Raw genomic sequence first — 70629 nt, 5'->3', positions numbered from 1 at the left:
CACACAGAGTTTAGCGTAAACGAGTTCCAAGTCCAAGACAAACAACCTCACCAATTCTTTACTATTCGGTGACCTTGCATCCTCAAGCATGTGTGTGACACCGTGTTGTAGGGAATATGTTTCAGTGTCGCAAAATTTTCGATCAATAACACCACTATCCTTAATTTGATCGAGTTCCTCACGGCAAAGTTTAGAAAGGATACTATGACCTTCATTCAAATCTAATGCAAAGTCGTGCTGTCCATACGAGGAAGTAACGGTCAACCAGTCCTTGACTGATTTGTGGAAGAACTTGACCCTTTCATCCTCAACCAGCAGAAGAGTTGAAATGCAAGAAATTGCCCTTTTAACTTTCCGTTTACCAACTGATGTCCTGGTGTCCAACTGGAACAATTTTGCGACAAAAGCAACTGGTAATGGCTCTCTCGAAGCAGTAACTGCACTTAGGAAAGCAAAAAAATGCTCGTCCTTAATCTCCAGTTCCTTTACAAGTTCTTGCTCTAAACGTTTGAAATAGGACTCGTAAACGGATGAAATACCAGATGGCAAATCGTTCTCCAGCAGCTCTGTGGTAAGAACGGCCTCGATTTTGCCTACAAATTCAACTAAAAAGTAAGAAAATAACATTACTCCTTCTGACTTTTCCACAAGATAATTCAAAACATCCTCTTGGATTTCGAACTTCTCAAATTGGCTTAGACGCCTGTTAAGATAGTGACGGATGTCTTGTAAGTTCTCATTATCACTTGGTTCAAGCTGCAGAGGCTCCAAAACCCTAAGACTATCGGCGATGTTGATTTCAGGACGGGTTGTCACAAGAAATCGAAACCACGCTGGGAGTTTGCAAAAGTTATTAGCAATCACATCAACCAATTCGTTGCGGCCTTGGTATTCACTCTCGTCCAAGCCATCTATTACCATTAGGATGTTACTTCCTGGGTCTTTGACTTTAAAAAGAGGTTCCATGAGCAGCAATTCGAAGAGATCACTAACTTCCATGCTGTTTAGATCTCCCCCTATATTTCTTGACAGTACTTCCAGAATGGCACTCTTGTATTCTGGAATAATGTCAGACAGCTGACAAGCCAAAGACTGAAGCATCACTTTAGGATTCCTGCGGCGTGCCTTGCCATGTTGACAAAAATGGCTTCCAGATAGTCTGTTAGCTCTTAGCATTCTTTCGCAGACAACTGCAGAGATCACAGATTTTCCCATACCAGCCTGTCCGCTGATTACCAAAACACGATTCTCAGAGCTTCTGTCTTCCATCCAATCCTGCACCTTTGTCAAAATAGACAAACGAGTTCCTTCCTGATATCGTTCTGAATGATATTTGACATCTTTTCCTGTGTCAATCTTTGCGAGTGCTTTGAGAATTTCTTCCTCTTTGTCCCTTCTTCTACGATCCTCGACGGCTTGCCAAGTTTTGATAACTGTATTTTTCATTTCTTCCAGCTCCTTGGAGTCCTCAAGACGAGCCTGACGCAATTCGGCGATAGTTTGTGCTACCTCAGTCTGAGATTGTAAGATATCCTTCAGCTGCGACTTGGTATCCTCTTCACTTTTCGCCCATTCTCTTAATATTTCAATATAGTCTTCCTCTCCAGAGTGCTCTAGTTTTAATCTCTCTATGGCTACCTTATCCAAGCCAAGGGCAACAAGGACAGTACTTATATCCTGCCATAAAACAGAGAAAGTGGGCGTGTCAATAGCAGTAGTGGACACGTGACCATACAACTCATTGCGGAAGACCTTTACCCGAGCAAGGTTTGCCTCAAGGGAGTTGTCACTCGGAGATGGCATGGAATGCCACCCCGAGAGAGGAGGGGAAAGTCTGCAAATGTTGGTGAGAAGAAGAAACAAGAGAGTGATGTCAAACGTGTTTGAGTCTGGTGTTACTCCGCCAGATGGAAACAGTTTGTCCCACTGAGCTGCACGCAGGACCTTTTTCTTTAAGAGGGATTGAAGGGTTGAGTAGTTGGCATTGAGACTAGTAGAAAGATTAGCCGGTGGGTGATAGCCATCAAAAATGGTCCTCAGAACTGTTGTTCCACCATCAATGAGAAGTCTGCTGAGCTTAGCTCCATTTGTTTTCTCCATAGAGCTTGCTAGTGGCGAAACAGGAGCAGTTGCCATCTTGTCAGAAATTTGTTGAAGGTCAGTGATCTTCAAGAATATACTGTTGGGTAGAGAAAGAATAGAATCACTTGCTGTGTTAACGAAAATGTTAAGGATTCGGCAAACACAAAATTAACTACTTTGGCGGCTGATACTTTCCGACTTTTTTTTTTTAATCCCTTCTTTATCTTAAAAATTGTTCTGTAGATACCTTAAGTATTACATGCATAATGAGCGATTCTCCCAATGTTAAGGCTTTCATCTCACTTATGGATCTTGGTTCTATGTATGAGAAAGATGGACGGCCAACTCAAACAAAAATGAAAAATAACAAGCCTAATCCCACATCTGTGATGGCGCTAACATCCCAAACGTTTTGGTTTGCAAAATTTAAGACTTTTTCATAGTTTTCCCATAATTTTTTTTCTCAAAATGTTTCACTGATTTAAAAAGAGCTCAAAGTATGGTGAAAGTGTGCAATAATCTGTGACTGAGACTAAGGTTTAATTCATTTTAATTTCGCGAAATGTTTGTTTGAGATTTAGCACAAGTTTTCATTTTATCCAGCTCCTTAGGAACTTTACCAAGGATAGGAAAGGTTAAAGATAGTTGTATTTGATAGAGAATGCATACGACAACAACGAGAGTCTTAAGCTAAAGACCTCAGGATGCAAAAACTTTCATAAGCCTCTTTACAGAAAGCATTTGAATAATTGGATTTACAATTTCCCTTTTTTCCCCAATACACTTAATTGCAATAAAGCTGTCAAAGAAAAAGGCAAAAACAAAAGAGGAAAAAGAAAAATGGGAATTAATTAGCATATATTACTACCCCCTCAATTTTTTTTCCTAACAGCTGAACAATTGTCACACAGTTTTCAGTGAAAATCAAAGGGCTCTTGGAGCCAGCTCATTCATGTTATGGCTTAAGTTTGTATTGATTTCTTGGACCTGTGTAATACAGGTACAGTTGAATTCTGTTTATGTGAACTTTTAAGACTTCTGGAATAAATTTTGTTTCATTTTTGAGCAGTTGTGTGATGAGCAAAAATTGTGAATTTGTCGTAATGGGAATTGGAAAAAAGGTTGTGTGGGCTGGAGTTGGGATGGGCAGAGGTCATTAGGCAGACAGTGTCCTTTTTGTTGGTGTGTGCGCGTTTGTGGGGTGGAGGATGGGCTGGGTGGGCATAGTCAGGCATCAGATTTTGCTCTAGCAAAAAAATATCAGTAACCCTCATCCTTCACGATCATTTGCACTATTGTTAAATATTCCTTGCCCGTTCCTGATATCTTTTGTTTTTAACAAAACGTCCACAATCGTTCTTAATAGAATTTCAATCCTTCATATAGTCTGATTTTCACATATTAATATTTGCGTAGTCACCGAACAGATGAGAGATAAAACCACCGGTAAAGTAAACAAATGGCCACTCACGAAAGCAACGCATCGCTTTTCCTTATAAAAATTCGCCAGTTCCTCATGTAAGCCATCAACAACATGAGGCACATATGTGAAAATTAGTATGTATACACCCCTGAACGTTGAAAATTTATCAAGTCAAAGGAACATTTTTGGTCTCGGTCCGCATTTTTGTCCACAAAATTAACACATATCGGTTAAAAAGATGAAACGTAAGGACCACGTGCAAAGCTGTCAACTGTTTCTCGAAAAATTGCGTTTGTTAAATATTCAATAGTGACATCTCATGTAAGTCTTCATCTACATTTATTTAGTTGGTAAATTCTCCACAGACATCCCACCAACCAATTGGTATTGCTGTTTTTGTTCGAGCGAGCTTCAAGTCCAGACCGAAATATTGGAGCTCGAAAAAAAATTTAGTAAGACTATCTTGGCCGCTATGATTGATGCGTGGACTGTATGTTGAAGAGCTCCCGAGGACAAGCACAGTGATCGAGCAATGGTTACTTTATACCAAGTGAAGACGAACAGCTTACCAATATTGCTGCCCCTGATGCTACTTTGCATGGTCACAGCGTGTGTTGCAATGAACCCACAAGGGTCCCCTAGGTGTGGACATTTCAGCTTCTCGATTCAAGTTGCATTTTTAGAAGTTCGGAAGTGTGATTTGAGGTTATTATTTTTATTGAATCCTAAAGGCATTTTATTTCTTTCCATTGAGTTTCTGAGCTTCATCGAAATTAATTTTGACTTTCATTAGGTGGGGAGGGGCAGCGTGCAAGACTACTTCCGTGCACGATCCACAATGCAAGTTCCGTCCAAGGAATACAACTTCCGTCCACATCTGCTCCACCACAATACCTCATTCATTGCTTTCAGCATGAATGAGCTAAAAGCTAGCAAACTTTTTAAGAGTATCAGTTGTTGTTAAGAGATTTCAAGCGACTCGACTCCAAACAATTTCCAAAATCTTTGTGCTAATGAGTATGCCTTATGTTGTAAGTATGTACTGATTAATTCGAATTTTGATCTTTCGTTTATTATTTTTCCTATGACAACTGTAACTAGGTGTTTACATGTGTCTTCTGTAGCTGATCATTCTTGCTGGGCTAACAGCTTGCCAATAGCTTTATATCGTTCAGCAAAAGAGACTTATTGACGAAAAAAGGTATACCTGCAGCTCTGCATAATACAGGGTGAATGACACTGGCTTACCTAATTCGAATTCCATTTCTTGACTTAAATGTTCATCATTCAGCGTTTAGACAGTAGATTCACACAAAATCACTTCTGGAATCTTCTGGATTTCACACTTTGTGACCTGCATGACCAATGATATTTGCATTGAGCAATGGGAACATACTGATTGAAAATATATTCAAATTCCTGGCAGACATAAGAAGAATCCTTCCAAATTATAATTAAAAGTCACCGTATTTCCATTCCTAATTAAACCCTGAGGAGAAAGAGCACATAGCACATAGAAAATATAAACACTAATTTGACCCACTTCTGTAAAACATCTCAATATCTCCTCAACAAAAAATTTTAAAAACAACACACCAGTAACCTATCAAAATCTCTCCTCCCTTTTATTCGAGGATCAAAGGGGGTGCAAGAGATGTGTAATATTCTGGCTGAAGGTATGCATAGCTATACAATTCTCAGTTCCCCCCCCCTTATTATTCAGATATTCAGAGAGTGGATAAATTCATTCAATAGATGTATCACTACATCAGTAGACGTTTTGTCAACATCTAATCAAAATGCCCAAGTTGTTCCAAAGGACAGATCATGCTGGAGTCCATTTGCAAACACTTATAGGTTAGATGGTGATTTAACTAGTATATAGTATTGTCTACCCTTCAAGGACCTCGGGGGGGGGGGGGGGCACCTCAGACCTCTCAAACTCTTTAAGATAAAACCTGAAGGTAAAGCTTGTAAAAATATACACAATCCTTGTGAGTAAACATTCTTTGGTTTTAAAAACAACTAATTTTAATCCTTTAACTCCAAGATCTGATTTTTCATTCTACTCTCTAGCTGCTACACATATCCTTGTAAATTGGTTATGAGAATTTGGTGCTAGATCAAGACAACTTCTGCCTGATAAGTTTGAGTATTCTCATCAACTTTTTGCAGAATAGTGCATGGATATCATAGGGAAAATTTACATGTAAATCACTTCTGTGAGTTAAAGGGTTAGAGAGTTTCCACTTTCCTATCAAACAGCGATGGAGAAAAGCAAGGCTTAGAGCAGCAGGTTGCAATAGAGTTCAGTGTATCAAAAATTATTTTTTAGTTGCACATAAATAGCCACCATCAAGTTCCCTTCAAAACTTCACTCAAATGAGATACAGAATCTGCAGCTTTATCAACTACTGAAGAGGGCTCTGATCTGATTGGAGTATGTGAGTTGCCCCAACAAAAATTTGATTGAGGCATGTGGACAATGTGACAATATTACACACGGTTCTTATTTTAAAGCAGAAAAAACTATTTCATAACTACATTTTGAGCCTGATACAGACCCTAAGTTGAATAATTTACCACAATTGTGACTATTTGAGATATATCATGTACATGTAACAAAATACTTTAAGTCTCACCTCTTAACCCTTTAATTCCCACGATCTCTTTAGTAATTCTCCTTACTGTCTACCATACAGTTCTTGTGATGTTAGTTTGGAGAATTTGGTATTGGATCAACTAATAATCCCCTAATTGATATTCTTCTTTGTTCTCATCACTTGTCTGCTTTATATTGTATCGATTTTGTAAGGAGAAATTCTGTCTTGGTCACTCATGGGAGTTAAAAGGTTAATATATATAACTGGTCCACTGGGCTTAAAAAAAAATAACAATGGCAAAACAAGTAAAACAGAAAACTGGTTATTCTGCCACTTTTGATAAATTAAATGGTGAATTTACAAGTGCTGTTATTTCAAAATCAACCTCCAGACCAGCTTTCAGCAAGCTCTAAGAGAAATTGATAGATTAAAGCTCTAAATTTCTTTGAATTTGTGAGATATTACAATTTTTTTCATCAACTGTTATGTGTAAGACAAGTTATGCCATTTCATGCTGAAATTCTAGCCTGAGTAATAAATATGCATGTAATCAAAACCCCATCCTCGGGTTCAGTTTAAATCATCATGGTAAATAAATGAAATCAAACTCAAAAAGCTAACTGTTTGCCACCAGAAAGAGGCCATGCTCTGAAAGTCTGAAATCAGACAATATCTTTGATTCTGGATCATGTTCCCAGCCTCTAAAATTTGGTTTTACTTCATTCCAGTTCTTCTCCCTGGAGTCCCTGAACAGTGATGCACTGGCAATTGTATGAGTACTCACTTAATTTTAAGAGAAATTAGAGTTAAAGCAGCACATTTCCATGGGCACATTTCTCTAAAAAATATATATGTGTTGATTAGTCCAAATTGTATGAGATAAATCCTGCGATATTACTTGATAATAATATAAATGACTCTGTTTTCCTTCTTAAACATGCTTATTTTTTTGTCGTGGCTGACTGGCCCTGCTTACATTAACAAAGGGTAATTTGCTAAACAAAGACAACCCCATTTAACATGTCAGCACTCCATGTGATGCAGTAGGGCACTTTTTACTTTACTTAAATCTTTTGTCATGGCCCTATATATTGAGAAGCCAAAGATTGCTGCAGTTTGATATACTCATCTATGCTTCACTGGGATTTTTGGTCCTTGCATTTCACTCAAACTCTGGATTCGAATGTAGTTACTTATAATTCCTCATCTGTTTGCTATTTTTGCACTTTTTCATTAAATCTACCAGTTCCTTGATGATCAATGCCATCTAAACTTTCTGCCCTAAATCTTAACATTTTGCACCCAAGTTTTGTTTGATTCAAAATACATGTACAAGCTCTAATCTTGTCCCATACAAATATAAAAAATATAGCTGCATATAACATTTTCCCTATAACCCCACTGTTTTTTATTTCCAAATAACTGTATGCATATAATGAAGTATGGGGTTATGTGCTGATCAACATCCTCCCCCTCCCAGGCATTTGAGTGTAAGTGGATGGAGAATTTGAACCTTACTCAGGTGGGCTGGGGCATTCGAACTGGAAATGTAAGTTTTTCCAGTATAATACACATATTTTAATGGAGGGGTCTAAAGGATATGAGTCTCCTTTTGTAAGTGAATGGTTTAGAAAGACAATTTCCACATCATAGAATGATGCTTACAATTGAAAAACCCAACAGCAGCACCAAAATCTTAAACGTGACTTTGCTAAATTCTACAACATCTTTTGATCACACAAAGAATTGTTTTATATTGGGTGGGGCATTTGAATGCAATTTTGAAGGGAGTAGGAGAGGGAAATTTGAACGAACTAATCTTAAAAAGTTCAATGCCCATGGGCCTGTCCGGGTAGGGGAGGGGAAGCTGTAGTTTCAAATTGATCTACCCATTACATAGAAGTCTTGCCATATCATCTATGAATTTACTGATGCACCCATCCAGTTTGATTATTTAATTTAGCAGTATTATGCATCACGAGAACAATGACAAAAACAATAGATTGCCTTTGAACAGACTCTGGCTTTGTAATAGCATAGTTGTATGAGTTTTATTGGAAATCCAAAGACCTAAAATATGAACTCTTTTTAACAAAACTAGTAATCTTTCTCACTACTATCTATAAGCCTGCCTTTTGAAGATATTAATCTAGGACTATAAAGAAAATTCTTACAGGTTTGAAGATTCTCTCATATCACAGTGCTTTCCCTTGTTTTATGCATGACAGGTACAAGGAATTTTCAAACACATTAAGAGAAATCCTTTGTCTGTTGAATTTTCAAGAATTCCATGCAATTTAAGGCAGTAATAAGAGGTAATACAAGTGGTACCTGTTACCGCCTGAAAAAGAGAATACTGGTCATGATGAAATGTTATAAAAACAAGCTGTACAATAACAGAAGACCTTTTCAGGTGGTTTAGGGTAATTTTGGCAGCCATGAGGTTTCTTAGGTGATTCTTCAGAAAACTACTTTTTTCAAATGTTCCCTCGCAATGTCCGTTCAAGAAATACTCAATAAAAGTTAGGTCATTGTGTTTGTTTTAGAGATGATGGGCCAAACTTTCTCCATTTATGCCTGTACTAGCACTAATCATGCACATCATTGAATCAGTTCATGGTTGATCTTCCGGTAGCTGGAAGCAAGGGTTTTTAAAGTAACACTTGAAAAAAGACCCGTTAGAGAGAAAATAACAATCACTAATCACAATATTTAGGCCCAGATTATCCACAATATTGATTTATTTGCCCCAGAGGACAAATGACATCACATTAACTCGGCATTATGTAAAAGTTTCCGCCCTACCGAAAAGTAAAAACGTCTCCCGTTATTGATTTCAATCTGTGAGAACTCATTTGCGTTTGAAGCAGTTTACAAAACTGTAGCTAACACGAAAAAAAATTACACTGGAAAAAAAAAAGACAAGTCACAAAGAACTCCGCTATCGAGTTTTATCGATTTTCGATATTAATCGACTAGTGAGTATCGAAAATTATCGATTACAATCGACTTAATCGAGTATCAAAATTACTGATCTGTAACGTTTCGATTCAGAGGATATTCAGTTACACTTAGATCTAAGGCAAATAATTAAAGGAACATGCAAAAACCACCAGAACGTCGAGCAAAGCAAAGTTCTTTTCCGGCTAATGATTTTGAAGTTAAAGCTTATAATTTACAGCAGTTTAGCAATAGTCTTAATTTTTTCAGTTTTAAGTGGCCATTTCTCGAGAACGAAGACCATATCAATTTCGTTTTACTTACGGTCGAACGAAGCGTTGAAACATGTTTTCATCTTTCCCATTTAAAATAAATGGTTCGAAAGTCTTCGGTCTTCAATTTGGTTTAAGAGCGTAGCCATATGCATGCGAACACTTCATTAATTGGAATAACTTTCGTTCGCCTATTTCGGTGCCTGATCTCACATGATGTTCGCGGTACGGTTCGACCACGTGCCGCAGCCGAACCTAATTTTAGTAACGAAGTCTACAGATTGAATATTTATTGCATTACCATAGGTTTTTTAAAATCACCTTAAATGCATTTAAGCCGCAAGAAAGTTATTACTGCTCTAGACAAACCTGGCTGCTGCATGATGGCACTTTCCTTTCAAAACTTCAGCGAACAGTTGAAGAACAATAGTGCAATATATGGTTTAGAATACATGAAAGTCATATATTTGTAGTGCAATATGTTGTCCCAGAAGTCGCAGCGAAAAAAATTCTAGAATGGATTGGACCCGACACATTCTAAACAAACAACGCATCATTTTGTAGATATAAATAATCTATATTCGCAACCCAGTCAGAATATTTACAGATGGATATAGAACAAAAACAAAGCGTGCTTTTTACAAGAATGTATATTAACTCCGAAGAGCTTGCATAGCTAAAGCAAAATAAAAGTTCACTGGTAAAATTATTAATATAATTTTATGTTTATAATTTAATCAGCATTCAATTTGGAGCGCGGAATCCGAAGGTCTGAGGTTCAATTCCTCATGGGAACTCTGGACTTTTTCTTTGTCCCACGCTCGTGACAAGACGAAAACATCTTTCTCTATTTCTTTACCGAACGTAAAACTTACCATCTCTCTTATTTCTATCAACAAACATTACGCTATCGACATTGCTGATCCTAGCAGTATGCAGGACGCGTGTCATATCAACTTCGTAATAAACCTCGGTCACCGTGGAGTCTCTATGGCTCAGTGGTAGAGCATCGGAGGGCGGAATCCGGAGGTCTGAGGTTCGATTCTTCATGGGGAATCTGGATTTTATTTCTTTGTCCCACGCTCGTGACAAGACGAAAATCAACAGGAAAAGCTTAACTTGTAAAAATAATTTATCGGACTATTTCAAAGTCTGGTGACTTTTTTATCATTCTTCGTGTCACAAAGCCGGCAATGAACGCATATCATGCCCGAAACAACAATCAACGTAACTATAGATTTCTATCATCTAGCTTAAGTTTCTGTATTTGAGGTTACACAGGTTTCTTATCATTCTGTTAATCCTCTAACCCCTAAGAGTGACTAGCATCTAATTTCTTCTTACAATGTCACCCCTGAATCATGCAGTAAGGTCACGAGAATAAAGAAAATTATCAGCAGCTAAAGAAGCTGTTAATTGTTGCACAAATTCTCCTTGTCAGCACCTTAGTGAATGTATGGGAAACAGTATGGAGAATATCTTTATTGATGTTAAGGTATAAAAGGTTAACGCTTAGAAAACCTCCAAAAAAGCTTGAATCAATTGTTTTTTAAGATCTACCTCAGCATTATTCGGCTTGCACGGTCGGTACTGCATGTATAAGAGGGTCTCAATGGGGTAATAGCTCTTACGGCTAATGGGTAAAATTTTGGCCAATTTACGGCTATCGGTTAATATCTGTCCACTGTGGTCAACAGAAAAATTTTTACGGTTAATTTTTTTTTCCACGAAGGGTTAAAATTTGTCAATTTTTACGCTTAACGGCTTAAGTTTTTGGCCATTCTACGGTTCTTGGTTAATCCCTAAAGACCCTCACATATGTACTAGTTGCATTTTGTTTGAACGCCTAAATTTCGCTTGAGAAGCGGGAGTGAGTTTCGAATTTTCAAAATTGAAAAGGACCGGGAGGACCAGGGAGTTGAGGGAGCGGGGAGCTTGAGCTACAAGCGTGTTAAAGATTTCTACCATGCCGCACGTGCTGGCGTTAGAGGAGATTGAGATCGTTGTCACGCACGCTTCCATTCACAATGAAACTATGTTTTGCAGTTTTCAGGAAAACAGGAAGTGTATAAATCACCCAATCTTGCAAATATATCTCAAAAGGTGGTAATTTACAATAAACATCTACATCACGTGTGCAAATTTATGAAGTGTTAAATTGAATCTCATAATCCTTAGGTGGTTATTCGCAAAGTATAGAACCAAAACATTTTTTCTCACTCACGTACATTTAACAGGAACGCAAATGTTACACGCAGTTACATAGTAATATAAATCAGCGGTTGATGAAATCCAAACAAAGATGATTGTCATCCGTGATCGGTAAAGCTCCAAGCTGAACTGCGAACAGCACGTAACAACACATGGCCTGTATTTTGGTAATGGAGCCGGCGAACAGTCATTTAGCACGGGGTTTTTCAGAATCATGCTCCGACAGAAACCCGTGTTGAAAGGTTCTATTCACCAGATTTTTCCTGTTAAAATGTCTCCTTTTGTTGCGGTTTTCTTTCTTAAATAACGTCAGTCTTTCCCGATTAACTGCGCTGACACCCTTGTCATGTTGTATATCCCACAAGCGTCGCTCCAGTGAAAGGAGTCTGGTATCAAAGCGGTACAAAAAGTAACACATAAACGCTATCGTGCACAGCGCCACCAACAAGTTGAAGATAAATCCATAGCAGAGAGAAGTGTTACGGTTTTTCCTGTGCATCGCGCTTCCCTTTTTCAGTTCTTAAAGTCTAAAAATTCCTTCTTCACGTACATCCTACCCTAGTCGTGTCAAGGTCTGTTTGCCGTTAGTAGCCTTTGAGTAATTGATAATGCGTTATGCAGGATAAGATTTCAGCAAAAACATGCAGCATAAACACAAATATTATGTCTCTTGGAATGCATGTAATCTTCTTGTTGAAAGCTGTTTGGAGGCCAAATTTTGAAATCGATCTTCTAGAAGAGGACCACACCAAAACACAAGGAATTAAACAGCTGTAATTTTTATTAAGATGGCACTGAGCCCAAGCTGATATTTATCTACAGTGATTATCTAATTAATTTACTGCTTTCATTTCTGTTAATGTCCTTTAAGAAGTTAATTCCATTGTATTCGAAATGTTGACATTTCTGGACGTCGGCATTTCCACGGCTAATACGTAATACGTAATACGTAAGAAAAGATTTTTCTAAAGAACTTATGTTCAGTTCCAACGCCGCAAAGTTTAAAACTGTTTTGAAAATTCAGCCACCCCATGCTGAAAAGATAACTCATTGAACTGTAAACATGAAACGAGTGTTGTAAGCAGGATCTGACAGTTTTCATAGACAAAAACAACCTTTGAGACGCTTGTAATGTGCAGCATAAAAATAACAATCGAAATTGATATTTTGACCCACGTAAGATATGCAAACCGCGAAGAAATTATCTTTGTACCGAGGGGATTTGCAACTAAAGACATTGCAGTGACAATTTTTTTGCAATTCCTGAATTTCAGCTGGCATGCAAAGATCGTTCCTTTTCTTGTGGCTTGAAATGTTGCCGGTTGTATTTACCTACGCCTTTGGCGGATTGCCCTCGACTGCAAATAAAGTTCCGCAGAAAAATTTCCGTGTGATAAAACGCTGCAAAATTCTACCATTCTCATTGAGTGAAATAAAGCACTGTGCGCGCGAATCAATCAACTGTCAATTCGTGTTTTCCGTATTCGGACTGAATCACCCTGCCCGCTATCATACCCGTGGGTACTTTTTGAAACCACAGTTCGTACAACGTCAGGATCGCAAATTTCTACTCAACTTGAAGTATATAAAATTTACTAATCTTAGAATATGTTTTAGCTAATATGGGCAAAAGTGCGAAGGGAAAGAAAGGTACTTTAATTTCTTAATCAGAGTATGGACCCTACCTGCCCCCCCCCCCCCCACACCACCATCAAAAGTTCCTGGATCCCCTCCCCTCCTCGAAACTTTCGTCCAGGCATCATCTAACGTGACACTTCCTCCTTTAAAACTCGACACACTTAAGGAAATTTGCAAACACGAGGGTTTTTATATTTCTGTTGCTTAACGGAAAAATCGAAATTTTCCTGGCAGAAATCAAATCAAAGAACAGAAATTTTGTTCCCCCCAAAAAAGAAAGATCGTCAGTCAGCAGTATTCAAGGTTAAACAGGTAACAATCAGGCAATCCAACCTTCTGCATTGCCACCGTGAAACTTCCATAAAAAGAGTTTCTAGATTCAACAATTGTGATAACGCCGTCAGATAATCGAACATCTCATCGTCTTTTCACTGATTAAGAAACTCGACATCACAAGCGAAAGTAGCAGATAGCCACTAAGCTCTCTTTTCTTATTTTGGACGACCTGAGGAGAGAAGATATGGAAAGGGTGGGGTGGGAAGTGGAAGTCTTCTCCTATTTTGTGATACTCGAAACTGGACCTGTGCGCGAGAAATAATTCTAAATTTTGGATGGGAATCTAGCCAAATTCGGATGGGGTTTCGAATTTCGAATGTGAAGGTAGCCATTGTGACGGTGTGTTAGGACATTAAGTATATCAAAGGTTCCAAACCTCGATATTTTATTGCAATAAATAAGGGTTACGGTACGATACGATACGGATCGAAGATTCGAAATCCATTGGTTCTAGGTGTCCATAACACTGTCTAGCGATAGAAAATCTTAACAATTATATCTGTTACGTCACAAATTATAATGCGCAAAGAAATTAGAATTTTGCGCAATACAGCCATACCTCTAGATTGTTCAACATAGTTTCAACATGACAATCAACGAAATTAACACATATACATATGGCTTTTATCTCGCTTTATCTAGATCGTAACAGTAATCATAGTGATAAAATCCCCTAAGGGCTACATTAGCTAGCCTTTTAGACACCAAGTAAAATCCATTCTTTGGGTAAAACTTAAGCGCAGCCTCCTGAGCACTGGTTGTCAAAAGAACTATTTGTTTATATCCTATCTCCTTTGCAAAACTTAATAGTACATGTAACAATTTCTTAGCAACACCAAGTCGACGAAATTCGGGTGAAACAGCCATTCTCCGAAGTCGACCGACGGTGTCCCGAGGCTTTCCGAAACAAACTTCGTGCTCACTGCCGGGAACAAGGGCGACCATGCCGATGATTTTGCTGTTAAGTTCAGCCACCCACATATGGGACCTTTTCTGGCCTAAATAGACATTCTCTACGTTGTCTAGATCGTTGCGTAAGCAGCTTCGAATGTACCTTGAAAACCCAATGTGCAGTCCAGTGAACAAGGCAACCAATAAAAAAAATAAAACTAAAAGGTAAATTGATAAACACCAAGGAGACCATATGAAGTTTAAAAGTGCTACAGGGAACGATAAAAATAATCCATAAAAAGCCACTTGGTACATGACGTCACGAACAAGGGGTCCTCGCATTTCTCCCATGCTTTGCGTAAAGATCTTGCGAATCATGGGACTATCACGTGACTCAAATGACCTAATGATGACGTCAATGTTCGTATCTTGTTTAGCTTCCCTACCGCTCGTTGAGAAAGACTCCTTTGATTGTTTCATTCCTACACAGAAAAAAAAAATTATCAAGGGTTAGTGGAAGTTTTGGAGTCGTATCAGTTGAAGAGGGGTTCTGTTAAAAACTATTTTCATTTTAAAACTTCTTTTAAGTCAGTTAGATCTCCATAATGTCAACCTCATCCATGCAACTTTGACCAATAATTAGATATCATGAATGCATAATAATAATAATAATAATGACAATAATGATAATAGTAATAATAATAATAATAACAACAGTCTTTATACAGGAGGCTCACTTCACTAGAAAGTGGTATTCTGTGAGGCCCTCTAAAATAAAATAAAATAAAAGTTATCATAAATAGATAACAAGTAAAAACAAAAAAGCTATGAAATAAAAGTTGATTGTAGAGGCTAAAAATCTAAATTCATAGTTTTTCATTCTTTGCTTTAAAAATGAGGAGAGAGTTGATTTCTTTGAAAGAAGTATCTCCATTCTTTTGTGCATATGTATAAAAGTCTTTGTTCTCCCTAGTTTTTTCAACAAGAGGAAGGAAAAATCATTCTTTCTTCTTGTATTATGGTTGAGCAATGCATGGTTGAGCAATTAATGACAATTCAATAGCACCACTAGCATCTGTACTGGGGGGGTAGGTACTCCCTAGTAATAGGTTACTGGGAATGTGCTGCTGGATGGGATCACATTTTTTGATACAGTTACTAAAATAGGGTCTCACGTTTTTAGGATTTTTGGGGAAAGAAAATTTTAGGATGACCTCCTTTAAAGGTTTCATGAGGTGATGCATATTTTAACAATTTGTCTGCAAGTGGGCAACATTCACAATCTAACCTTTGAATTGCGATAACCCTTTTTGAAGTAAGGCAATTGACTGCACTTTCTGTCAGTTTATGGATGTAATTGCCCCTGTAGGATGATGGGAGAACATGAGTAAATTAACGTTTATAAGCCACGAGCCAGAGGTAAGAGATCTAGAAACTTTTTGTGTGTTTAACCAACATCCCAAGTGGGTTATTACACCAGTAAACATATAGTAGGAGTATTTTAAAAAATATATAAATCTATGTCAAAAGATGAGTGTATTATTTTTTTATTACATCTAGGAGAGATTTGCACAAGGGTGCTACTTAGAGTTAATAAACTCATTGTAATGTCTACAAACACTTCCTTAATGCCATCAATGTCCACCTCAGGCAAAAGAAATCCCATGATGATAATAAGTTGCATGAAAAGGATTAGTAGACAGATAATATAGAGCTCTTTATTTTGTGTTTGCAGCTAACATAGAGTTGCACAAGAACATTAACAATTAAAAATGTCTATTTTAGAGCTAATTACCAATGTCAACATATTTGCATTGGCTCCCAGCATATTCTTTGTGGTGGACAGCTGTCCAGTTGCTGCAAAAATGGGCTATTCTATTTTTCATCTAACTGCCACCCCTTTTTTCATGGAAGGCAACATTTGGCACAGGGCTCTAATGGAGTATTTTTCTAAGAAACCAACAAAATTTTGAGCCCTCCAACTGCAAGTAAACTAACACAAATATGAGCCCTCCAATTGCATTTAAACTAACATAATTTTGAGCCCCACAACTACAATTAAACCAACACAATTTTAAACCCTCCAACTGTAATTAAACAAACACAATTTTGAACATCCAAGTGCAATGTTTAAAGGTGCTGTCCACTAAAAATAAAGTCAAGTGTTAAAACTTGGCCTTCCCTAGGGAGGGTTGAGATGAATAGTGGAATGTCCCAATGAATAATTCTATCAGTCAGATGATCCATACATTGCCATCAGTTAATAATTACTTCCTGAAGTGGAGATCAGTAGAGATGGATATTTTCCAAGCCCCGAAGTGGTAAGGTAAATATTCACCAGTTTCACATTGAGGTGAACAATTGTCTTATTACATACCACATAGATACCAAAAAAAATTTTTTTTTTCAGATACTGGAAAATGCTCAGAAATTTAGCTCTTGACTTGCCATTTTATCTTATCAGCTGCTGGGAAGTTAAGCGCACTTGCAATTCACTTCTAAACTAGCCAATCAGCGTGTGCAAAAGGCACTTTTCATTTGTGTGGTATAACCTTTTACACCCTAACATCAGCAAAGGTATTCTTCATACTGTTCCCCGTTCATTCCCTAATGTGCTGACCAGGAGAATTTGTGTAACAATCAACAGCTTATTTTGCTGCTGATAATTTTCTTTATTCTCATGACCTTACCACAGAATTCAAGGGTGATATTGTAAGGAGAAATTAGATGCTAGTCATTCTTAGGGATTAAAGGTATAAACTAATAAATAAAATGGCAAGTGTTAAAAAAAAAAACATACCAGTCATATGGAAATTTTTTTAACTCTTAAAAAATCCCATGAGTGACTAAGAAAGAATATCTCATTACAATATCAAACATTATCAACCAGAAAAGTAATGAGAAAAAAGAAAATATCAATTTGGGGATTGTTAGTTGATCCAATACGAAATTCTCCCACCTAACATCTTCAGAATTGTATGACAGACAGTAAGGAGAACTATTAATAAGATCATGGGAGTGAAAGAGTCAGTGCATAGGGAATGTAATTACAAGCTTAACATTTTTACTCCCACAAGTGATCAACATTAAACTTCATCCTATAATATCTATACATTATTCAGTAAACAGGCAATTAGAATATTCAAACTTATAAACTTCAGAATACCCCGCAACTCATTTACATGTGTCGGGAGGCTTTGAAGATCGAGGCATAACACAATAGACGCTATTCTTATTCAATGACATGTAAATAAGTTGCGGGGTATTCTGAAGTTGCTCCGGAGTAGCTGCTAATTCTTTATCTAGAACCAAATTCTCTTAACTAATTTACAAGGAAACGAGTACCAGTTACTGAGAGGGGAGAATTAACAATCAGATCTTGGGAGTTAAAGGGTTAAAAACAATTGAGGCTTGCACAATTAAAAAAAAAAATCGTAGGATTGCTAGGATTGGAGATATTCCAGGTCTTTCACAGGGCTAGCTTTGGTGAGCTTTAAAAAATCCTAAAGTACCCATAAAATACCCATTATTTAATACTTCATGCTTACCTTAAACTCATTTGATGTTGAAGATGGGTCTAAAGGGCTGTAAAGGTTTTCCGATTTAGTTTTCCACACCACGGTTAGTTGGTAAATTGGACGGAAGTGCATACGATAGTACAACGAGAGCCCGTATACGATAAATATCGTTTGATTTTTGTCAGCGGTCTTGCTGTTAGAACATAGGCGATCATGTAGGGTAGATAGAATGTGCTCGTTCCACTGACCTTTTATTTCATTTTTTACTTTTTACTTTCTTTGTAATTAACCGTGTTCCTCTTCTTCTCTTACTACCTAGTTGTCTTTCACTTTTTTGTTGTTGTTTTTCTGTGTTTCTCTTTAGCTTCCTCTGCTATTTTCTCTCCTTGGCCAGGGCCATTTCGACTATATTGTAAAGAATTACCACTGAATTTCGATGAAACGTCGAAGACTTACTAACTTTAAAGTGGCAAGGTTATGAACGAAAGAATGTATCTTTTTTGAAGTAAACCTCTTGGTCGATTATTTTTAGTTAAGTCTGGTTTAAAGTAGTTTAGTTTAGTTTTGTTTACAATAGTCTAGATTAGTTAAATCTACTTTAGTTTAGTCTAGTTTAGTCTGGTATAGTTTATTTCAGTTATATAAATATTTTAGTTTAGTGTAGGCTAGTTTATGATAATAATAATAATAATAATAATAATAATAATAATATGATAATAATAATAATTTTTCTGGCTAATTCACGTGATTCTGGCGACCAGTCGAAAGTTTCAGCCTGCATGAGGAGAAGCAGTGGGGGGAATTTTGGGGGCATTTCGTGCTTTGGACGTTTTGTCGTTTCTAACCGAGTTTAGAAGAGGGACTATCAGTAGAAAATTGACTGCCAATGATGGAGATCATGAGAATACTAACGAGCCTTTATGGAGGATCAGGTTAATTTTAATGACACATTTTAATGTCTGTTCCGCAGGCTTCAGATTTGTGGAAGGTATATGTAGTTCTAAAAATGGTCAAATTAGATCCTGCTATGAAAGCCGTAAGTAATTTCGTTTCGCCAAACTTCGTTGGTTTCAATACAAATGTTATACATTGCAGGATTTGAGATCACTGCAAAACCGTAAGTTGTGATGTTATTTACCAAAACAACAACTCGGATGCTGCAGGGGCACGACCCTGATTTCTTGGGTACAGACACTATTAAGGGCCATACTATCAACAATTTTTTCGTTAGCCGACGATTTGCTGGAATGCACCGGCGATCACCACTTTAGACTAACGATCGCTACTTTGAACTGGTGACTGCCCCTTCGAACTTGGTATTGTCAATTTGAATTAGCGATTGCCACTCTGAACTGGGGAGTGCCACTTTGAACTAGAGATTGCCACTTTGAGCTTGAAGTGGCGAATTGCCAATTCATAGTAGCGCTCGCCAGTTCAAAGCTGCTAAACGCCATTTCACGAAAAGTATTCATAGCGTGGCCGTCGATGGGCACCGTACTTAGGGGATCATTTTAGAAATGTCCTCCTCCCGTCCCCCCCCCCCCCCCCCCACCCTTAATCTTTCCTGATGGATAGTTGACGTGGTTTTGAGGTAATTTCTCAGGCGGTTGAAGGGAACTACACAAAAGTAGCCGAGTTCTGTAACCAATTAACGCAAAGTGTGACAAAATTCGAGAAACACGTTGGTCGTCAGTACGCTTTTACAAAAAAAAAAAATCGCTAGTTAAGTCGGTGAACGTGCTACAACATGACGCTATTGTCCAATTACAAAAGCATGACTTGTCACCTGTCCTATCAAAAGTAAAACTGTCCAATTACAAGCATGACGCGAACACTGTCCTTTTAGGGCGGGTGATAACCAATCATTCGAGAGTTTTGCTGCGGTTTTGATCCATAGGGAACGTCCTCGATAGGGATAACCTCATGATGGCTCCATGTAAGTATATTGAACGTAATAAATATAATGATTTGATTTGACTCACTAAATAAGGTTACCGTCAAGACATATTTCAGGAATTTCTCAAACCAATAGAAATATTCTGGAAAGTAAGAAGACGATTGTAGATCGGTGATGTGGATTCGGCCATATACTTTAATCTCATTCAACTATTATTATTTGTACAGCGTAAATTATCCCTTTAATCTTAAGTAAGCTTCACTCTTGATGACGCGTGGTTCTCTGATCAGTGTCTCTAGAACTTTCCCGCCAAAAGCCAGTCCTGGAGGGAATCTGGGAACGCCCAGATTTTGTCGTGTCCTTACCGAAAAGCTCCTCAAATTTGTTGTTCCACTGTTGGACATATTTATCTTCTGCCTGCTGCTTTTGCTTTTGTTTTTTGAGTAAGTCCTTTAGTTTATTACTTGAGCTGTGACCTGCTCCTTGGCTAAACCCAAAACCACTCCGCTTACCTCTAATATTGTCTGAAGGAGCGGATCGGAAGGGAATGTCTGATACTACTGGAAAAAAGAAAAAGCCAAGGCTCATGCTAAGTCTCGTACCCAGACCTTTCAAGGCCAATTTCAGTCACAGTTACCGATAGGATCTGGGTACGAGATTCGGTTATGCTTTGATTGAGGCCCAGAGCAATATTTTAGTCATCCACTTTATTAAATATCAGTCTTTATTTATAGTAGGGGGGGGGGCTGTGGGGAGGGTCGGAGGAATTTTTTTTGCGTCATAATAATCCCCTTAAGGCTGTGTAATATTCTAACGATCTCCCCTCATTGGCAGTCAATGTTTTATAGTCCCCCCCTTATGCTCTGTTAGCACGACTGGTCTCTCATCCGTTCCCCCTGGATCCTCTCCCAAAAAATCCTCTTACCGCCACCTCCCTTTTTTTTAAGGCGATAAATAATGACGGGGACGGGTCCCTTAGTGTGACGGTAACCGCTTGAATTAAACCGGAAGGGGTGACCCAATGCTATATGGAGGTCTGAATTTTTTAGGCTTCTTTCTCTGCACCGTTTTTTTCCTTTTTCAGTGTAAAGATCAGCTCGTTACTTGAATATGGTTGAAGCATTAACACGAATTGCATACTGAAAGTGGTAAAGTTTTTTATCCATTTAAAGGCAGCTCTGACATTATTCCCCCTCAAAATGCTTGGACACAAATGCGAAAAAAAAACTTTACGGCTCTTTTTCTAACTTGCCTTCATTAGTCGAGCGCGGCATCAATATTCGGCTTGAAATTCCTCCGACAAGGTTCAAAAGAAGAAGAAAAGTAACGACGAATCTTTCCATAGCACAAAAGGTAATTTTTTTCTGCAAAAAAAATCGCACAACTCAAGTTTAGAGCGGGCCCATGAGCGCACAAGCTAACCTCCGATCAGACGATCTTTTTCAAAGGGAGAGCGATTGGCGGTCGTAACTAAAAGTACACACGAGTGACTACGAGCGACTACGAGTGACTGCGTGTGACCGCAAGTAAGAAGTTATCAGAGTATTTGGCTGACATCATCATTACGTCGTCATTACGTCGTTTAACCAATAATCATGATTCAACCGTAAATAAATTAATTCCTGAGGCTGAAATATATAAACAATGCATCATTTTCTTTTATTCCAAAGCGTAATTTCTGGAGATAGACTCCGCTGTCAAAAAATAATGTGCAATATTATCGTGTTTCTCTCGTGTGTGGTGTCGACGTTTCCGCCCTCTCGAGAATCCCGCTTCCAACTTTTCTGTTTCTCGTATCCTCTTCTAATTGAAGGAAAGAAAGGAAGGGAGGGATGGAAAGAGAAACGACGGAAGGAAGAAAGGAAGAGAAAATTAATGGAAAGAAAAAGAGCAAAGTAAACAAAAAGAATTAAATTAAAAAGTTCAAAGGAAAAAAATTAAACAAAAAAGAGCGACGAGTGGTGGAAACCGGGAAGGGCGACAAGCAGCAGGAAAATTACACAAACAAAAACCTTCCCCTTTCCCATTCTGTTGAAGGCCCGCTCTAGATTATACATTATTTACAAATTTCAGCCTCTGCAAATATTTTGTCAGTTAAATCATGATTATTACATAAGTATTTTTATAGGATTTTATTTGTACTTTTCATAATGTACACAAAAAATACGCACTTCTGATTGGCTAAAAACGAGTGCGTTCCATGTAATACGAGTGCAAAATTGTAACATTGGTGCAAATTACAAATAGCGCGCGCATACCTCAAAGTTCGTCCGCCTCGACCCTCTGTGATGTTTTTTCACGTACATTATTAACACTTGCAACTTTTAGAAAGACTTCAATTTATACTTGCCCGACGGGCTCCTCCAATTTGGCGTTTTTGTAAAAATTTTTCGTGCTTATTAACACCAAATTGTACCCGAAATCATGTTAAGACCTATACATGAAGTGACACAATGACGATATAACTATGATGTCAGCCAAATATACTGATGCCCACTTTTGGTCTCTAATGGTCACTTGTGGTCACTCGTGATCACTCGTCTGTACTTTTAGACACGACCCTCGCTCTCCCCTGGAAAAACACGGTTTGATCACAAGTTAGGCTTGAGTTTATCTCCGCTTGAGCACGTGAGCTTGCATAAAAGTGTGTGGACGTGTCAGTTCCTAAATAAGAATGTACATGAGCACTGGTGGCCTGCAGGTAAGGGGGAAGCAGGGTGCGGAGATTAAACGTCTAAACCATTTATTGCCCAATTTCCTTCCCGCGGTAAAACTTGGCCTGTCAAATATGAAAGGATTCCTCACCCTGGGAAGCAAGTTGTACTTCAATGTCCCGAGGTCGGGCCTAATGAATGAACTCAAAAACCACATGGAAACAAATAATAAGACAGAAGTTCATTCAAACCATTGTTGTCTTTACAAAGTAGCCTGATCAACAAAAAACGAGCTCAGACGTGTCTAAAAGTACGTGAGGGCAAACAATTTCAACGCAGCCAACGCCTAACAAATTAAGTTTAAAACTTGTGAATTTTGAGATCAAAATTAAATGCTTTGCAATTGAGACTTCGCGACTCATTACGTAGGCTGACGGATAGAAATATTACAAGTTTTAGGGACCCACAATTTTCTACGGAAGCATTCGCCGCCATTAGATGTGCGTCAAAAGTGCGAACGATCTTTCTAACCTCCGTCTAGTGTCTGCACTCGCCTGTGAATGTAGATAAAAGTCTTAATTTTCGACCGTAATTTAGTCAATTAAAAAAGATAAATTCTGAGACCTCACTGAAAACAAGGTGAAAGGAAACGAAATGCAATCAAGCGAAGAAAATCGGGGCGAAAAAAAAAACAACAAACAACAACTCGTCGTTGGGCTCCTGCTATGAAATACAAATTTTTTCCTCTTCTATATTCGTTTACTTTGCCAACTCAGACCGCATTTATAACAGATCGTATAAAATAGTGAAGAATTTTTCTTTTACCTTGGTTAATGGATGGAGAATGAATCTTCGCTTTTTATGCCCAGTCTCAACAACACTTTACCTTTGACCCTTAACTGTATTATTTGACCGGTTAAGTAAGACAACAGGTATGTTTAATTTTGAAATTGCTTGATGACACGTTTATATGAGTTTTCAAATCGTGAGCTTGGGCTTACTGTGGTTTGTTCACGTGCCTTAAGCGTAAAGCAAATGATGATACACACAAAGGGATTTACTTCTGGAGCATTCCCTAGAGTCATTTTTCATCATAGGTACACACGAGGGGGCATTTTTAATCCTTCCAACTGTATCAGTCGATTATAAATATTGAAGCGATTTGTGGGATAAAAATTCGGCTCCCAAGGACAAATAATTTGCTTCTGAAGTATGCGCTCAGAGCAACACTTGGGCGCAAAACCCTTCGTGTGTATCAGCTCTACTAGCATGCAGGACAGTCGTAATTTTTTTAGCTTCTCAGTTAAATCGAGACGCGTGCGAGGCGCGCGCGAAGTGCGAGTCACGTGCGGCGAAGGAGTGCAAAAAAATAATTAGAAAAATCATTTGTTTATCCTTCACAGCTGGTTCGTTTGGAATCAAACGAAGGGCTTCTCGAATAGCTTCCTTCATAGAACAACAGCAGATGGACTTAATTGCATTGCATGATGAATTTTGACCCCCAGAGTAAGCGAAGAAAAAAATGACTGAAAAATGAAAGAGCTTGGATCACATCCCTTACCTTAATTTGACCAGAGCGGTGTGTTTAGAAGTGCTGATATCGGTATTAATGGACGTTTCAGTTCCCGGCGATGCCTTAACTACGGCAATTTATATCTAGCAATTAACATAGAGGAGGAAGCAAAGATCACAATAACTGCTTTCAGTGATGCCGGCGTTTGCTGACGGTTTCCTAGTTTTCGCTACCATCCGGAAGATCATTAACCATAATTTTAGTTTGTTTGTTGATAGAGAAAGCGGCACTAAATTTTCAATCGGCAACCATTTCTTATGCTAATCAACGAGTCTGCTGTTGTTGTTGTCAATACATTTTTCACTGTAACAGAGAATTGATTTTGTAATAGTCCGTAAAACCACGGCTCATGGCGGGAAGCCATGAGCAAACTAAAACATATCTGTTTATATTTTTTATTATAACATAGCGCGCGTGCTTGCTTTATATAAGTCCTATTGAGCCGCTACGAACAAAATCTTTATTCACGCACGCTCGTGCGTAAATAAGATGACGTAAGATTTTTTTGTTCATTGTTACTCTGTTATAAAAGAATTTGCTCATGCTTTTAGCTGTGCGTATATCGAGTTGTGGATGCACTTGGGAAGTTTGGAGAGCACTCAAAAAGCTAGAGTTGCTCTCGGCTGCGCCTCGAGCTACTCTTACGCATTTTTTGTGCTCTCCAAACTTCCCGCGTGCATCCACAACTCGATATACGCACGCTAAGCATGGACAAATTCTATGTATGAAATTCTAACGTATGAAAGAACCATTCATTTCGGTCCACGCCTTTTATGCATTTTCATTCCACTAATTTATCATTATTCTCAGGATAGAAATTAAGCACTACATAATCAATTAAACCACACTTGAGGCGACAGGTAGTAAAATGCGGCTTGAAGCTGTTTGAAAAGTATATTTGGCAGGCCTGAGGACGCCTTTGAAAGAAAAAGAATGAGAATTGATTGTAAGCGAAGGAAGGGCGATTACAAAGCACGCTTTTCTTTTTTTTCCCTAATTTTGCACGCACGAATTTTTCATTTCGGTCCACGCCTTTTATGCGTTTTCATTCCACTAATTTATCATTATTCTCAGGATAGAAATTAAGCACTACATAATCAATTAAACCACACTTGAGGCGACAGGTAGTAAAATGCGGCTTGAAGCTGTTTGAAAAGTATTTTTGGCAGGCCTGAGGACGCCTTTAAAAGAATAAGAATGAGAATTGATTGTAAGCGAAGGAAGGGCGATTACAAAGCACGCTTTTCTTTTTTTTCCCTAATTTTGCACGCACGAATTTTTTCAAGAAGGAATCCACAGCGCCTAAAGCGACTTACACCAAGGTTAACATGAGCTATTTAGTTTTCAGATAGCTAATAGTTAAAAAATTTTGGTCGCTTTACAGCTAACGGTTAGTTTCTTTCGTTATGGTGAACAGAAATGTTAAATCATGATGAATTCTACTTTTTTAAAGCTATTGAACAGTTTTCATTGCTTTAGGGTTCAATTCAAATGTTTGTGGGTAAAAATCACTCTTTAATAACTCAATCGGTTGGTTGGACAAAGCGTGGCTCCATCGTTCTCTCACACGCTGTACATAACCCACAATTCCTCTACTGGCTCTGACGAAGGACTAAAGCTCGAAACGTCAGTTAAGAAACTCTTAACAGTGGCTAGTTTACAATATCAAAGAAGTTAATAAAACCAAATTATAACGTAATACTCCCCACACTACTGCAGCATAAGGGTTTCGTTAGAACTGACTTACCACCTCTATGTTTTGACCAAAAAATTTTTTCTATTACGTAACGCGTCCTTCCTCGCTCAATCATTATCTGTTTTTTTTTCAATTACGTAACGCATGTCCTTCCACGCCTAATTATTATATGTAAGTCAAAGGAAAATAAAGTCCAATTATTTTCTCCTGGTACTTAAGATCAAGTTCCCCGAGTTCCCTTGCATTTCGTTGCATACGTAAGAATAAGCACGTGGACACAAACGATTTGGTGTATTAGAATCATTCCATCTTTTGGAGAGAAATCTGAATATTAAAGAGACCTTCTCAGGGATGAATACTACTTAAGCAGTAAACCTACTGCAATTCATATATATGATTTTCATACACTCAGTCATTTATTCTTCACTTTAAGGGTTTATTATGAACCAAAATAATGACTCAGTTGACTCATTAGCTCAATTGGTTGAGCACTGTACCATGTGGTCATGAGTTAAAATCCTGTTCAGGCCTGAATTTTTTCAAGCCTTAATTCCACTACTGCTTATGTAGTGTTCAATACTGCGAAGATCGCTCTCATATTCATTTCTGAAATCGCAGTTCACATATATGATTTTTATAAATTTACGGCCGGGAGAAACCCTTGCTTTGCTCGAAACCCTTGATAAATTTGTCTCTCCTGGTAAACCGACCATCTCAAATTTCTTACGGGTTAGAAATTTGAACAATACTGAATAAAAACGTTCCTACAAAATTTTAGCTTGTAAACAACAATTTGAAAATGTAGGAAGTGGCGTTTCCAACCGGATTTGAAGACCGAAAACTCCTTGGGAAAGGTATGTAGATAATTAAAACAAACCCTTTATCGCTTAACGCCTCCACCTCTTGAATAAACCCTTCCGGGCGGCTAGTATGCCGGCTGATAATTTCCGCAGTTGAGAGAAGGCACAATTGTGAAATTTTGTGGACACTCTCAGACAAAGAAATTATCAACCAACATACTTGCAAGCCAGAAAGGGGTTTATTTATCTTAAAATCCTTTCATTTATTTTCATATCGCGAAAAAGCCAAGGGAGAAAAGAGGTTTGAAATTGTGAAAGTTAGAGTGGACTTTTTTTTAATGGAGGAGAAATGGGATATTTGAACCCAACTTAGGGTTAAAAGCGAAATACAAAATAGCTCCAAAAAAATCATAATAAAGTAGGAATAAATACAAAAAAAATTAAAGAAAAATAAAAAGTAACTTTCTGAATTTTTCCCTCATTTGGTTATTCCTCGATTGCTGTAATCGAAAACCCCATGGAAATTTAATCGAACACAAAATTATTTTTATTAAAAAATACTGTATAAAAATAAATCTACAAAATATTTTTAACAAAGTGGCTGTTTACAAGAAGCCACGCATTTAAGAAATATGTCCACCCCTCAATTATTGTCGTAAGTGTTTGTCACGCCACATCATTGTAGAGAAAGGTTACAGGATGGCGTGACAGTTGTTGGTGAACTAGCGCCACAATCAATCTTCAATTTCCGGCAGTATTTCATATCATGCTTGGGTGTGTTCACACGATTGTGAATTAAAAAACGTTCTGGCCGCACTATGGAGACGTGCGGCGTGGGAAATGGCTTCCAACAAATAATTTATCTCTACACGTGTCAATAGATCCATTTGTGTGGACATGTTGAGTTGTTAGTGAAAAATGGAACATTTGAGTAGAAAAATTATCATTTTGCCGTTACATAGTTTTGTTGTCTTTTATATGTTTTCCTGTTCAAATGGTTGTTTGCTTGTTTTTTTGTTTTGTTTTTTTTTTCACCAATAACTGATTGTCCGTCTTCATCCAAACGAAAGGGAGATTTCGGACGAATTCTGTCAAGGTATTAAGCAGAGTAGTTATTAAATCTAACCAACTCAGACAAGTGATAAATATTAACTAATACAATAAGGTTGGAGTCTCCTTCCTCGTCGCTACTTTGTTCTAAAATGCAAGCCATGGCAGATTGAAGTCTGAACTACTTGAGGCTCTTGTACTTTTGGAACAAGCAGTAAAGGATTCTTAATGTGGACTTGAGATCCTTATGAACGACATCTGCAAGGCAAAGCGTCACGCAAAGTAAGACTATGGAAAAATTCAGGGGCAGAGGGGGAGGGGGTGGGGAAGGTAAGAACCACAAGTATTATTGTCTTCGATAATGGACTCCTGCAGAGTGTTTTACAATTTGTCCATACCTTCAGGCTTGGCATAGAACTTCAATCCACTGTCTCTCATCAGATCAATAGCTAAGGTTACATTATGGAGCTGTGGATAGAAAAACAACGATGGAATCTATGTAGTTCAATAGAGGGGGTACGTTTCTAAAGAAACTGAGATGCTGCGTCGTTGGTAGACTATCACCACAGTCGGCCGAAGCTCCAGCTGTGAGATGATCATCTTGCGAAATAAGAGCCATGACGAAATTTTAAGAGTTTTAAGAGTTTTAAAAATACCTCACCTTGCCTCCATTAAAAGTATTACTAACTTATCCATTTCTGGGTTTATTACTTCTCCGTCTCTTATGAGTAGTAAACCTAGAAATGGATAACTCGCCAAAATGGGTTCTTTTCAATATAGTCAGCGGTCAGATAACAAGCGATGCACTGTGGAAGTAAGGCGAGGTATTTTTATTGAGAATTTGACTGTATTTTTTATTCCTAGGAGCGGTCGTAAACATTCCCATACAAACCCATACATACAACTTCGCCATGATTCTTATTTCGCAAGATGGTCATGTCACAACCGGAGCTTGGGCCGCCTGTGGTATAAAAGTATAATCCACTGAGTTGATCACGTAAATTGGCCACTTTAGTCAGCTTTGACACTCTGCGGTATTTGATACCCCTCGTATTTCAGTGCCAGGATCACTTAACCCCTACACCCCCGGAGTGACAGGTTCTAATTTCTTCTCACATTGTCACCCCTAAATAACACATTAAGGTCACAAGATTGAAGGAAATTATTACCAACTAGAAAAAATTCACGATTCCCCTTGTTGGAACCTTTGGAAACGTGCAGAGAACAAAATGAAGAATATGCATACTGATGTTATGGTGTAAAGGGGCAAGATCACTGTTAGAACCCCACCAATTAAAGTGAAATTACTAGGAAGAGCGAAGAACTGCTTAGACCAGGAACGGTGTCTCTTGTGCCTAAAACAGCATGATAAATAAATGTAAAGCGGTCCCCACAGAACCTGTGACAGGAAACACGTATGACTTTAAACGGAATAAACCCTTTAACTCCTAAGAGTGACAAGCATCTAATATCTCCTTACAACATCACTCTTGAATCAAACATTTAGGTCACGAGAATAAAGAAAATGATCACCAACTAAATACTGATGTTAGGAGGTAAAGGGTTAAATAATAAGCTGAATTCTACGTGAATTTTGATTGGTTCTCACTTATGATCTATTGGGGGACAGACGCATAAATGACATCATCCCCCCCCTTCCCTCATGTTTTACTTCTTTATCACATGAAACAAATATGTTCCACGTTACCGTGCGTCTGTACAATAATAGATCACAGATTACGTTAAAATGCGATGAGAATGTCAGTAACATCGTGTGCAACTGCCAAATTTTAACATCATCTGAGTTCTACTAGTGAACAGATGCACGGCAACATGGAATCTGTTTGTTAACCTTTAACTCCCAAGATCTGATTGTCAATTCTCCCCTTCAGCTGCTACACATTTCCTTGTGAATTGGTTTTGAGAATTTGTTGTAAGATCAAGGCAACTAGTTCTACCTGATGAGTTAGAGTATTCTCATATCCTTTTTGCTGAAAAATGTACAGATACTTAAGGAGGAAGTTACAAGTAAATCACTTCTGAGAACTAAAGGGTTAATTATACAATTTGTTCGTCTTCGATGTTAGCTCTGTACCTTTTGATCTTTGGTTGCAGGAGTAATGTAAAACTGATAGAGTGGAACGAAGAAGCCCTCCAGAAGTCCCAACAAGAAGATGAGGTAGACACCATCGTGGAACTGAAAACACAACAAATACAACTTAAGTCGTTTCGGGGTGAAAGTACATGTTTATGTTGCACGGGCACCCGTACCTCATCATTTATCAAGACGTTCATTTTGTCATTTGTAAAGACTGCAACATTAGTCATGCAATCGCTTTACATTGTACGCGCACCCGTACTTCATCAATTATCAAGACGTTCATTTTGTCGTTTGTAAAGGCTGCAACAATAGTCACGCAATCGTTTCTCTGAGCCACGCAACTTCATGCTCATGGAGAAAGAAGGTCCCCCAGGAAGTTTTCAGAACTTCTTCCCTAAGCGGCTGCCGATGACGTAATAGGCGGCTGTGCCTAGAAAACGGCCCAAAAGGCGAAATCCAAACACGACAGCTTGCTCGTTGGCTAAACAGACGGCGATGAGCCAAAACATGCGGTGGTAAAACGGCGGTAACTGGCTTTTCACTGAAAACCCCTAAGTTCCTGAAATGCTAATTCATAACTCAAGCCTGAGTTATGTGCCCTGCGATTAACAAAAGTGTTTAAGTACCTGAGAATCAATATCAACAACTTCTAGACTCAACTTGGCCAGGTGCTTGTTGACAAAGACTTGCAATGACTGCAAAAAAAAAAAAAAAAAAGCAAAAAAAAATGGAAAAAAACGTTAGTTTAATTTTGACCAAAATTGGCGTGTAACAGTGAGCTTAAGTCTGTAATCGAACTAAGTGACTCATCCATCCGGAGCTTATCGCGGCGTCCACAGCATACAGCGACTAAGAGTATCACTACCCCTCCTTAGATGGGATGCCAGTTCGTTGCAAGGTTACCCTCCAGCACTTTATCAGGCTTCCTTGAAAATTTGCCGGTACTTATAAGACTCCTAGGTGGAGATGGGCACGGTGAAAGTAAGGTGTTCCACCCAAGAACGCAACCAAGTCACAAATCGCGCGACCCGGAGTCCAGCTTACTAAAGATAAGGCCACCGCGTCTCCACGCGCAAAAATTCATATTCCTGTTAACTGAGCACCTTTATTAACCTCTTCGGCTTGAAAACCTCGGAAGCATTGAGTATTAAATTTTTAACTTAGTTATTCTCGCGCACTGAATTTCCATTGTCTGCTCAGTGAATGATTTAAACCTGTGAGTACTAGTCAACCGAGTGATGTGATCGCCCAGGAAAAGTTGACTGTGATCAATGCCAGTGACTGAGATTTCGATGACCTAAACAGCAATCAAATCTCAGATGATGACTTCCATTAAAGATGTCGCACCGTTTGTCAATATCACCGACTTAAGTCTCTTTCAGGAATACCGTCGCCTAAAAGGAACCGGGAAATAGCCGCCCAATATTCTGATTTCTGTACATGGTGTCTTGAATATAATTCTCTGATAATTCCCTGATGCACTCGTCTTGCTTTAGTAATGTGGAAACTGATATGCTCATTTGAATCTCTTACTTAGATTGAACTGCATACAGTAATATCAAGTACAGTACCTTTTTCACAACATTCAGCTTTTCAGGGGCATTGTCAAAAAGCGCGTCAAAGGCATCTCTTTCTATAGTTATAACAGAGAGCAAAACAAGGAAGGCGAAGTGAATTACGCATAAACAAATATGAAAGTTAAGAGAAAGTTAGTTCATGACAACAAACAAAAGCTGTAAAGAAAAAGTAAAAGGACTAGAATTAAAGTGAAATATCTCCTGTAATTGCACGTCCTTTTGTGCCATATTTTAGCTCGAGAGATTGGAGCGAGCGAGCGAGCGTGCGTGCGTGCGAGAGGTGTACTTTACTGCTCGTGTGGTGGCTCCAAAAAAGACTACTCTTCAGCGCAGAATACAAGTACTAATACATTACACCACTCTCTTTTGGGCGCTCGATGAAAATAAGGGCGGTCGAGCACCGAAAACAAGCAGCGAAGGTTCGGGTGGAAAAACTACCTACTACTTTCCGTTCCAAACTTCTTTCGGCTTCGCCGGTTGTTTTCACTCCACCTCCGCTGGACGCTTCGAAGCGCGTAGAAAACCCCCACCAACAAAGACCAATTTTAGGTTAGGAAAATTTAAAGGCTCTGTTATGCTGTTTATCAGAGTAGCATGTCTACTCAAGCCATAAAATGAACCTTAATGAGTAAATCGCACTGTAAGTGTAATGAACTTGCTTGGCGCAGAACATGAGAAAAAAATTAACGCAAAAAAAACTGCTGTAAAAATTTTCTACAGAGAAAATTTTCCTTACCTGGTTTACCGTTCTGTACACTGAAGAAAGGAAAGGAAGAAGAAAAAGAAACATTTTAAAGGGAATATAAAGAGGAATTCAGGTTTCAGTGAGGGAGTAGCACATTCTCCGCACCCCTGGTGTTATAGTTGGTATACGTTTCGACCCATCACCTAGCATGTTCCAGACGTTCAATAACGACAACAGGGCGAAATAGTAAACGGCGAGTTAGAAGCGGCGGAGTTAAAAAGTGAAGGCAGTTTGAGTTGAGCTAACACTCGTTTCTTAACTCCTCTGCTAGCGCCGTTCACTATCGTGCCTGGAACAGGTTTCCCCTGGCCGTACTCCGCACAAGTTACTCGGATGGAGTTATTAGACTCCACCTTGCAAACACAAATTATTCATCTTCCTCCGCTCAACTGAGCTAAAATTCTCCAACCCTCTTAACCCATTGACGACGCTTTCAACTTTTCGATCCTAGTAACATAGAGCACGCTTGTCACACATGACTAACCAATATAAGGCGTATGGCTTAACCCTTTATCTCCCAAGATCTCATTAGTAATTCTCCTAACTATCTGCCATACCGTTCTTGTGATGTTAGTTTGGAGAATTTGGTATTGGATCAACTTATAATCCCCTAACTGATATTTTTTTTTCTCATCACTTTTCTGCTTGATATTGTATTGATATTGTAAGGAGAAATTCTGTCTTGGTCACTCATGAGAGTTAAAAGGTTAACGAAACATCCAGTTCTGTGTAGCTTACCAGAAAACCAGACCACGACATCCAAAGATCTATAGGTAGCTGTTTCTCTTTTAATATTTTTTTTTTGCCATGATTGTAACAAATGAAATGGAATTTCTGGCGTTCAAGTGTTGACGAATTAGCCGGAAAATAGAAATTTTAAATAAAAAAATTAATATATCTGCGGTACGAGAGCAACAGGGCGTTGGCCTAGGCCCTTTCGTGAAGGTACCTAGAATGATAACCCTGCGTTTGCACGTGGGTAATCATTCTAGGCCGACACCAATTTGTCGCATTTCGTAGTTTTTTTCATGTATATAACCTAGTAAGATGGCTTTATGAGCTCGGGCCCAGTTCCTACCCAGATTTCCCGTCTGTTCTTCCCCTACAGGGTTTTTTTCCGACACGTTTTCTCTGGCCGCCCCTCATACCATAATGTTTGCCAGTGGTTGCTCAGCTCTCGATTTGTTTGATTTGAATGAGCTGGAATTGCGATAATTGTCAGTTTGATGATTTTTTTACTAAACATGGGTTGTAAATGTGTTTCTTTCTAATATTCTATACGCTAGCACTCAGCCGCACCGTCCGTGGTTCAATATTTGAGTAGTCTGTCACGCTGTGAAGCCAAAATTAACATTTCCCTCTAAGCGAAAACTGAAGATGAAATTTACTCATACTGGACATAAACGGGGCGCTTGCAATAGTTAACCCTTTACACCCTAATATCAGTAAGTATATTCTCCAAACTATTCTCCAAACAATTCCTAAGGTGCTGACAAGGAGAATTTGTTAACCAATCAAGAGCATCTTTAGGTGATGATCATATCCTTCATTCTCATGACCTTAATGTTTGATTCAGGGGTGATTGTGTAAAGAGAAATTAGATGCTAAATTAGATAACGAGTTCTCTGGAGCTAAGTGGAAGAAACAGGGGACCACACAACTTGAAGGCCCAACTTTCAAATCCTACTGAGGATTTCTAAGTCTTTCTATGTCCCACCCTTGAAACAAATCAATAAGATTACCCCCCATCACAACTTACTCTTCGCCTTCATTAGGTGCTGTAATTTCCTCCACAATTCTGTTCGGCAGCAGGATTCCTCCCTTCTTCTGTACCACCACCATATTTATTCGGACACCTCCAGGAAGTTTGCGAGGACACTGGAAGTGGTGAGCCAGGGCAACCAATAGATGAAGTATAGCCACAATATCCTTACCATGAATAGCTGTGGAAAAAAAAGGAAAAAAAGGACATACTAGGAACATTTTTGCATGATTTGAGGCATTGGTTTGAGCATATTACAAATTTGAAACTAGACTTTTCAAGTCAACCCTCAGTTTCGCTCCCAAGAACTCATTAATAGTTCTCCTTTCTGTGTGCAACACAATTCTTATTAAGTTAGTTCTGAGAAGTTCGTATTGGAACAGCTAGTATGTTTTTCTTCAATCTCATCACTTGACTGCTTGATATTGTATTGATATTGAAAGAAGAAATTCCGTCTTGGTCAGTAATGGGAGTTAAAGGGCTAATCTCTAGCAATCCCTGTTAAACTCCTGCATACTGAACCATGTTAGTGGTTATGGTACAAGTTGTGACCCTTTCATTCCTATGATCTAAACACGAATTCTCCACACTTTGCTACACATTTCTAATAATTTTGGGGATGAGAAGTTGGTCCTCAATCAAACAATAACCCTAATGGATATTTTTTCTTTCTTTTCATTAAATCTCTCTACCTGAAAGAAGTGCCAAACAGATACTTTTCATAATTTCTACAAACTTACCATTTGCTGACCATTTTGCTCTATGCTGGGGGACTCCTAGCAGCTTGTTCACATGCTCCAACAAAATAGACAGTTTGGCTTTCTGCAGGATGAAAATCAGTTATGTTGGAAGTTTAGTAGTTAACACAGATCAAGTGACTGCTCAATATTTAAGTGCAACACATTCAGTCTGCCTAAAGGTAGATTACATTATCCCATCAGACTAGCTTTTTGGGTAGATGCAGAATACACAGCGTTTGTATGGAATACCAAAGTTAGCTTGCAATTGCACCTTATTCACAGTTTCAGCACAAGTGTTTTTTTTTGCCTAAGGGGAAAGTATCAGGCCCTGAAAAACGCAAGACATTGGGTCTAGCACATTGGTGGCAGAACCCTGGCAAAAATCTACCTGACCTCTCTCAAATTTCCCCACAAGTGGAGAAACACATGTCCTGCAGCACAAATAATGAGGGCCTGCTCATATATATAAGCTACGCCAAAATGTGCAAGTCCTGTCTGAATAAGTTAAGATATTGGAAGTGGGGAAGGAGTGGCCCTCTAATTAGAACTGGGTGGGATGGAAACCCTTGAAATATACCTAGTACTTTATTATTGCCAAATTTCAGAATTACCAATTTTTGTTTTTATTATGTTTGTTTTTTCACACATTACCTACCTGGCTCTCTACTGACTGAGTAACCTCTTCAAACTCAGAGAGCTTGATCCCTGCAAGTTTATCTAACAACAACAAAAAATGCCAACATCATTGAATAAACAAATAATTTTAATCATATAACAAAGCAGCAATTTAAAAGCTCCCTATGAAGAGCTAATAATTGCACCACAGTGAGATTTAGACAAGTATACAGCATCAAGCAAAGCTACAATGCACACCACAAAAATAAATTTGTATATAGTTACAAACAAGAGTACATTCTAAGCTAGTGACAGACCCATACAAACAGTAAGTATATGACCATCATACAAGTCCTCTGTGATGTCCCTGAGGACAGTTTGCAGTTCTGAAGGTTCACCATGAAAATGAATTCATATGTAGGTGCAAACATGAGTACATTCTAAGCTGGTAACATACCCATAAGAACCGCAAGAATTTGACCATCATACAAGTCCTCTGTAATGTCTCTGAGGACAATTCGTTGTTCTGAAAGTTCGTCATTAATCCAGTCTAGCAGCACCTAGCAGGCATAAAAAGGGGCTCATGAAGGAATTGCATGGGAGAAAGACTTCATTGACCTCTGATAAAGTAATAGATTCTCCTTACAAATTGTAGTAAGACAGGAATTAAGCATGACATTAAACATCAGGAGACAGTGAGGGTTTTATCTAGTGTATAAATAGAAAGAAATACTCTCAACATAACCCGGCACAAAATCAAACTTGACACCCCACGTGATTTACCAAGTAACAAAATTCCAGCTCAATTTCTGTGCTAATAGGAGCATGTACGAATGCATGTGATTGGACAGTGATATTGGACAGTGTATGTGTAACACCTGTGTGTAACTGGACTGCTGTTGTCATGCTATTTGCTGATATAAATGTGGTTTTTCATGAAAACAATAGCTAGCCTACTTCTCATAGTATTAATTAATTGATAACAGGACTTTGTATAGCCCAATTCTAACTATGCTCATATTCATAATTAACAAATCCGGCTCATGCTTCATTAATCTCTAAAATGATTACAAACTGAATTGGACTCCACTCAGTCCTATAATATCATTTATTGTTTGTGTATAACTGTAGTATAATCCAGTATCGTTGCTGGTCATGTCATGTGTATTTATTTGTCATGACAGCCAGCTTCTGTCCTAACATCAAAATCATTTCACAAATAAAAATTTTCATCATTGTTTTTAGTTACCTCTTTCAATTCCTTGAGCTTTATATTTTCAAGTGAAGCAGGCTCCACCATTGATCGTTCTTCATTTTCATCTAAGTGCAAAATTTGAGAAAAAAAAACATACTTTGAAAAATTTATCCATGCCAAGAATCACACAACACACACAAAGAGCAAGTGATTGCATTTAGCTGTTAGCCCTGCACCTCACAAGATCTGATTATTCTTCCTACTACTACATCTTTCCTTGAAATTTGGCATTTGATCAAGATTAAAAATGTCTACCTGATAAGTTTGAGTATTCTCAATACCTGTCTGCTGGATAATGTGTGGATATTATAGGGAGACTTTACATGTTAATCACTACTGGGAGTTTAGGGGTTAAGATGACTGTGTTGACTAATAAATACATAAACAAGCTACAAACCTAGATCAAAAGTGTCTGGAGTCACAGTGATAGGTGTTGTTGGAGATTCAATGGCATGCCTTCCCTCTGTCTCAAGTTCATCAACTGTACGAATAAATCAAATTTGTTTACGTACATGTACATCAAAATTAAAAGAATTGTCTACCGCGAAAGTGTAGACGAGAAAAAAAATTATGGGTGTCATTGCACCACTCTAAAACTAAAGCATGAAGCCTATAGCTACTAAAAACAAATCTCTACAAAGATAGATCTCTCAGAGCTATCGAAACTATCATATTTTGATAAATCTGTTAAATTATTTACGAGTGTAAGTTTAGACGTTACAATAAAAAGAGGAGATTCCCTGACATGAAAGCACACCTGCAGAAAATTATTTCATCGAAATTTAAATCCGAAATTTAACAGCTAAATCGGAAAATATGTTTCTCTCTGAATTACCTCAGTATATCGAAAAAATACACGATCGATACTTTGCGCGGAAACAGGAAAGGGTGTGTTAAAATACTGGAATTCACAATGGAATTTACAAAAATCGATCGAATGTTTTCTTCACAGACAGCCAATGTATTTCTGAAGTGAAAATTGAATTTTAAAGGTAGAATCCCCGCAAAAATTGCTGGAGATTCCTCATTGAGTTTTTCAAGGGAGACCAGACGGTACACAGAAGCATAACAAAGAACCAAATTGAAAATGAACAAGGCACTTCACATCTGATTTGAACTGTCAAGATCTGTCGATCGTAGAGGTTTGAATAATTCAAGAGAAAATTCTTGATCACAGAAGCCTACCTTCTTGGCCTTTTTTCCTTCGAGTGAGTGTTCCAACCCAACCAAGTTTGCCAGAGTCTTTCTTCGAGGCGTCCCTTTTTAACGTGCCAGTTGGCGAACTGGGGTAGACCGGAGAAGACGCCATGTTTGTGATTACTTCTTAGTCTCCCACAAACCCTCTGGGAGAAAAAGAGCTGCTCAAATAAGAGTCATTTTGATTGGTCAAAATTTGTTAAGATCAGAACCAATAGTATCACTTTTTATATCACAATCGGCACAAGTTTGTTTGATTGAACAGATGGCGAAAGAACTAAACCAACATCAAGAAATTGGCTGGATCATTTGAGAGGTGACGTGGAGGGGATGAGAGATGGGATTCGGGTTAAAGCGAAGCACAAATGGATCAAGTACCTAGATTTTCTGCAATAGATTATCAAAACAAATAATTAAAGAGAAAATGAAGGGATTGAAGTTTAGGTTCTTGGGTATGTCATAAATAACACTGACATCGCTTCACGTCAGTTTTCAACTTAGCAAGTTGAATCACGTCAATTGCTACTCTTTCTTACAGGACTTTTATTGGAAGCAAAATCACATCAAGGTAAATTTCAGAATGGCATGGATTTATGAACTGTGTTTGTAGCTGTCATAATTTTAAAATCTTATTGCGTTAAATTTAAAACACCCACTCTTGCGTAACCCACACAGCACTTGTGTGCAGGAAGCGTTAAACCAATTTTGTATTTTTAAGCAAGAGTTTTTACAAAATCTCTTGTTTTAAGTTATATATTGAACATTCTATTTACATTCGTTTTTTGCTTCTTATACAAGTTTTTAAACTTTTACAGTCTTCACCCCTTTGACAACCGATTTGATTTAGATTTGTATTTGGATGTGCATGATTCACTTTTGTGGTTATATTTTAAGGGTGATGCAAAGAAAGCCAGAGTTGTTACAAATAGAGCGTTATTACCGATTTTTTGCGGATTTTTACACGATATTCCTTTAAGTGAAAGGTAGATTAAAAGTCTGTGTTTCAATCTTCAGGCTGTGTCCTTTTTGAGTTAAATTCCATTCGTTTGAGAGCTCCAAGCTAGTCTTCCTTGGGTAGGGAAAGTCCTGATGTCATTGTTAAAACATATAGTTACAGTAGGAAACGTGTCCGGTCTTCATTACCGGAATATGATAATGCATGGGTTTCAACCCAGAACTTTGCTTAGGGTTAGTACTTCCAACCATGAGCGCGTCGATCATCCTTTGAAATGCTGCACTTTAAAAATCTATCACACGAGGAAAAAAGTCATCTCGTCCAACTATGAAAAGCAGATAATATTGTGTAGCTGAGAGGACGAATACTTGGGTGAAGCACAATGATAGTCACAGGTCTATGTCGGTGATAGTTGGCCCCCTTGGAGGAAAGGTGCTGAAATTTGCCGACAACTTCATATTCATGACAGATGTTGTAAGATATTTTAGGTAACACGACGGTAGGCTACGGCGTGATGCCCTGATCAGGTTGTCGTGTTATTTTCCAATGACACCAAATACCCACCATGCTTCTTCTATATGTAGGAATATAAATAAGCCACTAGAAAACAGTTGGGGAAGCTTAAAAATCTTGGCTGATGGGAAAGTGATGGAATGGCATGCTATCCAGGGGGGAAGAAGCATTACATGCTTCGCTTCATGCTAAAGGAAATCAGCGTTGACAAGGTTCGACAAGCAGAGCCACAAAACTCCTAAGCTGACTCCCGAGTCTGTAAGCTGACTTTGCATCATGAAGGTGACAATGGCACTAAGTAGGCTTCAACTAGTCCAAAAGTCTAAAGAAATGTCAAATTCTCGTTCAATCGTTTGCAATATTTCGGTTGATTTATGCCAAGCTTGTGATCTGTACCTTGGGGCCGTGTCTTCGACAATCGCTGGAATAGTCCGCGTCAAACGTTTCGGAGCAGCGACATACTTTCATGCAAAACATGTTGTTAAAAATCACTCTGTATTGTCGTCTGAAATGCTTATTTGTGGCTCCATAAATGAACGGGTTGATTGTACTGCTCAGATAGACCAAGAAACCGTATGTAAGGTAAGCTTGTCTGGGCAGAGTGGGTTCGCCGTAGGCTGCATCAGTGTAGTCGATGATGCACACTGGAAGCCAACAACAAGCAAAACCAGCCATCACTGCTGCTAAAGTTTTGGTGACTTTTGCTTCTTCGACGTTAGCTCTTAGCACCTGGGGGTTATTTTCCAATGAGAAAACTTGATTGGATCGTGACACCGTGTAGAACACTTTTGCATAGCAGACTATTACTAATGTCAAAGGTGTCGCGACGTAGACGCATTCGATGAATACGGTGTAGGCTATGTTGGTGTCGAATGTGTACAAACACATGGCCTTGCCTGGTTGGAATTCGAACCCACCATGACTGAATAGAAAGGGTGGAACGGAACCAATGAAAGCGGTACACCAGACAACACCGATGTAGAGAAGAATTCTTTGCTTTTTAAATAACACGATGTACCTCTCAGGTTTTACGATGCAGAAATATCGACTGACAGCAATTAATCCCATGGTGTGCAAAGATGCCAGTCCAAATGTAAACACTCCGAACCCATGGAACCGGCAAAAGCTGTCACCAAAGATCCACTGGCCTCGAATCAAAGTAACAACAGAAAATGGCATACAAAAGGTTGACATAAGAATATCACTCACAGCCAACGCGACGACGAACATATTGGAAAGTGTGCGGAGTCTTTGGTTTCGGTAGACCGCGTAACAGACTGACAGATTTCCAAGGAAAGCTGCGACATTTATAATGCTAAACATTACTGTTTCAATCCAGAGCAGATGGTTACCTCTTTTGGCAAGTTCGTGAGAAAGCGATTCGAGTAAATCCATGATGAGGCAAGAACATAGAATGAGCAACGTTTGACAACAATTAAAACAAATGAAATTGTTTGCCGCAGATAATTTTAAACCTGGCGTTCAGTACTAAGTATCCAGTGTGCAATCATTAGAATCACACTGTAGTTTGCTAGGAGTCCATTTAGTGTTCTAGATTTGAATTGGCCTCAAATGTAGCTGTGCATCGAATCAGTGGTTCTTTAACCACCAACAAATCGTGAGAAAATGTTATAAGCAATACAGCACCTGCTTGGCACCTTCAGAAAATTAAGTACCTCCACTGTGCTACGCCAACACTCCGTGGACATTTTAAAAGAAAAAGATAGTGATTTGGCAGCGAACTTGTCAGCTTGAAGGAAATAAAACTGTCAAACAGTTGTCGGTACTCATTTGTGATATTGTTATTCTGGCGGCCACCCTATCATGAAAAGCTTACAAATGACGGTGCTTCAGTATAACTTACAGCTAACGAAAAACAATTATCACCGTCTTTTTATATATGCAAATCGAACCTTAAGCGAATTTATTTACAAAGTAAATATATCACTTAATCGCACACGCACTTGTCGTCCCCGAAATGTCTTCCCCTCAAATGTTGTTCAATTAAAGATCTTTTTCAGTTCCAACTTAGAGGACCTCTGAAAGTTTACACCGGTGTCACGGAAGTGCGCAGAAGTTTGGTAATAATTAAGTCCCGATTTAGCAATATAATCAGGCTGAACCTGTTGGCAATACATAATATTTGTACTATCCATTTAGGTTTCTCAAACATATAATTATTCCCTTTTCATTTCTGAACGTATTTCGTCAATTGTAAACGACAATTACCGTTTCACTGAGCTTTGCATATATAAACTTTGCGTTAGAGTTTGGCCAGCGACAAAATTTGAATAATATTTTAAAATGTAACTATGGGTATCAGTGGATCAAATTAAAGGCGCGATACACCGGAAACAAGAATTCAAACATATTTCGTTTACATTTTGATTAAAAAAAGAGAAAGAAAACGGAAAAAATGAAGTGTGGAAAAGGCCAGCGCGATGTGAGATAATGTTTTATGATGCTCTATATGCAAAATACACAAGTGTAAATATTCCGTGTAATATTCCTTTTGAGAAAAGCTTATACATGCTATATCACATAGTCAGTAAATTTCTTATGTGGCTCCTGTTTTACCTCATGATTACGATACTGGAAAATGTCGAATGGAAACAAGAGTTCTAACACGTTTAATTAAGAGGGAAGGGCGGAGGAAGGGAAGAACAAATCATGCAGGTGATCTGATCAAGCTAAATCACAAAGTGAAATGCTCTTTTTCCTACAATCGTTGCCTTTTGCTTTTTTTTAACTACAGGATATGTTTGCGGTTAAATCCAGTTTATTTCGGGAAAGAAGAATATCGAAGGCAAGTTGTTTTCTTCTAATTTGATAAAATGAAGTTAATGAAATTATAGAAAATCTGTAAACCTGTCAGAGGGTAAGTTGCGAAGCTGGCAGTTTCGAGTGTCCTGTACGACTTTGCATGCGTATATTGTGGGTGGATTGTGTCAAAATGAGTAGTACCTAAGTGAATGACTCACCATTAAATGGCTCTCCAAACTGGATTCGCTCACAAATTAGATTGCCCACTATTGAGTGGCTGACTTTTAAACTTGATGGCTCACTACCAAATATTGGATGGTTCACATTAAATGGCTCACCAAATTGAATGGCTCACAAATTGGATTGCCCACTATTGAGTGGCTCACTTTTAAAATGGATGGCTCACTACCAAATATTGGATGGCTCACTATTAAATGGCTCACTAAATTGAATGGCTCTCCAAACTGAATGACTCACAAATTGGATGGCTCACTATTGAGTGGCTCACTTTTAAACTTGATGGCTCACTACCAAATGTTGGATGGTTCACTTTGAAATGACTGACCAAATTGAGTGGCTGACACACTGGATTGCCCACTACCAAATATTGGATGGCTTTCTTCCAGATATTGGATAACTTTCACTATTGAATGGCTCATCGCACATTGAGTGTTGGGCCGAACGCGAGGAGCCTATGTATAATCGGCGCCAGTCTCTTGCCGGCGAAATTTTCTAAGTGCCGCCCTCGCTGTGAGCGGTCCCTTCGACTTCCCGTCGAAAAAAAGTTCACTCGTATATTTTGCCCATGATAATGGACTATTAAAACTGTTTGAAAATTCTGGAAATGGTCAAAATTCCATATTTTGATCCTCCTGCAGAAAGGAGGGCCAGTGCATTGCGTTCCGTGTACTAAATCTCGGAAGAAACGGCAAGAAGTCTTGCCGAGTGTATGCGTGTTGTTTTGTAAATAACACCGTAACGTATTTGAACTCGTTTGCTACACAGTATGTCTGTAATAACCTGAATTATACTAAATTTTACTCTTTTTTTACATGGCGTGGTCGACGTCTGCATTAAGCGAAAATCATCGAAGAGGCGCCTTGGGATCACCTTTGTTTGCTTTGTAAGTTATGCAAGCCTACGACTTATCACGTTTATGCAATGTTTTAGAACAGCCAGGGATCTATTTTTCATCCAAAACCTCACGAGTATGATTACAGACCGAAATGGACTCCACCCGGTCCTATTACTATTGTAAACTATGCAATGATATGCTTTTTTTTTAGCCCAATTTACCACTTTCCTTTTCGATGATTCTTTCCTACAAATTGGTTAGTTTTTGATATACAAATAAAGGTCGAAGAAAAGGCTCTCCTCTGATGACACTAGTATGAATAAGGTTTCAGGTGAATTTTTCATATTTTGTCTGTAAACTGACTGAATACATCTTGTAACTAGCAGCAAGAGAGTATTCCGTGACCTATATGAATGCAGTCGCAGCGCGCTCGATAAAATCTGTGAAATTAACATCTACGATTGCTGTCCACACGGATTATCTAGTCAAAAATCAATTTTGGCCTGTGGTGACTAAGTTTAAAACACGTGTCCTAAACCCTTTTTAGAGGCAAAATATGAAAAAAACCTGTTTTTGGACAAGAAGTCGAGGGGACTGCTATTAGCAAGAACGCCGCTTAAAAAATATGGCCTGCGAGAGGCTGGCGCTAAGTATATATCAGCAGATCAGGTTCCTTGTGTTAGACCCAGCATTTCGATTGCTGTCCACACGGATGGTCAAGTCAAAAATCAATTTTGGCATGTGGTGACTAAGTTTAAAACACGTGTCCCAAGCCCTTTTCAGAGACAAAATATGAAAGAAAATCTTTTTTCGGACAGGAAGTAGAGGGGACCGATATTAGCAATAACGCCGCTTAAAAAATATGGCCTGCGAGAGGCTGGCGCCAAGTATAGATCAGGTTCCTTGTGTAAGACCCAGCATTTAATACGCGGTGAGCCATGCATTCCATCCAATAGTAAGCCATCCAATTTGGTAGAAACCCATTCAATTTAAAGTATTCAATTTAGTACTGTTAATTTTGACACAAACCATCCCCATAAAATTATCTTTTAATCACGGTTGTGATTCGAGATGATCGCCATTTCTTGCTGAACAATAACTAATTCTAAGGCAGGAAACGCGTACCATTCTTAACACATTCGTAACAAAAATACTTTTCTGCTCTTTTGAATACGTTTTGTGTGTGCAATCTTTGATACTTTTTTGCTTTGTGTGGACATTTCATTGTCTGTCATTAGTTTTTGAGATAGTGGCCATGTTCGTTCCGTCAAGATGGCTTGATATCAGCCTCGATGTTTTTATGCTGTTATCGATCAGGACGAAATTTGAAAATATTTGGCCCTTTTACGCCTGTGGTGTGGGGGGAAAAGCAAAGTGTTGTTGGGTGATTTGAAAAGACAAGCATCCAGTGATCGACATTAACGTTTTACATGCTTTTATTTCATTTAGTCAAAACGATTACAGTTTCAACTCGCTTACTGAGGGCTAAATAGCCTCCTGTCATATGGAAACGACTTCTCACTGTGGAAACAAAATGAAAGATGGGAGTCTGGTAACATAAACGTAACTTGTAAAACGAAGCTATCGATGACTAAATATCTCAAACTAAAAGCGGTTAGACCACTCGCTTATACCCGCTTATACCCGCTTCCCGCTGCGTTTGTCGTTGTTTTGGTTTTAAAATAGTTCCTTTTCATATGTTCCATTTTTTATGACTGGCTAATGATTTTGTTTGGATTTTTGTAATTGGTCTTTGAGGCTCGTGCAACCTAACTGCGCGGAAAAAAATCCTTGTGAGCTCTCATGGTTCTTTTGGATCTCTTCCATTGTCCTGATTGGCTAAAGTGATGGCTCTAGTTTGGTTGTACGGGACTCAGTCGAACCTCGCTTTAAACCGATTTGACCACTAAAGCTTGTTTTTTATGCAATCTGACGTTTATAGAAACCTTACCGTAGGCGGACAACAGACTTCCCACGGAGTATAACAGGCGTCACCTGTCGGGTACAAGTCATAAGGACACGGTGCTTCCTGACAAGAGAACGGGCATGCCATTCGCTTCTGCTGATGGTGTGTTACTGCTGATAAACGAATAAGGGATGGATGGTTTTTTTTTAATCTTAGTTATAGATTTTAAGATTATTCGAATACATCCAGTTGAGTCGGCTCTTGCTGAATCTTTTGAAAAGATGACGTGGCTTTGCGAATAAAGAGGGATTTCTTAGACTACTGAGCCAGATAGAGGATTGGGCGATAATAATTGCTTGAAAACCATGCTATAGCAGAGATGAAAAAAGCTACGAGAATTTGACGTTCAACGCATTTTCCTGAATACAATGCTTCGTCCACGGTGAGGAAAAAGGTTTTATAGGCGCTTACATACCCAAGCCGATATCGAAACTCACTGTTTAAGCAAAGGTCGTCAGCGCAGAGGAATGTTTTTTTTTAGTATTTTTGTATTCCTAGCTCTCAACTTTTGACTTGATCGAGCAATTTTTAATATTTGAAAATATTTGATCCCTCTACGCCTGTGGTGGGGGGGAGGGGGGTGGAGAGTGAAAGGAGAGCGCTGTTAGGTGATTTGAAAAGACAAGCATCCAGCGAACGACATCAGCGTTTTACATGCTTTTATTTTATTTGGTTAAAACGATTACAGTTTCAACTCGTTTACTGATTGAGAGGGCTAAATAGCCTCATGTCATATGGAAATGACTTCTCACTGTGAAAACAAAATGAAAGACGAGAGTCAGGTAACATAAACGCAACTTGTAAAACGAAGCTATCGATGAATAAATATCTCAAACTAAAAGCGAGTAGACCACTCGCATATACCTGCTTCCCAGCTAATGTGCTTATCGTTACTTTGATTTTGCAATAGCTCCTTGTGATATGTTCCATTTTTTTTTTGATTGGCTAATGATTTTGTTTCCAATCTAGTAAATGGTCATTGTAACACATGCAACCCAACTGCACCAAAAAAAGACCATAGTGGGCTCTCATGGGTTCTTTTGGGTCTCTTTCATTGTCCTGATTGGCTTAAGTGATGACTCTAGTTTGGTCTTACGGGACTCAGTCGAATCTCGCTTTAAACCCATTTGACCAGTTAAGTTGGTTGGTTCGTTTTCTCTGCAATGACACTTATAGAAACCTCACCGGACAGCAGACTTCCCATGGTTGGAAACAGGAGTCACCTGTCGGGAGGAGCCCAGAGGAACAAATCGGTCCTTCCTCACAAAAGAACATGCATGTTATTCGCTTCTCCTGGTGGTGTGTTTCTGTTTATAAACGAATATAGAATATAGCAATAGATTTTAAGATTATTTGAATACATCCAGTTGAGTTGCTCCTACAGATAACATGGCGTTACGAAAAAAGACTACTGGACGAGATGGAGGATTGTGCGATAAAGATTCCTTGAAAACCATGCTATGGGAAAGATGAAAAAGGCTGCAACATTTCGACGTACAACAAATTTTTCTGATTGCGATGTTTCGTCCGCGATGAGGAAAAAAGCAACGTACAAATGCTTACATACCTACGCCGATATGGAAACTCACTGTTTAAGCGAAGGTCATCAGCACAGAGGAATGTTTTTTCTAGTATTTGGGTATTCTTAGCTTTCAATTTTTGACTTGATCGAACTATTTTCAATTGAGTGTCGAAATCTGCAATTACTTTGGTCTTACTTAGTTTTGCTCAGTGATTGGCCCAGAAAACTCGCGCCATCCTCTGAACCAATCAGATACGGCTTGGTCATTCACGTTTTCCCGCGCTTTAGGCTGTTTGCTTTTTCTTGCTTTGAGTTCTCATTGGCTAATAATAAAATATACCTTTCTAATAAATGTGATATAAAAAACAAGAAAAGAAAAGCTCACCACCTTCAGGCGAATCTTCATGGATTTTTCCGCCCAAAACCATGCCACTTAACAACACAAATATGAAGAACTTTGCCAGAATAGACATCTTGAGCAACTACTGAGAAAAAGATACATTCAGCAAACAATTAGTGTCTCCCTACATGAACACGAAACGAAAAACAGATGGGCTAGCTTAGCCAAATGGGACAGTTGCAAAAAGTACTTGATCCGTTTTACGCACTTATTTGATCGACTCTGTGACCTAGCACTTGGTAGAAGGCTTGATATTCTATAGCCGCGCATTTATTCTGCCTGCAACAACCAACCATACAGGAGACCAAAGGTTCTCCTCTGAACGTCTCTGAGAGTCTCTTTAATTTATCTATTTATACTTTTGGAAAAGGAAGCTCAGGAAGAGAAAGGCCGATTGAAAAACAAGAAACCAAGCCCAGAGTACCAACAATGTGCAGTGCAAAAAAAAAAAAAAAAAAAAGAAAACTCACAAAATAGGCGAAAACGGAAATCCCAATGTTCCCTCCCTCGGCTTAAGAGCTGGATCAGGGACGGCGTGATTAAAAGGTTACCTAAATGTTAAACCTTAACCTGTTATTTATTATTTTATCGTTTGCCACATCGATTGAATACGTTTTAAAAGAAAACACCCCTTGGGCGTTATCTCAGTGTTTTAGAACAAAAACTCAACTACAAAAAAATGGAGAACTTTCTTCCATATATCAGTCTCAAAAACTAGGATCACCAGTAACACCGTTTTAGCTAAGCCCAAGGAAAGTTAAGGTAAGTTCTTATATACACTTAACTGTTAAATGTTTTCCTCACTTGTCACAGGAACGATCAACTCAAAGTCCTCAAACTTCCTTCAGTTGAAGAATAGCTTGTGGAGAACGGGGTGCCTCGGTTTTATAAGTGAGGTAGTGGTTACCAAGGATACTTGATGGCGAATTAAGAATGCTTCTATGAAAACGGTATGAGAATAACGCCTCAAATATTTTCTCTGGGGACCAAGGACAGTTTCGTTATTTTCTGCAAGTTTTTGTGTGATCGATTAATGGCACATGTTTCTATATTTTGCTTCGATGATACCATCATACAAACTTTAAATTGATGTAGGGTTTTTTCCCAATCGCAAGAACTAGTTACCATGGAAAGTACATCCCTTTGAATGCATCGTTAGTTTTAGCTTTCATATATCTGTTTCTCAAAAACCAGCTAAAGAATCTATGAAGTTGTCGTTAGTTTTATACATCTAAGAAAATAATAATCTTGATAGGGCGATTTCAATTCTAATTCATTGTGTCTTGCGACATTTTGTGACAGCGACGCATTTTGAAATAAAGAATGCATTTTGTAATAACTTGCTCATTTTGATATAATAGTTGCGGCATTTTGTAATAAAGACGACCTACACACTTTGTAATTAGTGCTCCGGCATGTAATAATTGTCGGTCTGCGCAATTTGTAATAACACCCTGACCGAAATTGTACTAATCTCGACTTTGTCACGAAAGCATAGAAACAATAAAGAAATAAAATAGTATTGTTGAATTTGATGACGAGCTACGACTATGCGTAAATTATTTCAAAATGCGTGATCATTACAAAATGCCGCAGATCACGCTGAATTTGCCGCACAGTTTCAGGCACGTTTAGCTAAAAGATGGATGTGGTGTTACCATAGCAATTTCGTGTGTAGAGAAGATCGCAACCTAAAAAGCAATTAACTCCACAAAATTAGCTTTTTTTCAGTTCTTGATTGTGATACTTTTTTCCACTTTTGAAATGGCTTGTATAATTGTAATAAAAATGAAAAACAAAAAATATAACAAGCTTTTAAAATAAGAGATCATTTGCGACACGAAGGAAAGTTTCTCAAACACAAAAGTTTCTCGTTTCAGACTCGATCTAGCTCTTAATTTGTAACTTCTTTTCTTTAAAGACCTCAAAGTGAGCTTCAATTATTTTTTTTTCTGTTTTGTTTGGTTTGTTTTGTTTTGGTTTGAATTTTTTTTATCACAATTTTGACCAGCATAACTAACAGGTGTTATACATATGGAAAAATTCAGGCCCGGACGGGATATGAACCCATGACCTTTGCGAACTAGTAGTTGAAGATAGGACCTGAAGAAAATTAAATTTTTTTTCAGGTCCTATTTTCAACTACTAGTTCAGTCGTGTTCATAGCTGCGAGGATCTCTTAAATCAGTGTCTTCACCGCAGTGCAAATATATGAATTTCATACATGTAAAGGTGTTATACAAATTGAAAACTCATGGTGATATCAAAACCTATTTTTCCAACAAAATTGTAGTAATTATATTTCCATGAAGGATCCTACGTTTCAAAAGGAAATTCGGTATCTCCAAAGAAAATGGTGTTTTGTTCGGGAAGTACTTTCTTCACGACATCCTGTCGTCTAGAAAATCATGCTTAACTTGGTGTCTTTGATAACAATGCAAAAGGTGATTGCTTACATTTATCGATTATTCTAGATATTCACTTCTTAGCAAATAAACAGCAAAGCTTGTAGACATATATGTTTATTCGAGGAGGATGAAGGGGGAAATTTTCTAGAGAAACTGCGGTGCTGCATCGTTAGGGAAATTTAAAGAGATAACATAGTTTTATCAACTGAGTTGATAACGTAAATTGACCACCGTTTCTACGCGAACGTTTTAAGCGTCATATCCTTTTGTCAGAGCGAATGACACAAACATTCTCAAGTCAGTGTAAACAAAAATGCAAGAGCTATTTCCCAGTCAATTTACATAAACGCATAAGAACTTAAACTTCTCGTCATTTATATTTTTGTATGATAACATATATAACATTCCTAACGTACGAAAAAGAATCATTCACTTTTCAGTGCCTTGTAATGCATATATTCTATTGCTTTTAAAATGAACAGAATATTTACAACAAAACTTCTTTTGTTGATCAACAATGACCCCAGATTCAGTTGTCCTTGTAGACTTCTAACTCAAGATCTGCTGACATTATCTATTGGTTTAACAAAAAGAAAGTGTAGGGATTAAAGGGCTTCACCATTTAAGAAGTGAGACAGCGTACTAGGAACCATATACTGGGCCCTGATAAGGGACTAGTCATTAAACAACAAAAAGGGGGGGGGGGGGTAAGGGGAGGGTGAAATAGCGTTGCTCCATTTTCTGCATACAAAACACACACACACAACCCAAGATTTCTCCATTCGCTGTGACGAAGGGCTAACCCTCAAAACGTCAGCTTTGAAACTGTTGACGAACAATAAGAGAACGAGTAAACAAAAAGAAAACGCTCTATATTCCAAAGGTTTTTATGGACGAATTTCTCGAAAGTGGCGAGGAGACAAGAGAAATAGATCGGAAAGAAAGTTGTTTAACTGTGCAAACTATTGAAAATTATAAGTTCTCTTTCTTTTAATTCTGTTTTTCGTTTAATGAGTGCTCTGTGTCGGAACCCACTGGAATAAAAGAAATGGAAAGAAATTTTCTCAAAAACTTCTCTTGACTGGCGAAGCAATTTTACCAAGATATATCAGATTACTAAAGACAAAGAACTCGTGCAATTTTTATCTAAAATATTACACAAGATAATCATTACTTAAAAGAACTCAAGAACTTTGATATTGCAACCAACAACCATTGCGATTTCTGCTCTAGGGCAGATTCCATAATACATTTCTAGAGTAAAATGTCTCTATTTTATTATATATTTAAGTAACATAAAGGGGCTTACGATGTACGCAAATTAAATGTGAGTCCTCAGGACAGAAGTTCTTTTCAACAGAGTTTATTCAATCTGATTGATGAAATAGCTTCGTTGACGCCCATCCAAAAGCGCAGACTGGATCATCTCTAGCTTCTCATGAAACACTATGCTTATTCGTGTATAGGATAATAAGGAATTTTTTGATTATGCAAATGAGTTTTTACACGAGCACAAATTTAGCAAACAGATTTTTAAAATGATGGTTAGATGAAAGCTAGCTAGCACTAATATGCTTTTGTTTACAAAGTTTCCATATTTTGTTTATAAACTGACTGAACCATATCAAACTCTTTCCCCAGTGCGACGAACATTTGTTTTTCTCGGTTCCAGGTGTACGCAACCACAAAGCCCACGTAATGCGCATGCTCCACGTTACGAATTTTCAAAATGGCGGACAGGTCGAAGAGGGAAATTAAAAAACACAAAGCGATTTTGCAATGAATTCTCAACATACACCCTCGTTAGAAAGGCGAATCCACGGGAGAAAGATACAAAACTGCATGATATTGAGATCGATATGATATTAAATCGATACCGAGGGCCCGTTTAATTGCCTTCCGCCACGATTATTAGCTTTCTTGACAGCTTTCTGAAGGCAGAATACTTTCTTTCTGAAGACTTCTGATATGCGGCTATTGATTATTACACCTCGTATACCTGATTGCTCAAACACTTTGTTTACGATTGTTGAAAGGACTGACTCATGGTTCTCCGTCTTCGTCTTGACATTGCTTTGAAATAGTATAGACTAGTAAGCTGAAACGAAAAATTAATCAGGGAAGTTTACGAAAAATCCAGCAAACAAGCTTTAAAAAGGCATTTATTTGGACTTCATACTTCAACGAACTTCACAGATCTTACTTGTTTCTCTTGTAAGTAAACGATGGCAGATTAATTCCCGAAGCGCTTTCTGAGTTTCCCGATCCCTCTCCTACTGCTTTCACGCTTACAAAACAGGAAAAATCAAAAGGAGAAAGATGTAGCTGTTTTGAAACGCGATTTGACGATGGTAAATGTGCTTTTTGTTCGACACTTTACATATCAAAACAAAGGAAATTTGTTCCTTTTTTTTTTATTCTGGCGGTACATTTTTAATTTGCGCCTGCGTAAAAGAGATATCGCCCGAGACCCTTCGCTCGGTCGTGTTTTGATCAAAAACGCCTTGTTAATTTCACGCAACCGCTCGGAGAAAAGATAAAAATGACGAGGGAAAAACTTTACCTTCAAGTTAGAAAATTAGCGAAATAGAAAGCCACAATATTATAGTTTAATATTTCAGAGGTACATGGAGTGCTTTTTCCGTAGAGAATCCGCACGATGGTAAAACATTCGAAAATTACACTCGATTTGAGTGGGGTGTTGAAGTGGGCGTGGTCACTACATTCATGTCAAGACTATTTGTACCCCATGAGTTTGATATGCATCTTGTAACTTGCACTAAGAGAAATTACCGCGAGCCTTATGATTGCAGTCGCAGCGCGCTCGATAAAATCTGTGAAATTTACACTTACCGTATTTACTTGGATATAAGCCGATCCTGGCTATAAGCCGAGACCCCAAACTTCCAATTTGTAAACTCAGCGGCATCATCACGAAAAATTAAACCAAAACATTCGGCTATAGGCTGAGACCTATTTTAGAACGCAATTTTCATAAAAAGACAGAGACTTCACAAAAGAAACTAACTGACTGTCATGAATATTTAGAAGGATCGAAAAGTATAAGAAGGAAAGATTTATCTCTCCGGAAACACACGTAATTGCACAGCATTAACCGATAATTAATTCATATTAATTTAGGCTACTGAACTAAAAGCGACATATCACAGTCAACATGAATTTAATGTGATCCTACCGAGTCAATAAAACTTAGTAAACGCCACTAAGTAAACAATCTGAGATGAGGAAATGGATGATGAATTCGATACCGACAGTAGGGCGACGAGCAGTAAGAACAGGTCGCTTCAACTACAAACAAACGGCTCCTTTAAGAGCCACCACAAAATAAAAAAGTTTATGACCAACATGCTGTACCCTGAGTTTATTTTATTTATTTTCGCTCGGCTTATAAACCAATTCGTGCTCATTCATCATTTTTCTAATAAGTCGAAAAAGTTTTGTTTTAGGAAAAATCTCGGCTATAGGCCGAACCCTCTTCTATAGATCAGATTTTACCAAATATTGGCGTGAATTTGTGTAAAAATCGCTCGGCTTATAGCCAAATAAATACGGTATAATAGCTGTCCACACGGATTGTCTGGCCAAAAATAAATTCTGGCAGGTGGCGACTTATTCTGAAACATGTGTCCTAAATCCTTTTCAGGGGAAAAATATGAAAGAAAACGTTTTTTCTACAGGTGGTCGAGGGGACCGCTAGCACCGAGTATACCTCAGGCTCCTTGCGTTAAGCCCAGCATTCAATGCGCGGTGAGCCATCCATTTAGGTAGAAACCCATTCAATTTAAAGTGAGCCATTCAATGGTGACCCATCCAATTTGGTGAGCAATTCAATAGTGAGCCATTCAATTTGGTACTACTAATTTTGACACAATCCACCCGCCAAAGTTACATACTATGAACGTATCTTCTTTGAACAAATGTTTGCGATTCGAGATGATTGATATTTGTTGCTGAACTCTGACTAATTCTAAGACAGGAGACGTACCGTTCCTAACACATTCGTGACAAAAAATACTTTTCTGCTCTCTTCAATACATTTTTGTTCTACAATCTTTGATACGTTTTTGCTTTGTGAAGACATTTGTTTGTCTTTCATTAGTTTTTGAGATAGTGGCCAAGTTTGTGCGGTCAAGATGGCTTGATATCAGCCTCGTTGTTTTTTATGCTGTTATATATGGACCAAGACGAATTTTGAAAATATTTGACCCCTCTACGCCTGTGGTGGGGGGGGGGGGGGGGGGGGGGGGGGAAGGAGAGCGCTGTTGGGTGATTTGAAAAGACAAGCATCCAGCGAACGACATCAGCGTTTTACATGCTTTTATTTTATTTGGTTAAAACGATTACAGTTTCAACTCGTTTACTGATTGAGAGGGCTAAATAGCCTCATGTCATATGGAAATGACTTCTCACTGTGAAAACAAAATGAAAGACGAGAGTCAGGTAACATAAACGCAACTTGTAAAACGAAGCTATCGATGAATAAATATCTCAAACTAAAAGCGAGTAGACCACTCGCATATACCTGCTTCCCAGCTAATGTGCTTATCGTTACTTTGATTTTGCAATAGCTCCTTGTGATATGTTCCATTTTTTTTTTGATTGGCTAATGATTTTGTTTCCAATCTAGTAAATGGTCATTGTAACACATGCAACCCAACTGCACCAAAAAAAAAACCATAGTGATCTCTCATGGGTTCTTTTGGGTCTCTTTTTTTTATTGTCCTGATTGGCTTAAGTGATGACTCTAGTTTGGTCTTACGGGACTCAGTCGAATCTCGCTTTAAACCCATTTGACCAGTTAAGTTGGTTGGTTCGTTTTCTCTGCAATGACACTTATAGAAACCTCACCGGACAGCAGACTTCCCACGGTTGGAAACAGGAGTCACCTGTCGGGAGGAGCCCAGAGGAACAAATCGGTCCTTCCTCACAAAAGAACATGCATGTCATTCGCTTCTCCTGATGGTGTGTTTCTGTTTATAAACGAATATAGAATATAGCAATAGATTTTAAGATTATTTGAATACATCCAGTTGAGTTGCTCCTACAGATAACATGGCGTTACGAATAAAGACTACTGGACGAGATGGAGGATTGTGCGAAAAAAAATTACTTGAAAACCATGCTATGGGAAAGATGAAAAAGGCTGCGACATTTCGACGTACAACAAATTTTTCTGATTGCGATGTTTCGTCCATGATGAGAAAAACAACGTACAAATGCTTACATAACTACGCCGATATGGAAACTCACTGTTTAAGCGAAGGTCATCAGCACAGAGGAATGTTTTTTCTAGTATTTGGGTATTCTTAGCTTTCAATTTTCGACTTGATCGAACTATTTTCAATTGAGTGTCGAAATCTGCAATTACTTTGGTTTTACTTAGTTCTGCTCAGTGATTGGCCCAGAAAACTCGCGCCATCCTCTGAACCATTCAGATACTGCTTGGTCATCCGCGTTTTCCCGCCCTTAGGCTGTTTGCTTTTTTCCACTTTGAGTTCTCATTGGCTAATAATAACGTATACCTTTCTTATAATTATGATTTAAAAAAACAAGAAAAGAAAAGCTCACCACCTTCAGGCGAATCTTCATGGATTTTTCCGCCCAAAACCATGCCACTTAACAACACAAAAATGAAGAACTTTGCCAGAATAGACATCTTGAGCAACTACTGAGAAAAAGATACATTCCGCAAACGATTAGTGTCTCCCTACATAAACACAAAACGACAAACAGATGGGCTAGCCCAGCCAAACGGGTCAGTTGCAAAAACTACTTGATCCATTGTACGCACTTATTTGGTTGAATCTATGACCTAGGTCATGGTAGAAGGCTTGATATTCCATAGCCGCGTATTTATTCTGCCTGCAACAACCAACCATGCAGGAGACCAAAGCCTCTTCTCTGAACGTTTCTGAGGGTCTCTTTAATTGATTTATTTATACTTATGGAAAAGGAAGCTCAGGAAGAGAGAAGCCGATTGAAAAACAAGAAACCAAGCCCAGAGTACCAACAATGTGCAGTGCAAAAAAACAAAAAAAATACCTTACAAAATAGGCGAAAACGGAAACTCCAATGTTCCCTCCCTCGGCTTCAGAGTTGGGTCAGAGACGGCGTGATTAAAAGGTTACAGGTTACATTAACGTTAAATCTTAACGCGATACTTATCATTTCATCGTTTACCACATCGATTGAATACGTTTTAAAAGAAACCACCTCTTGGGCGTTATCTCAGTGTTTTAGAACAAAACTCAACTACAAAAAAAAATGGAGAACTTTCTTCCATATATCAGTCTCAAAAACTAAGATCGCCAGTAACACCGTTTTAGTTAAGCCCAAGGAAAGTTAAGGTAAGTTCTTATATACACTTAACTGTTAAATGTTTTCCTCACTTGTCACAGGAACGATCAACTCAAAGTCCTCAAACTTCCTTCAGTTGAAGAATAGCTTGTGGAGAACTGGGTGCTTCGGTTTTATAAGTGAGGTAGTGGTTACCAAGGATACTTGATGGCGAATTAAGAATGCTTCTATGAAAACGGTATGAGAATAACGCCTCAAATATTTTCCCTGGGGGCCAAGAACAGTTTCGTTATTTTCTACAAGTTTTTGTGTGAGCGGTTAATGGCACATGTTTCTATATTTTGCTTCGATGATAACAAAATTGATGTAGGGTTTTTTTTCCAATCGCAAGAAACAGTTACCATGGCAAGTACATGCCATTTAAATGCATCGTTAGTTTTAGCTTTCATATATCTGTTTGTCAAAAACGAGCCAAAAAATCTGTAAAGTCGTCGTTAGTTTTATACATCTAAGAAAAAATAATCTTGATAGGGCGATTTCAATTCGAATTCAGTGTGTCCTGCCACATTTTTTCACAACGACGCATTTTGAAATAAAGAATGCATTTTGTAATAACTTGCTCATTTTGATATAATAGTTGCGGCATTTTGTAATAAAGACGACCTACACACTTTGTAATTAGTGCTCCGGCATGTAATAATTGTCGGTGTACGCAATTTGAAATAACACCCTGACCGAAATTGTACTAATCTCGACTTTTGCCACGAAAGCATAGAAACAATAAAGAAATCAAATAGTATTGTTGAATTTGATGACGAGCTACGACTATGCGTAAATTATTTCAAAATGCGTGATCATTACAAAATGCCGCAGATCACGCTGAATTTGCCGCACAGTTTCAGGCACGCTTAGCTAAAAGAGGGATGTGGTGTTACCATAGCAATTTCGTGTGTAGAGAAGATCGCAACCTAAAAAGCAATTAACTCCACAAAATTAGCTTTTTTTCAGTTCTTGATTGTGATACTTTTTTCCACTTTTGAAATGGCTTGTATAATTGTAATAAAAATGAAAAACAAAAAATATAACAAGCTTTTAAAATAAGAGATCATTTGCGACACGAAGGAAAGTTTCTCAAACACAAAAGTTTTTCGTTTCAGACTCGATCTAGCTCTTAATTTGTAACTTCTTTTCTTTAAAGACCTCAAAGTGAGCTTCAATTATTTTTTGTTCTGTTTTGTTTGGATTGTTTTGTTTTTGGTTTGAATTTATTTTAATCACGATTTTGACCAGCATAACTAACAGGTGTTATACATATGGAAAAATTCAGGCCCGGACGGGATATGAACCCATGACCTTTGCGAACTACTAGTTGAAGATAGGACCTAAAGAAAATTAAATTTTTTTTCAGGTCCTATTTTCAACTACTAGTTCAGTCGTCTTCATAGCTGCGAGGATCTCTTAAATCAGTGTCTTCACCGCAGTGCAAAGATATGAATTTCATACATGTAAAGGTGTTATACAAATTGAAAACTCGTGGTGATATCAAAACCTATTTTTCCACCAAAATCGTATAAATTTTATTTCAATAAAGGATCTTATGTTACAAAAGGAAATTAGTTACCTTTAAGGAAAATGGTGTTCTGTTCGGGAGGTACTTTCTTTATGGTATCCCGTCGTCTAGAAAATCATGCTTAACTTGGTTTCTTTGATAACAATGCAAAAGGTGATTGCTTACATTCATCGATTATTCTAGATCTCCACTTCTCAGCAAATAAACAGAAAAGCTTATAGACATATACGTTTATTCAAGGAGGATAAAGGGAGCGATTTTCTAGAGAAACTGCGGTGCTGGGTAGTTGGGGAAAGTTAAAAAGATAATTAAGTTTTATCAGCTGAGTTGATAACGTGAATTGACCACCGTAAATAGTTTCTAAGCGGACGTTTTGAGCGTTATAGCCTTTACCTATTGGTTTAACAAAAGGTAAGTGCAAGAGATTTAAGATCTTCACCATTTAAGAAGTGAGACAACGCACTATAGAACTGGCTCGGAGAAGGAGCTCCACAGCCTAAACATCCTTAGTTGTTGCTCACAGACTCAAGATTTTTCCTGTCCTATCATATCAGGCTTCACAAAATAAGATAATAAGGAATTTTTAGTTGGATGAAAGCTGGTGAGTTTAAAGCAATCAATGATTATATTTATGTATGAACTATGCACTGATATGTTCTTTTTTTTTTATCCAATTTACGAAGTTTCCATATTTTGTCTGTAAACTGCTTGAATACATCTTGTAACTTGCAGCTAGAGAAAATAACGTGAGCCTTATGATTGCAGTCGCAGCGCGCTCAATAAAACCTGTGAACTTTTCACTTATAATAGCTGTCCACACGGATGATCTGGCCAAAAATCAATTTTGGCATGTGGCGACTAATTTTGAAACATGTGTCCTAAATCCTTTTGAGGGGCAAAATATGAAAGAAAACGTTTTTTTTGACAGGTAGTCGAGGGGACCGCTATTAGCGAGAGCGCAACTTAAAAGATATGGCCTGCGAGAGGCTGGCGCCGAGTATATCTCAGGCTCCTTGCGTTAGGCCCAGCATTAAATGCGCGGTGAGCCATGCAATTTGGTAGAAACCCATTCAATTTAAAGTGAACCGTTCAATAGTGACCCATCCTATTTGGTGAGCAATTCAATAGTGAGCCATTCAATTTGGTACTACTAATCTTGACACAATCCACCCATCCAAGGAAATATTTGCCCACCCCAAAGGAGTTTATCTGTCGCATTGCTGTGATTATTTGTTCCGCGATTGATTTTTTCCTCAAGATGAGAGATTAAAATCGCTAATTAAATATTTTCGCGTGTGTGTAAATAGGCATGCGGATCAAATTTCAAAGTGAATTATGCAAATTTTCCGTGTGTGAAGAAATCTCAAGTTTCATGGTATCTATCAATAGGAAGCAAGAGGAAAATGACCAAGAGATATTTCGGGACGACAGTTTTATTCAAAACAATTCTTGATTTGCTGTTATAAGCGAAAAACGTACGAATTTCTTACGCGCACAAAGCCCACGCCGTAAAACTCATCATACTTAGATCGTTGTTTAGTTGACTTCACAGCACCAAATTGCGTAACGTTATGATGAAAATTCTGAAAGTACTACGATTTGACGCAAAATCTTCCATTAAACAATACTTTTTGAACGCATTGTTAGTCAAACGTAATATTTACTGGGCAATGGAGTCGTCAAATTGTCGCTAGGCCCTGCTTGAAGTCGGAAAGCTCGGTATTCGGTTTACAGCCACAATATTCGCATCGCTTTAGAGAACCGTAATGTCGTTGACTCGAGAGTTTATTCTGTCACCTTTAAGACCTTGACGTCCATTATTTTCCAAAGAAAGTATTCTATAGCATTGCTACTTTATATTACGAGTTTCACAAGGTCTAACTCGATCGCAAAGGAACGAAAAATCCGACTTAAAAATTTGGAAGGTCGGCCGTTTTATTTTCAAATATTTGATCATTTAGTGTGAACACATAGAATGATGCCCCTCTAGTACCCCCTAAAGCCATGGAAATATTTTTGCAAACGAAGGATTCTGATTGGTTTGTTAATCTCTTAACCATAGAAGAAGTTTGGGGACAAAATTTTGCTTAGTAAGGGAGGTAGGGACGGTTACGGGTGGTTCAGGTGTCAATGTGTTAGCATATTATATTTATACTAATAATATATTTGTTTCGTTCATCGCGGAGCTTGCATTTTTGGTGGCACTATATCTTAAGTTGTGAGTAATTTCTAGTGTCGTTTCAGGGCGGTTAAATACGGTATTCTAAGTAACAGATGCGGTAAGCTTTGAGATAGTGGCCATGTTTGTTCGGTCAAGATGGCTTGAAATTAGCCTTGTTGTTTTTTATGCTGTTATGGACTAAGACGAATTTTGAAAATATTTGACCCCTCTACGCCTGTGGTGGGGGGGGGGGGGGGGGGGGGAGGAGAGCGCTGTTGGGGGATTTGAAAAGACAAGCATCCAGCGAACGACATCAGCGTTTTACATGCTTTTATTTTATTTGGTCAACTGAAAACGATTATAGTTTCAACTCGTTTACTGATTGAGAGGGCTAAATAGCCTCATATCATATGGAAATGACTTCTCACTGTGAAAACAAAATGAAAGACGAGAGTCAGGTAACATAAACGCAACTTGTAAAACGAAGCTATCGATGAATAAATATCTCAAACTAAAAGCGATTAGACCACTCGCTTATACCTGCTTCCCAGCTAATGTGCTTATCGTTACTTTGATTTGCAATAGCTCCTTGTGATATGTTCCATTTTTTTTTTTGATTGGCTAATGATTTTGTTTCGATTCTAGTAAATGGTCATTGTAACTCGTGCAACCCAACTGCACCAAAAAAACAAAAACCATAGTGGGCTCTCATGGGTTCTTTTGGGTCTCTTTCATTGTCCTGATTGGCTTAAGTGATGACTCTAGTTTGGTCTTACGGGACTCAGTCGAATCTCGCTTTAAACCCATTTGACCAGTTAAGTTGGTTGGTTCGTTTTCTCTGCAATGACACTTATAGAAACCTCACCGGACAGCAGACTTCCCATGGTTGGAGACAGGAGTCACCTGTCGGGAGGAGCCCAGAGGAACAAATCGGTCCTTCCTCACAAAAGAACATGCATGTCATTCGCTTCTCCTGATGATGTGTTTCTGTTTATAAACGAATATAGAATATAGCTATAGATTTTAAGATTATTTGAATACATCCAGTTGAGTTGCTCCTACAGATAACATGGCGTTACGAATAAAGACTACTGGACGAGATGGAGGATTGTGCGAAAAAAATTACTTGAAAACCATGCTATGGGAAAGATGAAAAAGGCTGCGACATTTCGACGTACAACAAATTTTTCTGATTGCGATGTTTCGTCCACGATGAGAAAAACAACGTACAAATGCTTACATACCTACGCCGATATGGAAACTCACTGTTTAAGCGAAGGTCATCAGCACAGAGGAATGTTTTTTCTAGTATTTGGGTATTCTTAGCTTTCAATTTTTGACTTGATCGAACTATTTTCAATTGAGTGTCGAAATCTGCAATTGCTTTGGTTTTACTTAGTTCTGCTCAGTGATTGGCCCAGAAAACTCGCGCCATCCTCTGAACCAATCAGATACTGCTTGGTCATCCGCGTTTTCCCGCCCTTAGGCTGTTTGCTTTTTTCCACTTTGAGTTCTCATTGGCTAATAATAATGTATACCTTTCTTATAATTATGATTTAAAAAAAACAAGAAAAGAAAAGCTCACTACCTTCAGGCGAATCTTCATGGATTTTTCCGCCCAAAACCATGCCACTTAACAACACAAAAATGAAGAACTTTGCCAGAATAGACATTTTGAGCAACTACTGAGAAAAAGATACATTCAGCAAACAATTAGTGTCTCCCTAAATGAACACGAAACGAAAAATAGATGGGCTAGCTTAGCCAAATGGGACAGTTGCAAAAAGTACTTGATCCGTTTTACGCACTTATTTGATCGACTCTGTGACCTAGCACTTGGTAGAAGGCTTGATATTCTATAGCCGCGCATTTATTCTGCCTGCAACAACCAACCATACAGGAGACCAAAGGTTCTCCTCTGAACGTCTCTGAGAGTCTCTTTAATTTATCTATTTATACTTTTGGAAAAGGAAGCTCAGGAAGAGAAAAGCCGATTGAAAAACAAGAAACCAAGCCCAGAGTACCAACAATGTGCAGTGCCAAAAAAAAAAAAAAGAAAACTCACAAAATAGGCGAAAACGGAAATCCCAATGTTCCCTCCCTCAGCTTAAGAGCTGGGTCAGGGACGGCGTGATTAAAAGGTTACCTAAACGTTAAACCTTAACCTGTTATTCATTATTGTATCGTTTGCCGTTTTGGGCGTTATCTCAGTGTTTTCAAAGAAAACTCAATTAAAAAAAAATGGAGAACTTTCTTCCATATATCAGTCTCAAAAACCTAGGATCGCCAGTAACACCGTTTTAGTTAAGCCCAAGGAAAGTTAAGGTAAATTCTTATATACACCTAACTGTTAAATGTTTTCCCCACTTGTCACAGGAACGATCAACTCAAAGTCCTCAAACTTCCTTCAGTTGAAGAATAGCTTGTGGAGAACTGGGTGCTTCGGTTTTATAAGTGAGGTAGTGGTTACCAAGGATACTTGATGGCGAATTAAGAATGCTTCTATGAAAACGGTATGAGAATAACGCCTCAAATATTTTCTCTGGGGGCAAAGAACAGTTTCGTTATTTTCTACAAGTTTTTGTGTGAGCGATTAATGGCACATGTTTCTATATTTTGCTTCGATGATAACAAAATTGATGTAGAGTTTTTTTTCCAATCGCAAGAAACAGTTACCATGGCTAGTACATGCCATTTAAATGCATCGTTAGTTTTAGCTTTCATATATCTGTTTGTCAAAAACGAGCCAAAAAATCTGTAAAGTCGTCGTTAGTTTTATACATCTAAGAAAAAATAATCTTGATAGGGCGATTTCAATTCGATTTCAATGTGTCCTGCCACATTTTTTCACAACGACGCATTTTGAAATAAAGAATGCATTTTGTAATAACTTGCTCATTTTGATATAATAGTTGCGGCATTTTGTAATAAAGACGACCTACACACTTTGTAATTAGTGCTCCGGCATGTAATAATTGTCGGTGTACGCAATTTGAAATAACACCCTGACCGAAATTGTACTAATCTCGACTTTTGTCACGAAAGCATAGAAACAATAAAGAAATAAAATAGTATTGTTGAATTTGATGACGAGCTACGACTATGCGTAAATTATTTCAAAATGCGTGATCATTACAAAATGCCGCAGATCACGCTGAATTTGCCGCACAGTTTCAGGCACGCTTAGCTAAAAGGTGGATATGGTGTTGCCATAGCAATTTCTTGTGTAGAGAAGATCGCAACCTAAAAAGCAATTAACTCCACAAAATTAGCTTTTTTTCAGTTCTTGATTGTGATACTTTTTTCCACTTTTGAAATGGCTTGTATAATTGTAATAAAAATGAAAAACAAAAAATATAACAAGCTTTTAAAATAAGAGATCATTTGCGACACGAAGGAAAGTTTCTCAAACACAAAAGTTTTTCGTTTCAGACTCGATCTAGCTCTTAATTTGTAACTTCTTTTCTTTAAAGACCTCAAAGTGAGCTTCAATTATTTTTTGTTCTGTTTTGTTTGGCTTGTTTTGTTTTCGGTTTGAATTTTTTTTATCACGATTTTGACCAGCATAACTAACAGGTGTTATACATATTGAAAAATTCAGGCCCGGACGGGATATGAACCCATGACCTTTGCGATATATACCGGTGCAGCGCTCTACCAACTGAGCTAACAAGCCAACTGGGAGCTGGTCAATATGTTGGGTCTAAATAAATCATCGCATTGATGAATAATGATTTTAGATAAAATTACATTTTTTTTCAGGTCCTATTTTCAACTACTAGTTCAGTCGTCTTCATAGCTGCGAGGATCTCTTAAATCAGTTTCTTCACCGCAGTGCAAATATATGAATTTCATACATGTAAAGGTGTTATACAAATTGAAAACTCATGGTGATATCAAAACCTATTTTTCCACCAAAATCGTATTAATTTTATTTCAATAAAGGATCTTATGTTACAAAAGGAAATAAGTTACCTCTAAGGAAAATGGTGTTCTGTTCGGGAGGTACTTTCTTTATGGTATCCCGTCGTCTAGAAAATCATGCTTAACTTGGTTTCTTTGATAACAATGCAAAAGGTGATTGCTTACATTCATCGATTATTCTAGATCTCCACTTCTCAGCAAATAAACAGAAAAGCTTATAGACATATACGTTTATTCAAGGAGGATGAAGGGAGCGATTTTCTAGAGAAACTGCGGTGCTGGGTAGTTGGGGAAAGTTAAAAAGATAATTAAGTTTTATCAGCTGAGTTGATAACGTGAATTGACCACCGTAAATAGTTTCTAAGCGGACGTTTTGAGTAATATAGCCTTTACCTATTGGTTTAACAAAAGGTGTGCGCAAGAGATTTAAAATCTTCACCATTTAAGAAGTGAGACAACGCACTAAGAACTGGCTCGGAGAAGGAGCTCCACAGCCTAAACATCCTTAGTTGTTGCTCACAGACTCAAGATTTTTCCTGTCTTATCATATCAGGCTTCGCAAAATAAGATAATAAGGAATTTTTTAATCAGTCAAACGAGTTTTGACACGAGCACAAACTTAGCAAACACATTTTTAAAATGATAGTTGGATGAAAGCTGGTGAGTTTAAAGCAATCGGTGACTATATTTATGTATGAACTATGCACTGATATGTTCTTTTTTTTTTTACCCAATTTAGGAAGTTTCCATATTTTGTCTATAAACTGATTGAATACATCTTGTAACTTGCAGCTAGAGAAAATAACGTGAGCCTTATGATTGCAGTCGCAGCGCGCTCAATAAAATCTGTGAACTTTTCGCTTATAATAGCTGTCCACACGGATGATCTGGCCAAAAATCAATTTTGGCATGTGGCGACCAATTTTGAAACATGTGTCCTAAATCCTTTTGAGGGGCAAAATATGAAAGAAAACGTTTTTTTTGACAGGTAGTCGAGGGGACCGCTATTAGCGAGAGCGCAACTTAAAAGATATGGCCTGCGAGAGGCTGGCGCCGAGTATATCTCAGGCTCCTTGCGTTAGGCCCAGCATTAAATGCGCGGTGAGCCATGCAATTTGGTAGAAACCCATTCAATTTAAAGTGAACCGTTCAATAGTGACCCATCCTGTTTGGTGAACAATTCAATAGTGAGCCATTCAATTTGGTACTACTAATTTTGACACAATCCACCCGCCAAAGTTACATGCCATAAACGTATCTTCTTGGAACAAATCTTTGCGATTCGAGATGATCGATATTTGTTGCTGAGTTATGACTAATTCTAAGGCGGTAAAGTACCGTTCCCAACACTTTCTTGACAAGATATTCTTGACTTTATAGTGGAGCTCGCAGAGCGTAATCTCATAATTATACAAAATAGTAGTAACCCATCAAGCTGAAAAAATGTGGATGTATGACCATACAACCATACGACTGTACAAGGTGTTACTTTTAACATGCGTGGTCAACTGTACCACTGGCACGCCAATGCCACGGCTTTGTCCAGTAGTCCAGTGGTCAGTGCACTGGGCTCCGAGTTAGATGACCTGGGTTCTAGTCCTGGCCGGGGCAAAGTGTTGTGCCCTTGAGACATGCAGGAAAAAAAAAAATGCAAGCTCTGCTTTAAGGCTTGGCTAAATCTATATATTATTTAGTGTCCACCCTTTCACTCTGAAGATCTAATAATTCTCCTTACGGTCTGCTATACGATTTTTGTCATAAAATTGGAGAATTTGTTATTGAATCACTAAATGATCCCTTATTGATATTTTTCTTTATTCTCATTACTTGTTTGTATGATATTGTAATGATATTGTAAGGAGAAATTCTTTCTTGGTCACTCATGGGAGTTAAAGGGTTAAGGAGGATTTTCAGAAGGTTTTACATTGAAAGCCTTATTTTTGATGTGGCCAACAACTTTTACCATCTTGTTCTAACCCAAGGATCAGAGGATTCATTTTTAAACTGATCTGACAACACAATGAAAATTACATCAGAAATCATCACACATTCAAATCCAAAGTATTTTTATTAAAAAAGCAACCTAATAAATTTGAATAACATTTCTCCTTGAGTTAAAGTACCCCTGATTTTACTAACACAATTAAGTGTAGATTTATATGTTCTTCTTATGCCTTTTGTTGCAGTAGATACATTATGTCAGTACTAACAAGCTACTTGTTGTAATTATTTTGACAGATCGGCAAGAGGCACTAAAGTGGCAAGACTGGCTGACGCCAGTGATAGCAAAACCCTTGATAATTAGTCTTGGGTTAATGGTGTTTCAACAATTTTGTGGAGTCAATGCAGTTCTCTTTAATGCTGCCCACATCTTTGCAATGGCAGGATTTAAAAATGGGAAGGTCGTCTCCATTGCTGTGGGCCTGGTGCAGTTTGTCGGAACAGGTTTAGCATGCGTCATTATGGATAAAGCAGGGAGGCGTATCCTCCTCTTGACAACAGCAATTGGAATGTGTGTCTCTCTTGTAGCACTTGGTGTGTCTTTTGAGATCTACATCCCTCCAGAAGGTGAAGGCTCAGCAAGTGAGACAGTTTCCTTGCTTGGTTCAATCAGTCACTCTATTCCAGCCAAGAAGATTTCCTGGTTATCAATTTTGTGTATTGTTTTGTTCAACTTGATGTTTGCCCTTGCATGGGGACCTGTTCCATGGCTTGTGATGTCAGAAATATTTCCCCTCCGAGCACTGCATACATTTTTTTCTGCAATCTTTGATACGTTTTTGCTTTGTGTGGACATTTCTTTGTCTCTCATTAGTTTTTGTAGCGTACTGCCTAAAGAGGCGTAAGCTACTATGCTGTCCTTTTGAGTGAGTGAGTGTAACAATAGAATCCAAGCCCACAACGAACTCTGCCGATATTGATCCGATGTTCCCCGATCTTAACTCCTTTTTGTATCTACGGACTTCTGTGAAATCGTAGATATAATGCTATCCGAGTGTAAGTCCTTACGTTTGTCCATAACAATAGAAACCTGCGGAGAATGCTCGGAATTCAGTTCGGTCTTCTCCGATATCCTTTTTCTCCGATATCCTTCTCCGATATCCGATTTTCGTATCTCGCGTCGGCGATCGTGATCGCAGTTTTTTGTCTCCTGCAGGTTTTGTGTCGCATTGCTGCAATTATTTGCCCTTCCAAGGAAATATTTGCCCACCCCAAAGGAGTTTATCTGTCGCATTGCTGCGATTATTTGTTCCGCGATTGATTTTTTCTTCAAAAATCGAGATGAGAGATTAAAATCGCTAATTAAATATTTTCGTGTGTGTGTAAATAGGATGCGGATCAAATTTCAAAGTGAATTATGCAAATTTTCCGTGTGCGAAGAAATCTCAAGTTTCATGGTATCTATTAATAGGAAGCAAGAGGAAAATGACCAAGAGATATTTCGGGACGACAGTTTTATTCAAAACAATTCTTGATTTGCTGTTATAAGCGAAAAACGTACGAATTTCTTACGCGCACAAAGCCCACGCCTTTGTTTAGTTGACTACACAGCACCAAATTGCGTAGCGTTGTGATGAAATTCTGAAAGTACTACGATTTGACGCAAAATTTTCCATTAAACAATACTTTTTGAACGCATTGTTAGTCAAACGTAATATTTACTGGGCAATGGAGTCGTCAAATTGTCGCTAGGCCCTGCTTGAAGTCCGAAAGTTCGGTATTCGGTTTACAGCCACAATATTCGCATCGCTTTAGAGAACCGTAGTGTTGTTGAATCGAGAGTTTATTCTGTCACCTTTAAGACCTTGACGTCTATTATTTTCAAAAGAAAGTATTCTATAGCATTGCTACTTTATATCATGAGTTCCACAAGGTCTAACTCGATCGCAAAGGAACGAAAAATCCGACTTAAAAATTTGGAAGGTCGGCCGTTTTATTTTCAAATATTTGATCATTTAGTGTGAACGCATAGAATGATGCCCCTCTAGTACCCCCTAAAGCCATGGAAATATTTTTGCAAACGAAGGATTCTGATTAATTTGTTGATCTCTTAACCGTAGAGGAAGTTTGGGGACAAAATTTTGTTTTGTAATGGAGATAGGGACGGTTACGGGTGGTTCAGGTGTCAATGTGTTAGCATATTATATTTATACTAATAATATATTTGTTTCGTTCATCGCGGAGCTTGCATTTTTGGTGGCACTATATCTTAAGTTGTGAGTAATTTCTAGTGTCGTTTCAGGGCGGTTAAATACGGTATTCTAAGTAACAGGTGCAGTAAGCTACATGCAGTCATCGACTGCCAATTTTTGAGATAGTGGCCATGTTTGTTCGGTCAAGATGGCTTGAAATCAGCCTCGTTGTTTTTTATGCTGTTATGGACTAAGACGAATTTTGAAAATATTTGACCCCTCTACGCCTGTGGTGGGGGGGGGGGGGGGGTGGGGAGTGAAAGGAGAGCGCTGTGGGGTGATTTGAAAAGACAAGCCTCCAGCGAACGACATCAGCGTTTTTATTTTATTTGGTCAACTGAAAACGATTATTATAGTTTCAACTCGTTTACTGATTGAGAGAGCTAAATAGCCTCATGTCATATGGAAATGACTTCTCACTGTGAAAACAAAATGAAAGACGAGAGTCAGATAACATAAACGCAACTTGTAAAACGAAGCTATCGATGAATAAATATCTCAAACTAAAAGCGAGTAGACCACTCGCATATACCTGCTTCCCAGCTAATGTGCTTATCGTTACTTTGATTTTGCAATAGCTCCTTGTGATATGTTCCATTTGTTTTTTTTTGATTGGCTAATGATTTTGTTTCGATTCTAGTAAATGGTCATTGTAACTCGTGCAACCCAACTGCACCAAAAAAAAAACCATAGTGGGCTCCCATGGGTTCTTTTGGGTCTCTTTCATTGTCCTGATTGGCTTAAGTGATGACTCTAGTTTGGTCTTACGGGACTCAGTCGAATCTCGCTTTAAACCCATTTGACCAGTTAAGTTGGTTGGTTCGTTTTCTCTGCAATGTGACACTTATAGAAACCTCACCATCTGACAACAGACTTCCCACGGTTGGAAACAGGAGTCACCTGTCGGGGGGAGCCCAGAGGAACAAAACGGTCCTTCCTCACAATCGAACATGCATGCCAGTCGCTTCTCCTGATGGTGTGTTTCTGCTTATAAACGAATATAGAATATAGCTATAGATTTTAAGATTATTTGAATACAATCAGTTGAGTTGCTCCTACAGATAACATGGCGTTACGAATAAAGACTACTGAACGAGATGGAGGATTGTGCGATAAAAATTCCTTGAAAACCATGCTATGGGAAAGATGAAAAAGGCTGCGACATTTCGACGTACAACAAATTTTTCTGATTGCGATGTTTCGTCCGCGATGAGGAAAAAAGCAACGTACAAATGCTTACATACCTACGCCGATATGGAAACTCACTGTTTAAGCGAAGGTCATCAGCACAGAGGAATGTTTTTTCTAGTATTTGGGTATTCTTAGCTCTCAATTTTTGACTTGATCGAACTATTTTCAATTGAGTGTCGAAACCTGCAATTACTTTGGTTTTACTTAGTTTTGCTCAGTGATTGGCCCAGAAAACTCGCGCCATCCTCTGAACCATTCAGATGCCGCTTGGTCATCCGCGTTTTCCCGCGCTTTAGGCTGTTTGCTTTTTTCCACTTTGAGTTCTCATTGGCTAATAATAACGTATACCTTTCTTATAATTACGATTTAAAAAAACAAGAAAAGAAAAGCTCACCACCTTCAGGCGAATCTTCATGGATTTTTCCGCCCAAAACCATGCCACTTAACAAGACAAAAATGAAGAACTTTGCCAGAATAGACATCTTGAGCAACTACTGAGAAAAAGATACATTCAGCAAACAATTAGTGTCTCCCTACATGAACACGAAACGAAAAACACATGGGCTAGCTTAGCCAAATGGGACAGTTGCAAAAAGTTCTTGATCCGTTTTACGCACTTATTTGATCGACTCTGTGACCTAGCACTTGGTAGAAGGCTTGATATTCTATAGCCGCGCATTTATTCTGCCTGCAACAACCAACCATACAGGAGACCAAAGGTTCTCCTCTGAACGTCTCTGAGAGTCTCTTTAATTTATCTATTTATACTTTTGGAAAAGGAAGCTCAGGAAGAGAAAAGCCGATTGAAAAACAAGAAACCAAGCCCAGAGTACCAACAATGTGCAGTGCAAAAAAAAAAAAAGAAAAAAAAAGAAAACTCACAAAATAGGCGAAAACGGAAATCCCAATGTTCCCTCCCTCGGCTTAAGAGCTGGGTCAGGGACGGGGTGATTAAAAGGTTACCTAAACGTTAAACCTTAACCTGTTATTCATTATTTTATCGTTTGCCACATCGATTGAATACCTTTTAAAGGAAACCACCTCTTGGGCGTTATCTCAGTGTTTTCGAAGAAAACTCAATTAAAAAAAAATGGAGAACTTTCTTCCATATATTAGTCTCAAAAACTAGGATCGCCAGTAACACCGTTTTAGTTAAGCCCAAGGAAAGTTAAGGTAAGTTCTTATATACACTTAACTGTTAAATGTTTTCCTCACTTGTCACAGGAACGATCAACTCAAAGTCCTCAAACTTCCTTCAGTTGAAGAATAGCTTGTGGAGAACTGGGTGCTTCGGTTTTATAAGTGAGGTAGTGGTTACCAAGGATACTTGATGGCGAATTAAGAATGCTTCTATGAAAACGGTATGAGAATAACGCCTCAAATATTTTCCCTGGGGGCCAAGGACAGTTTCGTTATTTTCTACAAGTTTTTGTGTGAGCGATTAATGGCACATGTTTCTATATTTTGCTTCGATGATAACAAAATTGATGTAGGGTTTTTTTTCCAATCGCAAGAAACAGTTACCATGGCAAGTACATCCCATTTAAATGCATCGTTAGTTTTAGCTTTCATATATCTGTTTGTCAAAAACGAGCCAAAAAATCTGTAAAGTCGTCGTTAGTTTTATACATCTAAGAAAAAATAATGTTGATAGGGCGATTTCAATTCGAATTCAGTGTGTCCTGCCACATTTTTTCACAACGACGCATTTTGAAATAAAGAATGCATTTTGTAATAACTTGCTCATTTTGATATAATAGTTGCGGCATTTTGTAATAAAGACGACCTGCACACTTTGTAATTAGTGCTCCGGCATGTAATAATTGTCGGTGTACGCAATTTGAAATAACACCCTGACCGAAATTGTACTAATCTCGACTTTGTCACGAAAGCATAGAAACAATAAAGAAATAAAATAGTATTGTTGAATTTGGTGACGAGCTACGACTATGCGTAAATTATTTCAAAATGCGTGATCATTACAAAATGCCGCAGATCACGCTGAATTTGCCGCACAGTTTCAGGCACGTTAAGCTAAAAGGTGGATGTGGTGTTGCCATAGCAATTTCTTGTGTAGAGAAGATTGCAACCTAA

The 70629-nt window shown here is 38.3% G+C and overlaps 5 protein-coding genes and 3 long non-coding RNA genes across 46 annotated transcripts in view; all 8 read right to left on the bottom strand.

Moving 5' to 3' along the window:
- The window catches only part of LOC113677702 (uncharacterized), a 13887-nt gene extending 4127 nt beyond the window's left edge, over nucleotides 1-9760 (bottom strand). The window contains exons 1-3 of one of the 3 annotated variants that reach the window (XM_089188632.1): nucleotides 9690-9760; nucleotides 4754-4859; nucleotides 1-2179 (exon numbers count right to left, since the gene is read on the bottom strand). The exon at nucleotides 1-2179 is cut by the window's left edge and continues 2171 nt beyond it. In XM_089188632.1, the coding sequence (XP_089044758.1) occupies nucleotides 1-2136 (2136 nt within the window). In that variant the 5' untranslated portion in view covers nucleotides 2137-2179; nucleotides 4754-4859; nucleotides 9690-9760. Of the gene's footprint in view, nucleotides 2180-4753; nucleotides 4860-9372; nucleotides 9536-9689 lie in introns of those variants that run through there. The other 2 variants (XM_089188633.1, XM_027194538.2) reach the window with 2 other exon arrangements.
- Nucleotides 9761-14107: 4347 nt separating this feature from the next.
- On the bottom strand, nucleotides 14108-18080 carry LOC113677701 (N-acetyltransferase 8F1). 2 transcript variants are annotated; one of them, XM_027194537.2, is made up of 3 exons: nucleotides 17945-18080; nucleotides 15685-15759; nucleotides 14108-14878 (listed from the first exon to the last, which is right to left on the bottom strand). In XM_027194537.2, the coding sequence occupies exon 3, from the start codon at nucleotides 14874-14876 to the stop codon at nucleotides 14130-14132; it is 747 nt and encodes a 248-aa protein (XP_027050338.2). In that variant the 5' UTR covers nucleotides 14877-14878; nucleotides 15685-15759; nucleotides 17945-18080; the 3' UTR covers nucleotides 14108-14129. The 2 variants fall into 2 exon arrangements, with proteins under 2 accessions (XP_027050338.2, XP_089044799.1); XM_089188673.1 differs by lacking the exon at nucleotides 15685-15759 and having other exon boundaries at nucleotides 17945-18060.
- Nucleotides 18081-19979: 1899 nt separating this feature from the next.
- Nucleotides 19980-22926, bottom strand: LOC149053155 (uncharacterized). Its single transcript, XM_089212100.1, has 3 exons — nucleotides 22617-22926; nucleotides 21064-21175; nucleotides 19980-20371 (listed from the first exon to the last, which is right to left on the bottom strand). Exons 1-3 carry the CDS (start codon nucleotides 22680-22682, stop codon nucleotides 20070-20072), a joined length of 480 nt encoding a protein of 159 aa, XP_089068226.1. The 5' UTR covers nucleotides 22683-22926; the 3' UTR covers nucleotides 19980-20069.
- Nucleotides 22927-27058: 4132 nt separating this feature from the next.
- On the bottom strand, nucleotides 27059-37725 carry LOC113677708 (beta-parvin). The gene is made up of 13 exons (XM_089212087.1): nucleotides 37565-37725; nucleotides 36777-36860; nucleotides 36374-36444; nucleotides 35582-35684; nucleotides 35165-35226; nucleotides 34510-34591; nucleotides 33767-33950; nucleotides 31999-32018; nucleotides 31257-31318; nucleotides 30312-30380; nucleotides 29680-29781; nucleotides 27983-28052; nucleotides 27059-27842 (listed from the first exon to the last, which is right to left on the bottom strand). Exons 1-13 carry the CDS (start codon nucleotides 37686-37688, stop codon nucleotides 27766-27768), a joined length of 1110 nt encoding a protein of 369 aa, XP_089068213.1. The 5' UTR covers nucleotides 37689-37725; the 3' UTR covers nucleotides 27059-27765.
- Nucleotides 37726-38267: 542 nt separating this feature from the next.
- LOC113677705 (melatonin receptor type 1A) lies at nucleotides 38268-40903 on the bottom strand. Its single transcript, XM_027194541.2, has one exon. The coding sequence runs from the start codon at nucleotides 40437-40439 to the stop codon at nucleotides 39417-39419; it is 1023 nt and encodes a 340-aa protein (XP_027050342.2). The 5' UTR covers nucleotides 40440-40903; the 3' UTR covers nucleotides 38268-39416.
- Nucleotides 40904-44828: 3925 nt separating this feature from the next.
- Nucleotides 44829-47709, bottom strand: LOC113677704 (uncharacterized). Of its 14 annotated transcripts, none has more exons than XR_016188344.1 (4): nucleotides 47575-47709; nucleotides 46756-46852; nucleotides 46034-46155; nucleotides 45494-45599 (listed from the first exon to the last, which is right to left on the bottom strand). It is a non-coding gene; the product is annotated as an uncharacterized LOC113677704 (long non-coding RNA). The 14 variants fall into 14 exon arrangements; XR_016188365.1 differs by having other exon boundaries at nucleotides 46759-46852; XR_016188338.1 differs by having other exon boundaries at nucleotides 46756-46855; nucleotides 47556-47695.
- LOC149053154 (uncharacterized) lies at nucleotides 44834-61681 on the bottom strand. 8 transcript variants are annotated; one of them, XR_016188332.1, is made up of 4 exons: nucleotides 61576-61673; nucleotides 54768-54864; nucleotides 54048-54169; nucleotides 53503-53608 (listed from the first exon to the last, which is right to left on the bottom strand). It is a non-coding gene; the product is annotated as an uncharacterized LOC149053154 (long non-coding RNA). The 8 variants fall into 8 exon arrangements; XR_016188330.1 differs by lacking the exon at nucleotides 61576-61673 and adding an exon at nucleotides 55570-55710; XR_016188329.1 differs by lacking the exon at nucleotides 61576-61673 and adding an exon at nucleotides 55570-55703 and having other exon boundaries at nucleotides 54768-54867.
- Nucleotides 61682-67647: 5966 nt separating this feature from the next.
- Nucleotides 67648-69888, bottom strand: LOC149053153 (uncharacterized). 16 transcript variants are annotated; one of them, XR_016188303.1, is made up of 4 exons: nucleotides 69751-69888; nucleotides 68930-69029; nucleotides 68204-68331; nucleotides 67648-67763 (listed from the first exon to the last, which is right to left on the bottom strand). It is a non-coding gene; the product is annotated as an uncharacterized LOC149053153 (long non-coding RNA). The 16 variants fall into 16 exon arrangements; XR_016188317.1 differs by having other exon boundaries at nucleotides 68204-68328; XR_016188314.1 differs by having other exon boundaries at nucleotides 68933-69029.
- Nucleotides 69889-70629: the final 741 nt, after the last annotated feature.

This window comes from Pocillopora damicornis, chromosome 1, assembly GCF_964200805.1.
Source record: "Pocillopora damicornis chromosome 1, jaPocDami1.2, whole genome shotgun sequence".
NCBI classification, from domain to species: Eukaryota; Metazoa; Cnidaria; class Anthozoa; order Scleractinia; family Pocilloporidae; genus Pocillopora; species Pocillopora damicornis.
The sequence above is the reverse complement of the archived record's forward strand: the minus strand, read 5'-3'. Positions and strand labels throughout refer to the sequence as shown.

Coding starts and splice junctions, on each gene's coding strand:
- LOC113677701 (XM_027194537.2), bottom strand. CDS start 14,876: ATGAAACAATCAAAGGAGTCTTTCTCAACGAGCGGTAGGGAAGCTAAA.
- LOC149053155 (XM_089212100.1), bottom strand. CDS start 22,682: ATGTGGTTTTTGAGTTCATTCATTAGGCCCGACCTCGGGACATTGAAG. Junction 21,176..22,616: donor AGTACAACTTGCTTCCCAGG/GTGAGGAATCCT, acceptor TTTTTTTTGCAG/AAAAAAATTACCTTTTGTGC. Junction 20,372..21,063: donor GCCGCGCTCGACTAATGAAG/GCAAGTTAGAAA, acceptor TCTTTTTTCCAG/TAGTATCAGACATTCCCTTC.
- LOC113677708 (XM_089212087.1), bottom strand. CDS start 37,688: ATGGCGTCTTCTCCGGTCTACCCCAGTTCGCCAACTGGCACGTTAAAA. Junction 36,861..37,564: donor AAGGAAAAAAGGCCAAGAAG/GTAGGCTTCTGT, acceptor TTATTCGTACAG/TTGATGAACTTGAGACAGAG. Junction 32,019..33,766: donor GCACCTAATGAAGGCGAAGA/GTAAGTTGTGAT, acceptor TCCTTTCTTCAG/TGTACAGAACGGTAAACCAG.
- LOC113677705 (XM_027194541.2), bottom strand. CDS start 40,439: ATGGATTTACTCGAATCGCTTTCTCACGAACTTGCCAAAAGAGGTAAC.